General features: G+C 43.0%; 1 protein-coding gene and 1 long non-coding RNA gene across 7 annotated transcripts; both read left to right on the top strand.

Moving 5' to 3' along the window:
• The first annotated feature begins 1,031 nt into the window (after positions 1-1,031).
• Positions 1,032-1,531, top strand: LOC118563992. The gene is made up of 2 exons (XR_004931583.1): positions 1,032-1,380; positions 1,453-1,531. It is a non-coding gene; the product is annotated as an uncharacterized LOC118563992 (long non-coding RNA).
• Positions 1,532-35,759: 34,228 nt separating this feature from the next.
• Positions 35,760-43,372, top strand: LOC118563987. 6 transcript variants are annotated; one of them, XR_004931576.1, is made up of 5 exons: positions 35,760-35,878; positions 35,948-36,062; positions 36,487-36,663; positions 36,980-37,177; positions 43,000-43,372. XR_004931576.1 is itself a non-coding variant. In XM_036140678.1 (2 exons), the coding sequence occupies exons 1-2, from the start codon at positions 38,171-38,173 to the stop codon at positions 43,116-43,118; spliced, it is 966 nt and encodes a 321-aa protein (XP_035996571.1). In that variant the 5' UTR covers positions 37,737-38,170; the 3' UTR covers positions 43,119-43,372. The 6 variants fall into 6 exon arrangements, 1 of the variants encoding a protein (XP_035996571.1); XR_004931575.1 differs by having other exon boundaries at positions 35,761-35,878; positions 36,125-36,663; positions 37,024-37,177; XR_004931574.1 differs by having other exon boundaries at positions 35,761-35,878; positions 36,125-36,663.
• The last annotated feature ends 28,717 nt before the right edge of the window (positions 43,373-72,089 follow it).

Here is a 72,089-nt window from a genome sequence, read left to right as displayed (position 1 = left end):
GGTGAGGGTGTGGACTGAGGGAGCCATGGAAGCACTCCAAGACTGTTTTGAATGCTCTGACTGGGACATGTTCAAAGCTGCAGCAACTTATGAGGACAAGATCGACATCGATGAGTACGCCATGACTGTGTCAGCCTACATCAACAAATGCATTGATGATGTCAGCACCACCACGACCATCATCACCCGAGCCAACCAACGACCCTGGATTACTGTGGAGGTCCATTAAGTGCTAAAGTACGGAACTCAGTCTTCAAGTCATCCCACAGCACCTGGTGGGACAACTGGGACATCTGGGCTTCAGCACACCCCTTCACAACTGGCTGCTAGACTTCCTCACCAACAGACCTCAGTCAGTCCGGGTCAAACAGATCACTTCTGATGTCATCACCCTGAGCACGGGCTCCCCTCAGGGCTGCGTCCTGAGCCCCCTGCTGTTCACCCTGATGTCACCAACTGCGTCCCCAGGTTCACCACAAATCACATTGTGAAGTTTGCAGATGACACAACGGTGGTGGGCCTGATCAGAGAAAACAACGACCAGGACTACAGAGAGGAGGTGGAGCAGCTGGTGGACTGGTGCAGAGTCAACAGCCTGATCCTGAACATGGAGAAGATGAAGGAGATCAGGAGACTTCAGGAAGAACCGGCCTCACCACGCTCCACTGCTCATCAACAGCTCAGGTGGTCAGCAGCACCAAGTTCCTTGGGGTGCACATCACAGACAACCTCACCTGGTCTGTGAACACCACATCACTGGTGAAGAGGGCACCAGTGATGTGGTCCTGCGGAGGATGAGGAGAGCACACCTGCCCCCGCCCATCCTCACGACATTGTACAGAAGCACCATAGAGTGTAACGTTTCTGGCACTGGAGCTGCTGATTGCAATCAGCACACCTGTGTCTGTCTCCGCCCTGGCTGCTTAAAAGCTCTGCTCCTCGCAGCCTCCAGGGCCAGAACGTCTCTAGCCATACGGTGAGCGCTTCAAGCCTTCTTTTTGAATTCCTGTCTGCCTGTCAGTCTCTCGACCTGTTTTGCCTCTGTTTTTGAAAACCTGTCTGCCCCTTTTGGATTTGTCTGCCTGCCTGGGTCCTGCCTGTCAGCCTCAGAGAACTGGACTGCCTCACCGTGTTTCTGACCCTAGCCTGTCCGTGAGTAAAAACGAGTTCGCCTGTCCCCTGTCCGTCTGTGCCTTCTGGATTGTGACCTGGACCTGGACCTGGACGGTCTGTTGGATTCTCCCTTGGAAACCGCTGCCTGAGTTAAACGGATTTCCCCCTGACAAAGACCCGGACCGGACCTGGACAAAGAGCCCTGGATAACCCCCTCTCGGACGCCTTCAACATAAGGAGTCAGAGCTCTACCCTCAGCACGTCCAGGTTAGTGACCCTACTTCTCTCTCACCAACCTGTCAATATCTGCTGGTCACTAACCTGCGACTCTGCCTTCAGGAGCGGCCAGTCGCAGAGTGCGAGCCGAGCCAGGGGACCGCGCCGCCAGCGTCAAAATAAAGACTGTTAATATTTTGTACTCACTTGTTTTCGGGTATTTCTTGGGTCCTCCTAAATTCATCACATAGAGAGCATTCTGACCAGCTGTCTCTCTGTGTGGTGTGGAGGCTGCAGTGCCTCTGACTGGAAGAACGTGAGGAGAGTGGTTAGGACAGCAGAAGGGATCATCGGGGCTCTTCTTCCCTCCATAAAATACATTTCATCTCAGCGCTGTGTGTCCCGAACCCGTAACATCATCAGGGACCCCTCACACCCCCACAATGGACTGTTATCCCTGCTGCCCTCTGGGAAGAGGTTCCGCAGCATCCGCTGCAGGTCCACCAGGTTCTGCAGAAGCTTTTTCCCTGCTGCCATAAGAATGTTGAACTGCTGTTGACCTGCTGTTGAACGGCTGAACTACAACCCATAAACTCTGCACAACATTTGCATATTTGCACACTTTGCATCATTGCATCTCCATCTAGCATTATAATATGCTGCCGAACTCTTAGTCCTTAAAAGCATCCTTGCACAAATGCCCTTGCACAATCCAATTCTGCACATTCAATGGTTTGTATACTGTGACCTTCTCCTGCATTGTTTACATTTCAATTGTTTTTTATAGTGTATTTTAAATCTATGTTTACTTTTAAATCTCTGCTGCACCTAAAACTGTAATCTAACTTATACTGCTATTTACAAAGCTGTATGCAACGAAATTTCGTTCTGTACGCACTCTGTGCATACAAAATGACAAATAAAGTTGTCTTAGTCTAAGTCTAAGACCCCTAGGAAATCCTCCAGCCACCGCAATGCCGAAGCCCCCAGGAGCTGCAGGGGCGAGCCCGTGGGCTCCGCCAGCAGCCAGCTATGCTGAAGTGGCACCGGCCATGGGCCCCAGGGGTGCCCCACCCCCCGGCGCGAGCCCTGGCCGAACAGGACCCCCGAAACAGCCGCCAGGAATGGGCCGGCACCCACCTGGGAATCCACCCAGAAACCCAAGGGCCGCCAATGCACCAGCGGGCCAAGGCGCCAGCCAGCGGAGGGGGGCAGGACGGGGGGGGGGGGGGGGGGGGGGGGATTGGGAGCGGTTCGGACTCGAGCCTGGCAAAAAAAAAATAAAATAAATAAATCTCATTCACACTATCCCACCCTAGTGCCCCACTCACCACACACAGACTTTAAAAAAATAAATAAATGGGGACGACGCCGTACACACATTCCCGCATGACACTCACATCCAACAATCCCAAGTGGGAGGGCCACCACAATCCAACTATGCGACTGCCAGTTCCCGATCCTGCACCCGGACCAGACACCCCCCGGCCCAGGCCCCACAGGGAGGGGGCCAACATGACCCATACGGGCCACCCAACCAGAACCCCATAAACCCACTCCCTCCCCCACCTTACCCTAGCTACCCCTCCCCCCACCCTTTTTGGGGAGAGCAGAGGCATCAGCCCCAGTCCCGGCAAGCCACCCGGGCCCCATAGCAACCACCTGCCAAGACCCCCGACCCGGTGGCCCGCTCCTCCTCCAGGCCCCAGACTCTGTGCCGCAATCGGAGAACGGGGGTGTGGAAAAGACCCCGATCCTCCCTACGCCCGCTCAGATGTTGTGTTGTTGCATGTTGTTCTCAAGTGTGTTTTAAACTGGGAGCACCGAAGGGAGTGCCTGGCACAGTCCACCCCCCTTTGGAAGGTAGCTGGTGCCAGCGCATCCCCTCCAAGCAACTGCCCAGAACCCTCAATGTCTAAATGCGAGAGGGGGTGAAGGGAGCCATCCGAGGCGAGGCTCACACAACATAAGCCTCATCCACAGATGTCTTCACCCCCCCCCCCCCATACCATGGCCTACATGTATGTGCGTTGTGAAATTGTCTAAAATGCATAATAAAATTGTGGCGAGGGACGTCATCAGAAAGTGGCAACCTCCAGTAAAGCCCCCCTCCCCAAGCTCCTACATGTGTGGCAGCGTGATGGAGGCAGAGGGAGGAGTTTGGAGAATGGGGAGAAAGGGACTGGGGAGCCTACTGCAGTCCCAGGGAGCCAGCTCCCCTACTGACTCCAATAGGCACCCCCGCTCCCCGAAAGCCCAGGGGGCCCCGCCAGTGGCACCACCATGGTCCGGGGGTCAGGGAGAGGCGGTAGGGCCCGCGAGCCAACCACCCACCAGGGCGAACACCTCCAACCCCCCAGGCCACCCACCAAGTCTCCTGCCTTTTGGACATCTGTCCAGTCCGCAATCTAATAGTGTCTACTGATCCAGAGAGAGAGACCGTTTAAAGAATCAGGAAACCTTTACAGGTGTTTTCAGTTTTTTAGCTGAGTAGGTTGGGACACGAGGAATTTCTAATAAAGAAAGGAATATCTTATAAAGAATTTTTTCACTGTATTCCAATTTTATGAATTTGATGAATTTTGGGCTTTTATTGTATCTGAGTCATAATCTAAATTACAAAAAAGGCTTGCATAACACAGTGTGTATCACTCTGTGTTATTCTTTAAAATAATTGAATTCCACCTTCTGAGATAACTGGCAAAAACATTTTCCACTTTTACTCAAAATTAAAATATTTTAAGATGTACATATTACGTCAAGCTGCCTGCAGAGCCAAAGAAAACCGAAATTTAAACAAGTCTTTTAGTTTTTAGCATTTTTCTTTTAACTGAAAGTAAGAATAACAGTTTGAGTCACATCTTAAATCTGATATCCTGTGGCTCTACGCTACCCCAGGAGTGAATGCTGCTTGTCGGGACTTTGATGCAATCAACTGGTTTCCTTATATAGGACATTTTTGACCAATCTGTATAATCTGACCCAATCTGTATAATATGATTGAACTTGACTTTGTAAAGTGCCTTGAGATGACATGTTTCATGATTTGGCGCTATATAAATAAAATTGAATTGAATTGAATTGAATATCTTTCAGTAGCAAAGACTAAAAGCTCATGACCGGAGACTGGTAGAAATACCAGATGGAATTACAAATTACAGAAAGACTTGGATTCATTCACAGCTCCTCTGACCTCTCCTGGACTGTGAACAGCTGGTGAAGAATGCCAAACAACGCCTATTCTTTCTCAGGGTTTTCTACTCAGCTGCTCATCAACTTTAATAGGGCCACAACTGAAAGCATCCTGTGTCTCAGCGTGACAGTGTGGTATGGGAGTTGCATGGAACAGGAGAAGAAGAATGTATCATGGGTGGAGAAGTCAGCAAAAGGGATTGTGGCATGCCAGCTATACCAGATTTGGACTGGGTTTATGCTGCTCAAGTCCAGCAAAAGTCCAGACGCATTGCCACAGATCCCACCCACCTGGGCAATGAACTGTTTCTCCCCCTTCCATCATGTAAACCAGAGATTCCCAAAGTGTGATGCGCGCACCTAATAGCAGCCACTGGGGGTGCGCAAGATGAAATATCTAATGCAGAATCGAATGCTGATAATTACACAGTTACAGTGTTTTTTCCCCACAAAATAAAGATGTGTAAATAAACATTTCCTTTATAAAAATTTAAATCACAAACTGTAAATTCAATAAACAAAAATATTTATTCACATGAAAAATATATCTATTTAGAAGTCTTCTACTCCTCATTTTAAGATGAAATATAGGAGAAGTTACCATCTACTACGCATTGTACTGTATATGCGCACCTAGCTTGTGGCATCTACTTCATTCATTCATTCTTGTAAATATGCTCAATTGGCTGAAATCAGGGAGACTGTCAGGTGAGACATCTAAGGTCAAAGTTAGTGATGAAGGAGGAGACGAACCAAGAGAGAGAGAAGAGTACAGAGGAGAAAACTGTAACAGACCCGGGAGAAGAGAACAAGCGGGAATATCTCTCTCTCTCTCTCTCTCTCTCTCTCTCTCTCTCTCTCTCTCTCTCTCTCAACATGACACTTTAATATGGCCATAAAAGCTTGTTGCACTTGTATGTTTTTGAGTATGTGGGGGATTGAGCCTCAACCCAGTTAGGACACAGAAGGGGGTGCGCAGCTAGATAAGGAACATTAAATAAAAAACAAAAAGACTTAAAAACAGCTTCTTTCCCACAGTGATGGATCCTATCACCCCCTACTGAAAAGCAAGTAAACCACCAACACAGTTAATAGTTTGTTTTGTAGATATTAGTACCGGCCTGCTCCTGCATATCTCTGAAGGCCCATCTTACCCCGGCTTAAGATTTGACAGTAAAGGTGAAACAATTATCAGAGACATAACATAATATGCATATTTAATTCATTAGGAATTCCCAACGGAGACAAAAGTTACATTACAATTGTTACCTACGTGCTTCTCCCATGCATTGCAGCTTTTGTCTGAGCTAAATTTCGCAAAAACATCCTTTTAATAAACTGGGTGCCCCTCCAATCTCTTTAGGAGGGGGTGGTGTCAAATTTGGGGCTATCTGTTCGAACAAAGAGGCTGTTCTTCTCGGTTAGGGGTCAAGCCAAATGACCTATCCTGGCCATAAACCAAATCTGCATGTTTATCTTACCCTCAAAGGGGGAGACAGTCAAAAAACATGCATTTCTCAGTTCTTCCATACAAATACCTGATTAATATAAAACTAAGATATTTATTTTCCTCAACATTTTACATGTTTACAAACATGTTACTGGTTCCACAGGTTCTTGATCCGTTAAAGAATGATCTACACTGTCTCTCACATGCGAATTAAGTAATTTCCCTCTGGGATTATTAAAGTATGTCTGATTCTGATTCTGTTGTAACTGGAACATTTTAACTTCGGCTAAATGACTTTCCACACTTATTAACTCCTCAGAGAGTGTTTATCTGGTAGAGTCACACAACTGCATAGTAATTGACATTGTTCTGTAAAGAGACTGCTATCTGTCTTTTTTGACTTGAGCGTCCAAATTTTATCAGATGCTTAGGACCATTTGCACACTGTTTAGCTTCTCGGCTGTGGGGGGGGGAGGTGTGGGTAGGGGTTAGAGGGTGTGGCTGCCCTGAGCCCAGTGTTATGAATGGGCCACCACTGCCCACTGCTAGACTGATGTCGACAAAAATAAAGTTACATTGAAAAGTCTGTCTCTTAAGGCTGTCATGTGACAAGATAGTTAGACCCAGTTTTGCCCTGATTTATCCCTTGCGACTGGCCCCGACTATCTTAAGAGATATTCCTGCTGTGTGTGGTGTGTTAGAGTGATCTAGTCAATAACTCAACACCTATTAGCAGCAACAAATTTTTTTGTGATGCATACAACCTGAGTTTGATCAGTTTTAAATGAAACACATAAGTTAGCATAAACCAACACACTATAGATACCATTTTACATAGGCTAAATGTAATTTCATTTTTATACATAAAATCACAAAAGGCTCAGTCATATTGTTCATTAGTGAACAGAAAAGATTCACATCGATCCTTCTATGAGCCAAAAAGGACAACCAAGATGGCTGCACACCATCCGCAGGGATGGGCACAATTACTTAAAAAGTATTTCCAAATAATATACAAAATACCCACCTTAAACATGTATCAAAATAAACTACAAAATACAGCAGCCAAAAAATTTATCAAAATAAAATACTGTATTTTTGTATTTTCAAAATACTACAAAATACTTCATTCTAAGTGCCTTTTTCTTCTATCCCTTCACATGTACACTATCTGGAAAAACATATGCTGACCCCTCATGTTGGACACACCGATATAAACCTCTGCCCTGAGAAATGTTCAGTAATTCAAAAAGCCCTTCCTTAAATGTGTTTACTGTATTGGTGGAATAGATTACCCACTATGAATCAGTGACAATAACTCAAAGACAAACAACCCAAATAGGCCGTGGGCCAGAATCTGTAGGGTGACTTTTCGTATGAACTGTCAGGGGGCAACTTTCTTTCACTTGGATAAGTTGCTACAAATAGCAGTGATCTCAAAACACCAATGTTCCCATCCCATGTTTTCACTTGCACATTAATAAGTTTAAGCCGATAAAAAAATTTAAACTGCAGTGCTCCGGTCCAAGAGGTCACGTGATTCGAGTTTTGCTGCTCAGCCAATCAGATCGCTGTATTGTCAACTGTGCCAGTTCAACCAGTTCATCATGGCTGCGTCTGTAAGGTGTTGTTTGCATCTGTTTCCAGACAAAGAAAGCCCAATAATAGCATTTTCTGGTGCCAGTTGGGAGAGATCTTGATGGCAAGGAAAAATAAATAGCCCAGTCCATCCATCCATCCATCCATCCATCCATCCATCCATCCATCCATCCATCCATTTTCTAACACGGTTATCCCCGCTGGGTTCGCGAGGTGCTGGTGCCGATCTCCAGCTGTCAATGGGCGAGACGCAGGGTTTAAACTGGACAGGTCGCCAGTCCATCGCAGGGCAGAAATAGCCCAGACTTTTGCCCAATTTACTGTGATATCACCAAGACACAGGTGCACAGGTGTCGTGCCAAACGACTTATCCCCGCCAGAATTTGTATCCCCTGCGTCGGGAGCCCATTCAGCTGGAAGAATGAATCCAGTCAACTCTGCCTCATTTCCAACCTATTAGGCATGGAAATGAAGATGTTTTACTTTTCTTAACGAAATATAAAAATGGTGTCGCTACATTATCGTTCAGTTAGTGGGTTAAAACTGAAAATGTAACACTTGTTAGTGCAATCATAATGGATTGCTATGTCGGTTAAAACTCGATTGATCACTCAGTATAACACGTTCTGAGAAAGTAAACGACTTTGTGGTCATTTCCACATGTGTCATGAAAATATTAGCTTTATGTTATTAGATTGTCGCATGTCTGTCAGCTGAAACCACAAATCCACCTTTCTGAGTCCATCACAGCTCTCTACTGGTTTGTCTTTTTTCTTTCTCTTTTTTGGTAGCTAACACTGCATGAATGGATCATATAAAGTGGATTTCACGTGTGATCAAATGAACACTGAATAAAGCTGTCAGGGTTCTCTGTGTTTTGGCTGCTCTAACTCTACTCCTCAGGTGTGTCTAGTTGGCTGAGGAGGCGTGGTCCACACCTGCAGCTCGTTGCAGGCGGCTTCCTCTGGCGTCTTAAGCAGAGCGCTGACAGATGGAAGACGCCGGAGCCTTAACCAGTCGTGGTACGACGTGGCCTCAGTCCCAACTCTCGGAGACCAGTTTGTGAGTTTTTGTTACTCTTCATTTTTGGATTATTTTTTGAACCTCTCTGTTGCTTCAGATTTTGGTGCTTGGATGCACTCACCTGTCTTGACGTCTCGTCCGAAGAAACAGACCAGCGGAACCTGCCTGCTCAGATTTTGCTCTGGCGCTCCCCTCATACTTCCTGTAAGTTACCCAGCGAGGCCTGAGATCCCCTCTCCCGGGTTCTGTTGGTTCTGTGTTCACTCTGGTCAATCCATCTGTCAACCGTTGCCGACGAGGCTCGCTCAGGATTCCTCGCCAGCTACATCAGCCGCCCTCAGCCACTAGCCGCCTATCTCCAGCAGAGTAGTATCATAGAGTTCTCCTGACGCTACTTCTTCCCGGTTAGGTCTGCCCAGCCTAATGGTAAGCAGCGCTACTTCTAGCAATTCTCCGGGTTCTTCCTTCAGAGTACTCACTCACTCTCTCTTGCAGACTTTCCAGCCGTGACGTTCTGACCCAGCCGATTCACCTGTAGTTCCGTCCGTAGACCTGCCTGTTTTCCAAATAAAATATCTTAAAACTGTGCATTGCCTCCCGTTCGTATCTGCATGTGGACTCGTCACCTGAAAACCATGACAAAAGCTACAGCCAAAATGATCAGATCTAATAAGATTTTAATTCAACCAAGAACCATATAGAGATATTAACCATATTAAGAAAACAAGATATGTCGCTTTTAAAAATATATAAAAAAACTAAGAGTTTAAAGAAATCTATTTAATTTTATTATAATATGATCTTTAAAAATATTTAGACTTCCCAACACTGGAGGTTAAAAGTTTTATTGATTTCAAGCACTCTCCCGATGCAGGGGATCCAAATTCTGGCGGGAATAAGTCGTTTGGCACGACACCTGTTGCCTGTGCTATCGTAGCGTGGCAGGTCTTGGTGATACCACAGTAAATTGGGCACCAGAAAATGCTATTATTGGGCTTTCTTCGTCTAGAAACAGATGCAAACAACACCTTACGGACGCAGCCATGATGAACTGGTTGAACTCGCACGGCTGACAATACAGCGATCTGATTGGCTGAGCAGCAAAACTCGAATCATGTGACCTTATGGACCGCAGCGCAAAATGTATATTTTTTATCAGCTATAACTTATTAATGTGCAAGCGAAATCGTGGGAACATTGGTGTTTTAAGATCACTGCTATGTGTAGCAACTGATCCAAGTGCAAAAAAGTTGCCCCCTGACAGTTCATACAAAACTTCTTAAGGAGAGGTCCTACAGATTCTGGCCCACGGACTAAAATGGATGATTTATTTAGACATTTAAACTGGTAAGCATTTTAACATTTTAAGTGATTTAACACCATAACTACCACAGTGCACAGCCTTTTTTATCAAAAAGTAAAAAATAAAAAATCTGGTTGTTACATTAATACTGTAAAACATAAAAAAAGGCAAATTGCAAACTCAAGTGTTGCGATCTAAGCTTGTGAACTCAACTTGTAAGCCTTGTGCTGTGTAACCTTACCTTGTCTAAACTGTGGATCAAAAGAAGTGCTCTAGTTCTCATGTTCTGCCCTCTACTCGCGCAGATTCAACCATAATTTGTTATATTACAATATTACTGTCTTTAAATTGTAAGGCATTACACTACGTTTACATTACTTTCACCAAAATAACAGGAAATATGGATTTCTTCATGTGTTCAATACAGCTCATTACACGGCAGGAGGTGATGTGGTATGGCATGATGACTGAGCTAGGCTCAAGGCTAACAAAAGAACAATATAATAGTTGCAGTTATGGCTCATGGGACAATGTAGGCCAAAACGGCCAAAGGTCACTCACAACTTAATCTAGTAAAATATAGCCATAGTGAAATTGTATGTTGACTTTATCCGCCCACCTCACCGCCTAGAGCGCACTGACGAGAGCAATAGAGATTTGACTTGTCAGCGCGGCGACTGACTGAGAAACCTGTCGCTGTGAAAGGTGATGATAATGGTTATAAACTGTAACAGTCTAGAAGTGCATTGAGCTGAAAAGAGGGAGACGTCAGCAGCTGGATCGTGCGTAAAGATGCAGCGGGAACCTCTGTGTGCTTTAGTGTTGCTGCTGAGGGGAAAATGTTGACCATAAAGGTTTGATGAAACTCAGCCTGAATCACCAATGAGGTTATAGAACTACAATGATAAACAAACATGAATTAACATTCATAGATGAATATGTAACAGTGTAATAATTCAGTCAATAACTTAAAACTACTTATTTTTATTCAGTATTATTTGAATAATTGTGTATCTTTTATATTTTAATCCATTAACTGAACAATAAAGTATTAATACGTCTCTTTCTCTTTTTAACAAAAGTAAAAATTATGCACTTTTTTACATCGTCGCTGTGCCTACACCAATTTTTGTACAAACAGAAAAATGTGCACCATAGTCCTCAAAAGCCTGCTGATATTCACAGTGAAAGAATTATTTTGATATCTCTTATACTTTTTCAGCTACAGCCATTTGTTCTGGACAATGTTTCTGAGATTTTTTAATTTTCATTAAAATTACCTTTTTTGCATGATTTTTTGTGCCTAAATTCAAATATTTCCAGCAAAAACCCTTAGCTTGTCCGGTTCCCCTATCCGTTACGAAATAAACGCTGAAGTAATTACGTCTCTAACCTTTATCGTTTCGGAGAAACGAAGTGCTGCTCGCGGGGTAAATCGCAGCTCAAACAGGATCAGAACTCCATGCCCCCAAATGATACACTTTTTTACATCTTCGCTGTGCCTACACTGATTTTTGTACAAACATAAAAATAGGCACCATTGTCCTGCTGATACTCACGGTGAAAGAATTATTTTGATATCTCTTATACTTTTTCAGGTACAGCCATTTGTTCGGGACTATATTTCTGAGATTTTTCAGTTTTCCTCAAAATTACCTTTTTTCATGATTTGACCAAGGAACTCTGAAGCTTTGCCTTTGACAGTTACGCCCACCACCGGCGGGCACCTACTTCAACTTCTTCAGAAGTTGAACGATTCTAGTTATCATTGCTGGTTGCCTTTTCTTTCACTTACAGTTGTGTAGACTTAATGCAAATAGTTTGAGAATAATGGCTAAGATCTTTGTCCGTAAAAGCAACATTTTAGTTATTCTCACTGCTTGAAATGAGAAGTATAGCCTAAGCATGTTAGATCTGTTGCATGAATGGCAGAGATAACTCAAATTCCCTTTCTACAGTCATCTAAACATGGCAATCAAATTCCAGGACCAGCATAGATGACTTTTTTTAATTGTTGGATAATCTTCTCTGGTGCCAATTAAGCATTTCTCACTTTTGGATTAAAAAGCAAAGTAACTTCAGTTACTGAGAATCGTACCGAGTAAAATATTACTGAAATTGTATTGGTAATGCCTTACATTACTGCATTACTGCAAAAAGCAAAACATTACTGTAGCCTAATTAAATTACTTTTTTTACTGCATTACTCCCAACACTGATATTGTGTAGGCTACATACAGTCAACAGTAGAACATTATTTAGGTACATTTCTAAGAAAATGTAAATTAAAACGGCCAACACTAGTATGAGCCATAACTAGCCTACTACAAGTGGCGGAGAAGGTCACCTGTGGTGCTGCAGCAGCACACATATTGACAATGAGATATAAAAGTCCTATGTAGGCTATAGGCTAATTACATGAAACAAAGGGAAACCGTGTAACATAACAATAACTTTAAAAACGTGAATCTTTGAATGTTCACTGGTGAAATCAATAACAGTAAAACTAACACAGGGAGTTTGTTAACAGCTAACATTCAAAAGTTAAATAGCCTAGCCTGAACGTTACACTGAACGTACACTGAATAGGAACATGCAATTAAAAGAGTGATTCATGGTTGAGAATAAATGAGTTACTAAAATAAACTAGGTAAATATGGTTGCTCACGTTGCATTGAAACAACTTCCTTGACTGGTCTGGACAAAGCACAGGTAGAAGATACCTGACTCAATCTAATATGCAGCACCGTGCGTTTTGTGTTGATCGAGCAATGTGCCCATAGTAAGTGTGAAACAGTGCCAAAATTCCCTAGTGGCCAAGAGTGGTATCACAGGGACTTGACTGCAAGGTGCCACAGACACTATTTCATGCTTTATAGATAGTTAGATGTCATCACAGACTGTCTCACAGAAAGTATTTTACAGTATTTTGAAAATACAAAAATACACAACAATGAAGTATTTTGATACAAAATACAAAGGCATTTTCATCATCCCAATAAAATACAAATTACAAAATAGTATTTTGTATTTTAAATACTGCCCATCCCTGACTATCCGGCAGAAGATAAACATAACGTGTGCAATTCCAGTATTTTTATTTTATATATATATATATATATATATATATATATATATATGTGTATATATATATATATATATATATATATATATATATATATATATATATATATATATATATATATATATATATATATATATATAAAGAGTGGTTTATAACAAAATTTTATAGGTAAGGGGATCTATCTTCTTTTTACAATATTACTCCACAAAGAACAATCCTGTCCAACTCATTATTGTGAACATAGAGCTCCACAGCGATATCTGGTGGGGCCTGGCCCCACTGGCCCCAAATGCAGAGACGCCACAGGTTATAGCAGAATTCAATGCTCAGAGTCTAAAGCAGCATATTGGCAAGTGATCACCATTGGCCAACAAATATTTGTTTCTTGAAGCCTAGTTTCCTTCTAATTCTCCCCCCAATAGGTCTTCCAGCAGTTCCAGTTTATCCACCACACAGCAATATGCACGTGTGTGTTTGGCCGTTTACAGCATTTAAAGTAATTGCCTCACACCTTGTCACAATATTCTGTTAATCTCTGGAAGACGTCACCCTGGTGATTATCGGTAGATGTGATGGTAGAAAACCCTGATAAAAGGTTGTGTCAATCTATGATTAAAGTCAAATATGGAGTGAAATTGAAGTTTGAAAGAATTCATGATGACTGCAATTCAACACTTTACCATCTGCATTGCCAATTTCCCCGTCTCCATTTTTTACTTCATTTTTTCATCGATCCCAACTTTTGTGTGGAAAGTGATGTATGTACATTTCAGGCCCCATTTTGTGCCTACACAAGCTTTATAAATGAGACCCCAGATCTGTGATGTGAATTGTTAACAAATGATATAGCCAAAAAGCAATATGGGCCCGCCCCCTCTGTAATGTGACACTAGCTCAGTGTCTGCTTCTCAGGGAGTGTTTGTTTGGGCAGCCATGCAAATTGCCCAGTTTTATAACTTGAACTTTTAAACTAACTTGAACATTTCAACAGACTTAAACATTTAAATTTTTGCTACTTCTCATTTAGGCTGGCACTTCTCACCATAGACATAATATAAGAGTAGACGCGTCATTGGGCGGGTTCTGCCTATGCTGCGATGCGTCAGAGCGTCCGCCATCTTAAATGTGGCAAATCTGCAGTTACTCAGTCACTTAAACAGTATCAGAGGGACTTTAATCTCTGAATATACTTTGTATTCGTAGTATTTTTTTGGTAATATTACAAGTTTATTTTCGTATCCCTTTAGCTTCATTCTCCTGAAATTATTCTCCTAAAGAATAAAAATATGTAAAATAATCTAACTTGGCCCTATTACTCCAGGAGTGAAATAATTCTGCAAACTGTGATTATTCTGGAAATGTTCCCCCTAATTCTCATAATATGATGTTGTTATCATAACATTATCACTTTTGTGTTTGTTTGTTTATTTTTACTTTATTGAACTAGGACTTTTTTTCTCATATTATTAATTTTACCTCTTTAATACTCACCCAAAAAGTCTGTTCCTAAAGGTTCACATATGACATGGTTTTATGAAATAATGAAGACCACAATGTTTAGATTTAACAAATTGATCCTTATATTCATAACACACACACACACACCCACACACACACACACACACACACACACACACACACACACACACACACACACACACACACACATATATCTATCTATCTATCTATATATATATATATATATATATATATATATATATATATATATATATATATATCTATATCTATATCTATATATGTGTGTGTGTATATATATCTATATATATATATATATATATATATATATATATATATATATATATGTATGTATGTATGTATGTATGTATGTATGTGTGTGTGTGTGTGTGTGTATTTATTGCAGCACAGGAATGAGGCATCTTCTATGATCCACGTTCACAATAACAGAACTCAACTTTTTTCTGCCACATACAATATGGCGGTGACGTTGACGTGCGAACCTGCGCCCTATGACGCGTCTACGTATATATGTCTGTGCTTCTCACAGGCTGCCACTCTGGGTCCCTGAGTAAGACTCTTAACCCCAGATTGTTCCCCAGGCGCCGTATAATGGCAGCCCACCGCTCCCCAAGGGGATGGTTTAAATGCAGAGGAAAAAATTCATTGGAAGGTATATTGCAGTGACAATAAAGATGATTATTATTATTAATTTAGAGTCTGATCTTCAAAAGGTTTGTACGTAGTAAAACAGATTCAGACTACTTAGTGTGTACAAAGCTGATATTCAAACCAGGAGCAAATTTGCGTTTATAACATGAGCATAACAGGTAGTACAAACCTTTTTGCGTAATATGTAACACAACAAAACATATTTCCACACTTTAAAAAAATTAAATCAGTTGGATGCACTGACCAACATGCTTTCTGAGAAGCTTAAAGCGTTCAAATAATCTTTAGGGTCTGATGCGATTCGTGTCTTTTTCCAAACAGTCCGATATCAGTCCCTTTGTGAATGATATGAATTACTGTGTTGTTGCATGAATTAATCTAATGGCAATTCTGTGCAAAAATTTTCAGCCTTTATTTACAGAACTGTGCAAACAGAAATTCCCAGAGAAATTAGAGTGTGCAAATAGGCATTACCAGTAGTGTGATTGTAAAATGTGACAGACCACAAACATCTCAACAAGGGGCCAATAGCCCTACAGCTTTTGGAAATAAGCTGTTTTTGAGTCTATTAGCTTTTTCTCCATACAGCATAAACCATGTCCAGATTTGGTAGACGGCATCCAACAAACCACAGGTGCTAGATCCTGCACTGTGCAGCTCTCAGTGAGTAAAGGTTAAATGAAAACTTCAAAATGTCCTCTTGAAAAGTCCTAAAGCAATTTTTAGTGTCTGTAAAATGTCCCTTAAACATGAAAGTGTGTTTAGCACGTTTATTCTTAGGACATATTTTTAGACCCTTTTTTGCAAAATTATCTCTGGAGTCAGAAACACAGCAGAAGTACTTTTGCCACCTCAATTGACCTGTTGAGATGTCTTTGATTTCCCCTTCCCTCAGTAGGTTGGTGGTAAAGGGGGCATTATCATCTTCTACTTTGCCTAATTACAGCACAGACAAGCGTTTAGCCGCAGCAGCAGTTCCAGCAGTCCTGATGGGAAAAGCGTGGCGGCAGTTCAAAGTCCTGTTATGGAAATCTTTATTATTTAATACATCGATTAACATTAACAACTGAGGCAGAACTGTTTCAACAGTTCCATTATTATTTGATATCTCTCCATAGAGCGATGATGGCCGCTATAATGAAAAGTGGATCTCTATTTCAACCTTGAAGGGGCTGGGCAGAGTGCCAGTAATGAAGACGTATTAAAGCTTAATGTAGCTTAATGTAGCAGGTGTCATATATATAATGTACAGAAGCTCTTTCTAAAGCATTATATTCATCGCTACTACCTTAAAAGCCACTAAATCTTCTGGGCTAAGTTAGTCTGGCTATGATTCTCCTCAAATTAATCAATAGAAAAATTGTTAACACACCTTAACTGGGATCCATTAGGGTGTCCCGCGGTAATAAATGTTCCTGCAGAGCTTAGAAGGAGGAGGGCAAACTGCCTACCGCACTCAGGTTAATGGGCAAAGTTGAGAGAAGTGACCACTAAATCTGCAAGGACACCAGATTCACACTGGCTGAGCCTTTATTGCTGGCAAATGACCATCCCTAAGAGCCCTGGACTGATCAATTGTCTCAGTAAGAGAGCAGCAGTGCTCAGAGATAGCATCAAGTGTGATTCATGTAACCTCCCTTTAAATATTCACAGTGATACTGTGTAAACATTCAGAATTGGACAGAAGCAAGCACCATCTGTCTCTTTGACCAGAATGACAGATTAAATTAGTTTTGAAGCTTAGCTCTTTCTGACTTTCTGCAGGAGGAGCTTATTGCATCTTGCTGTCCACTAAATTGGTTGATATGGTTCACCTGTCACCTTGTTCAAATTGTTTTTTTTAAAGCACGACAGGATAGTTCTTTCGTGTCTATAAAGTGATCAAATGTTCACCTGAAGTGCTCCATCAGTTTCAACTGTCGTCACAACCACTTTGTAAACCACATGTAGCTTATTGAATTTTGTAAAGATCCAGTGCTTTATTGTTACAGTGCATGAAATAAAGGTTTAACACTTACATTTTCTTAGTAAATATATCTATATTGATCTCAATGACCAAATGGTCAGTAACAAAGCAAGTAATCCCTACTTACACAGAAATCAAGACAAATTACTCCAAGTATTAATGACAGCCTCAAATCATCTGTATAAAAGAATTAGGCGCTCAAAGTGGTCTATTACGATTTCAGCACATTCTTCAAACCTTTTTAAAATCTTCAAGGCTCTGTGGGCTACTTCTGTGCACTCTGACTGTGCAATTCTAGCAGCTTCCATGTCTGTGCATCTGGTATTATTGTTTTGAATAAAAAAAAATCCACCCTCATTTCCAATTTTACATTCTTGTCAAGAACCTCCCTGCATTGTTTTCTTTTCCTTGGGGCTGTCTCTCCTCTTCCCTCGGATGGGGGAGGCAGATTTCCTGTGTTGGCCCCTCTTAGGCATCTTTACTCTGGGGGTCCCTTTGGACATCCAGGGTTTTGGTCCCCCTGTTCCCAGTCTACTGTTTTTTATAAAAGTGAACATCACCTGTCAAAGTTGTTGTCTTTGAACACAAATTGGAAGGAGTTTCAGTATCTGACTTATTGTTTTCAGCTAGGGCTGAACGATTTTGTAAAATAATCTAATTGCGATTTCTTTTCATAATATTGTGATTTAATACGATTTTTTTCCAGTTTAATTTATCATGTGTTTCAAAATATATACAAACAACAAATCAATTTGTTTCCTCACCATGTGGATTAGTTGCTAAAAGACCCACAGCATCTAAACTTGGAGCAGTAATGATTGCGTTCTGCCTACAATATATTTCAATCAAAATTGCAATTTTGACTTTTCTCCGCATTAACAACAAGCAACAAAAATGGCCTCTAAATAAAGATGTTTGTAAACAAGGACTATTTTAAATATGACCTTTTAATGTTTCTATTGATCAGAATATTATTCAACAGCTTTTAATTTAATTGGACATCAATCCTTGTTGAACATAAAGTGCAAAGTCCAACCAACAAGCAAGTCTATGTATTAAACTGATTGACCAGTATATGATTATACAAACTCTAAAACAAGTAGTAAAGTTAGATTATCTCACTGCTGCAACTGTCTTCCCTTCCATGTGGAGGCAAACCCACTTCAAACATTTTACTGACACCTAATGGACGTGTCTAATTCCCTAATTGTTACATAGCCAAAAATTGCAGACCTCTGCGATTTGGAAATTGCGTTATTTTAAAACACGATTATATTGAAAATGCGATTAATTGTTCAGCCCTATTTTCAGCCCTATTAGTGTCATGGTTCAGTTTCGGTCTGGCCTTTTTTTTGCCCTGTTTTTTAGTTCCTCCTCTCACACAGCTCACCATTCACTCACTCAGCAATCTGTTACATCTGTTGGACACTAATTAGTCAGCACTCACTCCACCTGCAAGCCTCCCTACAAAAGCCTCCCTCAGTCTTCTCTTCCCTGCCGGTTCATCATCAGTCTCCACTCACTTCATGTCTGTCAGCCTGGTTTGCCCCTGCTTGCTGCCGGAACCTTGCCACCTCTGAGTTTCAACTGCTGGATTTACCTGCCTCATCTGTGCTTCAGCTAATGGATTTACCTGCCACCTCTCTGCTCCAAGTAAGGCCTGTTTAACTGCTGGATTTACCTGCCATTTCTTTGCTTCTAGTGAGGCATCTGTTTGCTGATGGATCCTCCTGCCTCCTCTGTGCCTTAAGTAGACCTCTGCTTGCTGCTGGAACCCTGCCACCTCTGAGTTTCAACTGCTGGATTTACCTGCCACCTCTCTGCTCCAAGGCCTGATTAACTGCTGGATTTACCTGCCATTTCTCTGTTTCTAGTGAGGCCTCTGTTTGCTGCTGGATCCTCCTACTTCCTCTGTGCCTTAAGTAGGCCTCTGCTGACTGCTGGATTATCCTACCTCCTCAGAGCTTCAAGTGACGCCTCTGTTAGCTGCTGGTTTCCTGTCTCCTCTGTGCTTCAAGTCAAGCCTCTGCCAGCTGCTGGGTTTCCTGTCTCTTCGGTGTCTCAAGTCAAGCCTCTACCAGCTGCTGGGTTTCCTGCATCCTCTGTGCTCCAGCAGTCCTGCTCTCAAGAACTCTCTCCGGTTCTCTAGCTTCAGCACCCATCCACAACCTCCTGCTCCTGTTCAGTCGAGACTCTGGTTTACTCACTCTACTCATCCTCTTTTCAATAAACTTTTATAAACCTAGCTCAGTGTGTGGGTTGAATTCGGGCTCATCAGATAAATCATGACAATTAGAAAGTTAGACTTAGACTTTCTTTATTGTCATTTTGTATGCACAGAGTGCATACAGAACGAAATTTTGTTTTCATACAGCTCAGAAAAATGGATTTACCTGCCAAACATTAAACATTATTGTAGTGAAGAAGAATGGAATTTAAATAGTGCAATATGTATTGGATTCCAAATACACTGAATATTCCAAATAAGGAGTGCTAAATTGTTTGGCCAAAAAAAATTAAATAGTGAGAATAGGGCTGGACGATAATTCAATAACAATATATATCGATCGATAGCCGTGTGGCGCGATAGGGAAAAGAAGGGTTGATAAAATTTCAATAGAGACAGTTTTCCTTCCTACCTTTCAGCCAATTATATTAGTTGATGCTACAGTTACTACTTCCTCTCCACCAATCTGAACATCCAAAAGCATCTAAAGACAGTTACAAGGTCGGCTTTCTATCACCTGAAGAACATTTCTAGGATTAAAGGACTAATGTCTCAGCAGGATCTGAAAAAACTAATCCATGCATTTATTTTTAGTCGAATTGACTACTGCAACGGTGTTTTCACAGGTCTGCCTAAAAAGTGGATCAGACAGCTGCAGCTGATCCAGAACGCGGCTGCCCGCGTCCTCACTAAGACTAAGAAAGTAGAGCACATCACCCCAGTTCTAAAGTCCTTACACTGGCTCCCTGTATCTCAGAGAATAGACTTTAAAATACTTCTGTTAGTCTATAAATCCCTAAATGGCTTAGCACCTAAATACATCACAGACTTGTTATCAGTGTATCAACCATCCAGACCACTAAGGTCTTCTGGCTCCAGCCTACTCTGCATACCTAGAACCAGAACTAAACAATGAGAAGCAGCAATTAGTTCCTATGCTCCACTTATCTGGAACAAACTTCCAGAAAATTGTAAAGGTGCGGAAAGCCTGAGTTCCTTTAAATCAAGATTAAAAACACATTTGTTTAGGATTGCCTTCAACTGTTCTAGTTAACTGAATCACCGCTTTTTTGTTCTTTTTTCTATCTACATTTTATTCCTACTTGCTTTTATTCGGTTTTATTTTGCTATATTTTAATCATGTAAAGCACTTTGCATTGTCTTTGTACTGAATTGTGCTATATAAATACATTTTCCTTGCCTTACCAATCGTAATGGCGGACCCAGGCACGCCGTCACAAAGTGCCGCCCTCTCAAGCCACAACACACAGCCCGTGAATATGTCGCAGCAATGAGCGGCGGTGGAAACGGTCCCAAAACGCGGTTTTACTAGTTCGCCAGTCTGACAGAAATAAACCACAGTGATTTGAAAAATTTGCAAGGAACCGGTAAAAACAAAGTCTGGTAACGCAACCAACTTGTTTCATCACGTAAGACACTCACACCCGCAGCAGCGTGAGCTGTGCAGCAGCGCGAGCTGTGCAGCCCCGCGCGACTCCGCGTCTTCGTAGGAATCTTCTGGAACTTCTTCCAAAACAAAGCAGGTATAGCAAGCTAAACTGGGCTCCCTTCTTTGTGATAAAATGAAAAAGCGTCCAAGCGGCATAAGGACATCATGCATGCAGTAACGTGCTTCATAGTGATGGATATGCTGCTGTTGTCTGCAGTTATAAAACCTGGCTTCAAACTATTTTTTGCCACTCTTGATCCGCCATATAAAGTTCCGGGCCGCAAGTTTTTCTCTAACAGCGCTCCCTAAATTGTACAACTAATGGGGGGAATCAGTGCAAAATGAGCTGCAATCTGTGTCTTCCCACGGCACAACCTCGGACCTAAGCCCTGCGTCAGCCTCTCAATAGACCCCTTGCATCTGACGTCACAGTAACGTGATCGGGAGTGCGCGCCTCCATCTTGGTGGGCACGCTAGCGTGACAGCCCACCACTGCACTGGCCCAGTTAGCTTATTACTCACATGGCCGGCGGAGCGTATACAAAAGACTATTCAATATGGTGCAAACCTGTTGCGTTGTTGGTTGCGGGAATCGTGCTGGGAGGGACAAAAAGTCTTTCTATAGGTTGCCTACCATAATAGACTGGCAGTGTGCTAAGACACTTGGGTTTTCAAGGCGCAGGCGGCATGTTTGGCTGACATGAATTTCATGTGCTGATCTGGAGAACGTGAACATCAACAATGCACGCGTGTGCAGCGATCACTTTGTAAAAGGTAAGGTGCTGATTCATCAATTGATATGTTGATTGTAAATTAAAATAATGGAACGGTCTAGTCGCATGAGTAGTACTTAGTTAGATAGACTGCTAGGCATGTGGCGTTGCTATGGCGTTGCTAACTCGTACAGTGTATGCCCGGCTTTTTTTAGCCGGGCATACACTGTACGAGTTTTTCATTCGTGGTACTTATATACATCTCAAACTGTGCGACAGAACCGCAGGGTTTAAAGAGTTCACCGCTCACGATCTGTGCACCGCGACGCTCGGACGCGACCGGACTGTACACACTGTACGTCGTGCCCCCTCTGGGACCGCTCGCTGTGGTGGCAGAGGCACGGGAGCGATGGTGGGTGAACAGGGACCCAGAGCAGGGGGTCGAGCCCAGCTCACGCACCGCACCAGCGGCCGCGCGGCACGGCACGGCAGGTCGCCAGGCCCGCCCTGCGAGCGGAGGCGTGCCGAAACAGGCGGCCAGCGCGTTGCGCAGACCAGAGTGCTTGCCCTCCCCAACCCCCCCCGCGAGCCAACGTCCGGGCCCCGCGGGTCCCGGGCCGGGCGGAGGTCGCTTTGGGGATGTCTGCTCCCCTCCCTCCCCTGGCGGGGACGGAGAGGAGGGGAGGTCGCCCCCTCGTAGCTCTGCTTGAACAGCAGGATGCGCTCACGAAAACCTCACGACTGAATTTCAAACATGTTTGATTTTCACCGACCGTCCGATTCCTGATCGGGAGGTAGTCGTGAGAAGCCAGTCCCCCTCCTCCCCCCCTGTACGATCAAGCTGAAATTCGGCCCGATTCAAAAAATGCTTGCACGACTGAAGAATCGGCCCGAAAAGAAGAAAAACTCGTACGGTGTACGTGGGGCTAAGAGATCTGATTAGCTGACCATCATTGGTGTATATAGGTTGTCTTCGTAGATGAACATGATGAATGAGCCTAACAAATCGATGGTGTGAAGTGTCAAATTTATTTATTAAATAAACTTGAATGCAGTTTTAAAATAATATAATAGGAAAGAATATTAAATAACATATTTTGCATTATTATTATCCTCAAAATTTTAGTAGTTTAATGGTTCGTGTGTGTGTGTGTGTGTGTGTGTGTGTTCATATATAACTGTTGATATTAGAAAATACACACATATTAATGTATGATAGAAATATCTTTAATTTATAAATAGTCACCTTAACATATTTGAATATTTTTTTCAGGCAAACGCTCTGCTCTTTTTATGGAGGATGACGTTGACTGGGCACCATCCCTGTGTCTAGGCCACAGTAAGGTGAAGCCAGTTGGGGCAATGGCTGCTTCTAGGAAATCTAGGCTGGCAGAACGTAACCAGAGGCAGCAAACCTTTGCTGCAGCAGAGGGAAGGTTACATTTGTACATTTATTGACTTTGAACAATAATTAAAATCTCTTTGAATCAAAAATATATATTATTCTTTCATATTAAAATGAATTTAAATTGTAAGCCAGTCTGATAAGTGGTCATTTCATTGTGCTTTTAAATGACAGCTTTGTAATTTAATATATACGTACATGTATGTTAAAAGTTAATGTTCTGTATTAAGTTCTGTGTACACTTATAACTTGTTGAATCAAAAATATATATCAGTCTTTCATTTTAAAATGCATTTAAATGGTAAGCCAGTCCGATCAGTGGTCATTTCATTGTGTTTGTCACTATTTGTTTTGCTGTCTTCATGTATTTTTTATACAGTAGAACCTGTCTACAACGACCACCTGGCTAATAGCTTCCCTTCATTCTGGAGCACTTCCAGGTGACTGAAGTCACCTGGAAGTGCTCCAGAATGACAGGAAGCCCCATTGGAACGGACAACACCGTTTCGTTTTAGCCAAAATGCTATACTAAATAGACTGTCATTATAAATACCAAGATAAAGACCAAGGTGGTCGTTATACACAGGTTTTACTGTATTGTGCTATGTATGAAATGACAGCTTTGTGATTTAATTTTAAATATTTGTTATAACTTAATGTTCTGTTTGTGTTTACACTTATAATAACCTGTTAGCCAATTTTCTATTTAACATTTTTGGTGTAAGCATGCTAAGCCATGTGCCTAGTGGTGGCTTGGTGCCAACAGGCAACAAGTCATTACCAAGCACATGACTGTGGGATATATATATATATATATATTAGATGGATGCTGTTTAACTGTTCTATATATATTGATATTATATATATATATTGATATAAAGAAACATTTTTAAAAATCACATTTCAATTTTTATTTAATCTTGAATCAGTTACCAATAATTTGTGAAACAACAGTGAAACCAACTTTTGGCAATAAGATAAAATGGTAATATTCCTACATTATTATACAGTACATATGTCCTTTTTAACTTAACTGATCATAAAACAGATAAGCATTAATGTGTTGTATGTAATTTTATTAAACATTGCACATACGAACACATACACATTATCCGTGACGCAGCATCTAGCTTGAAGAGTAGAGCACCGACATGGCTTCAGGTTGAAGCGAGGCCAGCCTTGCAATCACAGTTGGCAGATATGATCGCACCTTCCTTCTCAGCCAGGATCCAGGTGCGTGTAGGGGTGGCTCTGACACTCTGAGAATGCATAACCTGTAAAAATGATAAAATGTATTTTAGTGTCATGGAAATCAGAATAAGGAAAATGCAGTTTCATATAAGATAAAAAATTGACTCAATTTTATTTGAGAATAAACTGAAAGAAAACTGCTTGTCTTACATTTTACTACCAAGTATCATAGTTGATAAGATCAGACTGCACCAAGCCGGGCATACACTGTACGAGTTTTTCAGTCGTGGTACTTATATACATCTCAAACTGTGCGATGCAACCGCGGGGTTTAAAAGTTCACCGCTCACGATCTGTGTACGCCGCGACGCCCGGTGGGTGACAGGGACCCAGACCACGGGAGGCACCGGGCGTCAGGGGGAACGGAGGGGAGAGAGGAAAGACGAGACGCGCCGGCAGCCGCGCGTCACGCAGACCGGAACGCCCGCCCTCCCCAACCCCCCCGCGAGCCGACGTCCGGGCCCCGCGGGTCCTAGGACCGGGCCCGGCGGAGGTCGCTTCGGGGACGCCCGCTCCCCTCCCTCTCTTGGCGGGGACGGGGAGGAGGGAGGGCGCTCCTGCTTGAACAACAGGATGCGCTCACGAAAACCTCACGACGGCCGACTGAAACATGTTTGATTTTCAACCGACCGTCCGATTCCTGATCGGGAGGTAGTCGTGACAACCCAATCGCCCCTCCTCCCCCCTCTACGATCAAGCTGAAATTCTGCCCGATTCAAAAAAATGCTCGCACGACTGAAGAATCGGCCCAAAAAGGGCAAAAACTCGTACAGTGTACGCCCGGCTAAGTTATGAGAATAAACAACGTTAGACTCACCCTTCCACGGACAACTGCTACATCATTCAGGTAACAAACAGACAGTTCACGTATCCATCCGGCAGTGAACTGTTTGTGCGCTTCCAAACTCTTGTACGCCTTCATCTGATCGCCACTGTATGTTGGGGTGGGTGACAACACAAGGTAGTTCACCAGATCCGCATAGCAAACTGATGGCCAATCATCGGGATTGCTACAAAAATCCTTATCAGGAAGAGCCAATGGGTCCGCATTACCGATCCTTGTACATTTAGCGAAGTAAACTGCCTTATCAGATGGCTGTAACTCATCCACGTAAGACTTTGATTGCATGTTGGTAAGGGTGAATATCGCGCGTTGTGTAGAAAATGGCGTGCCAATCAATATGGCCGCCACGCAAGGGGTTCTGGGTAACGGAGTCACGTGGTTGCAAGGGGTCTATTATGAAACCTGAGAAGTAACTAGTGTACTATTCCCACCAAAATAGGCTATTTTATTTATTTATTTGGTATAATTATTTTGGTCATTTTACTGGTCACTTTAGTTTATTCTTTGTCAGTATTTAATAACATAGCTCAGGTCTCTTAAGTTATTTTTCTTAAAAAAAAAATCTGTTATGGTTAAAAAAGTTGGTTAAATAAAGATTTAATTGGAATTCTGTGTTTGTGTTCTTTATTAAAATTAAATAATTTAGCAATATCATAAAATGTCCAGGCAGAGCTGCACATAAAGTATGGTTTTAAGTATTTTCAAGAATTATTGATATCGATCAATATGCATTTTTTTTAATCGATAAGCTTTTTTTCTATATCGTCCAGCCCTAAGTGGGAACAATAACTGGGTGTGTTGCTGGTGTTTTTTCAAAGATTGAATCTGCAGGGGATAAGACGTGCAAAACCAGTTTGGTCCTCTACATTTAAATACTGTAAATAGAGTGTACTTCTGGCTGTCTGGGAGCTGCTGTAAAGGAAAGACAAAGCTCTAAGCAATGTTTGCATTTTAAGGATCAAGAATCCTTTACTGTCACCATGGTGAAATATCCTTTGAGGAAGACCCGGCTTAGGGTGTACAAAAAGAAATAACAAGTAACATGACATGCAAGACCATGGTCTTGAACCGGAAAAGGGTAGAGTGCCTGCTCCGGGTTGGGGAGGATGTCCTGCCCCTAGTGGAGGAGTTCAAGTATCTTGGGGTCTTGTTCACGAATGAGGGGAAGATGGAGCGGGAGATCGACAGGCGGATTGGTGCAGCGTCTGCTGTGAAGCGGGCGCTGTACCGATCCGTTGTGGTGAAGAGAGAGCTGAGCCAAAAGGCGAAGCTCTCGATTTACCGGTCGATCTACGTTCCTACCCTCATCTATGGTCACGAGCTTTGGGTCATGACCGAAAGAACGAGATCCCGGATACAAGCGGCTGAAATGAGTTTTCTCCGTAGTGTGTCTGGGCTCTCCCTTAGAGATAGGGTGAGGAGCTCAGTCATCCGGGGAGGACTCAGAGTAGAGCCGCTGCTCCTCCACGTCGAGAGGAGCCAGTTGAGGTGGCTCGGGCATCTGGTCAGGATGCCTCCTGGACGCCTCCCTGGAGAGGTGTTCCGGGCACGTCCCACCGGGAGGAGACCCAGGGGAAGACCCAGGACACGCTGGAGGGACTATGTCTCCCGGCTGGCCTGGGAACGCCTTGGGATTCCTCCTGAGGAGCTGGCCCAAGTGGCTGGGGAGAGGGACGTCTGGGCCTCCCTACTGAAGCTGCTACCCCCGCGACCCGACCCCGGATAAGCGGAAGACAACGGACGGACGGACATGACATGCAAGCACAACAGACTTCTTATTTACAGGTTTTGTTTGTTTGTTTTTTCCTTTCTTTGATGGTGGTGGTGGTGGTGAGGGGGGTTGCTTGGATGGCTCCATGTCCGGCTCCTTGTCTCGGTCCTGGTTCATGGTGGCTCTCAGTGCTGGTTTTATCTGGGGAACAAGGGTCCGCATGGTTCAGGCGGGCTGGCTAACTAGCGTTTTTGTTTTTTTTTCTTCCCCCCGGATGGTCCAGAAGGTGGCGGATGGATTGGGAGTGGGGGGTATGTCTCACAGGGTTTCCTGTGGCTACTCTCTGCTCTTCCCTGGGATGTGTGTGTGTGTGTGTGTGTGGGGGGGGGGGGGGGAACCTACCCTGTGTGGGCACCTTTGCTCTGGGGGTCCCTTCGGGCATCTTTGGCATTCTTCTTATGGATAAACCTTACATACACAAGTGCACTCTCACAAACACCTACAGGTGCTTGGATCCTGGTACTTACAGATTCACTTCTATACAGAAAACCACTATAATTATCTTTAGCTGTCACTTTATACATTTCATATTAAATAATACTGTATATTCTTCAGTAATTGTATCAAGGCGTTGGTTGTTTGTACCTGTAATACTTTATCGTTTAGTTTTGCTGTTCTTTTTATATCTCATTTTGCAGGTGTAGAAGCAGACTCAGAGGATGTTATATTGCTATCTCCCTTTCCTCTCCTCTTTTTCTTTCACCTTTGCTTCCTTTAAGCATTTGTCTCATCTGTTTCTCTTTTTTTTCCTCTTCTACACTCCCAGCATAAAATCTAATAAAGCTTCTTGCATATATAAATCAAGCAGAGCACTATGGCGAAAGCAGTAAGGCTCCACTTGTGAAAATAAAATCATTTGAGCTTTCTTTGGCATTAAGACAACATTTCGGCTTCTGGGAAGTGAATAAGACAAACGAACGTCTATAAGGATTTACAGACGCAGGAAACAACGACAGACACTGAGGTTCATCTTGCTGCTAAGCAGAATCATCACTGGAAATTGTGTGTCACGGTAGGGAAACAAGTATTTTTATGAATGTCTGAAATGTCAGCTGACCACACGGAGATGACGCGGTCTGCTAATGCGCTCTTTGTTATCTGAGAACCGGGCTAGGGAAAAACCGAGCCGAGCTCACACATGAAACTGGGCTGCATTTAGTGCGGTCCGGTTGTCTCTGGCTCGGTTCAGTTCAGTTTGCGTTCCATTTACACTCTATAGTTATCTCGGTTACCGAGCTCGGACTGGTCTCGGCACGGTTAGAAGGGGGTGGCGTAAACGGGGTATAAGTATTTACGTTAAGGGCCATGTCAGCTTCAGGTCTTCTCCGGGCTGTCACAGAATCAGATCAGCACGAGAGTGTATGTGAGAAGAGCTAATTAAGTCACACCATGCTGCTAAACCTGATGGGAGAAGGAGGGGGAGGCCTGAGCTAATTGCATTTACTTCATCCTATAATGTGGGCCAGCATAACTGCTAATTCAATCGTACAATCATTTTGCCAACTCCTGGCAATTAAGCACACATTTAACTGCTTCATAAAGCTTTTAATATGCAGCACACAGAGCAGGGGACGTGACATGGCCCCTTAAAGCCAGCATGCAGATGTCCCTCCATCACCATTCAGAATTAGGCATTTGTGTAGCATCATAGGAAATTCCTGCTTCTAATACATCATCATTAAACAAGTGTTAGAATAATTAAAATATCTATTCATAACCAGAAGTTATGTATTGTTAGTGTATATGGTCCAAATGTTGATGAACCCTCATTCTTCCACAAACTCTTCCATGCACTTTAAAAACACGGGGATTGTTCTCTAATTATTGGGGGTGACCTCAACTTTGGTCTAAATGAGGAAATAGACAGACTGAATACAACAGGGGCTCAGCGTAGTTGGCAGTCATTAAATATAGTCAAACAATACATGAGTGATTTTGGTCTTTGCGATGCATGGCGTTCTCTTCATCCTAATAGTAAGGAATATACTTTTTTCAAATGTCCACCACTCTTATTCTCGTTTGAACTATTTCTTAATCAGCAGCTCGCTGCTGTCGGACGTTTCAGAGGCTGTAATTCATCCTATTGCTATTAGTGGTCATGCTCCTGTTACTTTAACTCTAACAAATAAAAAAATAACCCCACAAAACAAGAGCTGGAGATTTAATACATCGCTGCTTAAAGATGAAGAACTTAATACATTTTTCAAAGAAGAGTGGGCTTCATACTTAGAACATAATGATCTGCCAGACACTTCAGCATCTATACTTTGGGAAGCCGGCAAAGCAGTGATGAGAGGTAAAATAATTGCATTCTCATCTCACAAAAAGAAGATAGAAAACAAGGAGATTTAGGAATTAGAAGAAAAACTCAAGTTACTAGAAACTTCCCAGGAAGAGGGAAAGTTGGGTAAAATCCTTAAAATAAAACTAGAATTAAACCATTATATTGAAAAGCCAAATAAATTTCTAATACAAAAACTTCAATTAGAAAATTTTGAACATGGCAATAAGTCAGGAAGCTTCTTAGCTAATCAGCTAAAAATAAATAAAGAGAAAACGACTATATTTGCAGTTACAGACTCTGCTGGTAATACATTACATGATTCGGAATGTATAAACAACACCTTCCAAGATTTCTACAAATCTTTATACACATCACAGATAAATCCATCAGACAATGACATCAAGCAATTTCTGGATAAAATTACACTTCCTAAACTATCAGATAGCCAAAGAACGACACTGGACTCACCGCTGACAACAGTTGAAGTTCAGGAAGCTTTGACAAGCATGCCCAATAAAAAAGCTCGAGGCCCAGATGGAATCCCTACTGAGTTTTATAAGGAGTTCTGGAATACTCTGGCACCAACGTTTCACAGAATGTTGCCAGAAATTCAGGAAAATGGCAGATTTCCAGCTAATATGAACTCTGCCACCATCAGTCTTCTGCTTAAGCCAGCAAAGATCCTATGTTTCCCACCAGTTATCGTCCCATATCCTTAATCAACGTAGATATTAAAATACTCTGTAAAGCTTTTGCAAAAAGATTAGACAAAGTCACTCCTTTCATAATCCACCCAGACCAAACTGGTTTTATCAGAGGAAGACAGTCATCCACAAACACACGCAGATTACTTAATTTAATAGATTATTCCTACAGTACAAATAATAAAACTATTATAATGTCTTTAGATGCAGAAAAAGCATTTGATAGAGTAAATTGAAATTTTTTATTCGCTACTCTACATAAATTTGGTTTTGGCAATTTTTTTATAAATTGGTTAAAAAATTTATACAGCTCTCCTACAGCCTGTGTCAGGACAAATAATCAAACATCTTCCAGCTTTTGTCTCCAGAGGGGCACTAGGCAAGGATGCCAGCTTCCCCCCTCACTTTTTGCCATTTTTATTGAACCTCTAGCGGCAACAATTAGACAAAGGTTGTTACAGGTATAAAATGCATGAATATAGAGCATAAGATTAGTCTTTATGCTGATGATGTATTACTCTATCTTCAGCACTCAAACTCTTCCCTTTCTCAAGTAATTAGATTACTAGAATCCTTCTCAAAGGTTTCAGATTACTCTATAAACTGGTCTAAATATACAGTACTGCCAATTAATTGCTCTTTCCAAAAACCCCTAGATTTACATTTGCAATCAGGAAATATTACATATTTGGGTATTATTGTGTCGTCTAAACTTGCGGATTTAGTAAAATCTAACCACATCCCACTTTTAAAAAAGATAGAAGACCTGGATAGATGGAAATCGTTTCCAATTTCACTCATGGGTAGGGTAGCTTCAATTAAAATGATGGTATTACCTAGAATTAATTACTTATTTTCAATGATCCTCAATAAACCATCATCTGACTGGTTTAAATCTCTAGACTCTTCAATCTCTAAATTTCTTTGGAAAGATAAACCAGCTAGCTTCCATAAGTACTACTTAGCAAACAGACTACAATATATCACTAAATGGATAAAACATAATCCTTTGGACGAGCCCTGGATAGATATAGAACAGAAAATATGCAATAATATCACAATTTCAGATTTGCCGTTTATTAGCTCAAATATAAAACGGCATACATGCTTTAAAATATTAACATCAGCTCTACTCTGACAGCATGGTGGGAGTTTCTTAAAATGACAAAGTCATCATTTGCAGTCGTACACCCATCTGGAATAACCCTGACATCCTACAAAATAATAATATGATAAACTTTACATACTGAAAGAATAAAGGTATTCAATATCTGGAACATTTATTTGACGGAACCGAGTTCATCAATTTTGCCAAACTAAATATGCAATATGGCATTATTAAAAATAAATTCTTGGAATATGAACAACTTAAATCTATAATTAGAAATAAATTTAAGCATATTAAAGGTGGTTTACAAATCCCAACTAATATATTAGAGTTTCTAGATTTAACCCCCCTCCCCGAACTACTGTCTAAATCATACAGGACACTGACTAAAATAGATGATTCAATATCCCTTCCTATTATGAAATGGGAAGAGGATTTGTCAGTTAGCTTTGAACAAAACGTCTGGGCTCAGATATGTCTAAGAACTTTTAAATTGACTAGAAACACCAACTTACAACTAATACAGTACAAAATCCTTCACAGAGTACACTACACAGGACAAAGATTATTCAAGATGGGTTTGGCACAATCTAATATCTGTCCACACTGCATAGGCAATCATCCTGATAATTATATTCATGCGCTATGGTTATGCGCACCAGTCCAGAGGTTCCGGACAAAGATATGTAAGGACTTATCAAAGTGCTTGAGTTGTAAAATTTCACCTTCCCCATCAGTTTGCTTGCTCGGTAATTTTGAGGAAAGCCCTCTGGGGAAAAAAATTAGTTTACATGGTTTTCACTGCATTATGTATCGCAAAGAAAACGATCCTCATGAATTGAATAAGTAAGGAAAATCTCAGTATCAATCAGAATAGAGATCTTTTGTTGGATCATATTAATCTTGAGACAGCATCTGCATCCACATCTGATCCATCTCTTTGGGCTCCTTTGATCAGCACCATCACTTAGTGGAATGGGGGGCGGTGGGTTGCTTCCTGCAGGGCGCAGTGGCTGGGTGGAGGGGTTCCTGGGGCTCTGGGGGCACTCGGAGTGGGGCGCTTGGTGGGTCTGACTCCAGGGTCTGTTGCCCCCATCTGGGAGGGGCTTGGGAGGCCTAAGGGCGGCCTACAGCGCCTCTTGCGGCGCTCTTTGGGAGCTACACGGTGACGGACGTGGGTTACTGACCTGGTAGCTGTGCTGCCGCTGGTTGGGTTCTGGGGGGTCTGGGGTCCCCGGGGCGCTCGGGTGTCTGCCCCTGCACGGGGCCTCTGGTGCGCTGGGGGGCCTCGGGGCCTGTTGAGCTGGTAGGGGGGCATGGACATTAACATCTCAGGGCAGATGCTCTTCCCCTTCATTGGATTGGCACTCTGCTAGTGGGGGGGGGGGAAAGTAGGGACTAACCCAGCCTGGCTGTCTACTGTCGAGTGTATGGTGAGTTGTTAGAATGTTAGTGTTGGGGAGGGATTAAATCTACGGGTGGGGGAGGGAGGGGGGTGGACATTCGGGTGGGCTTGTGTCCAGCCCCCTGTCCCGGTCCTGGTCCGTGTAGTCTCCCGGTATGGGGGGGGGGGGGGGGGGTTCGGATGGCTCGTGTGGGCTGACTGGCCAGGGTCCCCCCTCTTATTTATTTATTTGTTTATTTTTATTTATTTATTTATTTATTTTTTGGGGGGGGGGGTAAAGCCAGTAGGCTTGGTGGGTGGGCTGGGAGGGGGGGTGGAGGTGTTGGTCCTGGTGGGTGGTTGGCTGGCGGGCCCTGCGGCCTCTCCCTGGCCCCTGGGCTATGGTGGTGCCGCTGGTGGGGCCCCTTTCTCCGGGTGGGGCTTTCGGGGAGCGGGGGTGCCTATTGGAGTCAGTGGGGGGCTGGCTCCCTGGGTTGGCTCCCCAGTCCTTTGCTCCCCATCCCTGGTCTCCTCCCTCTGCCTGCTCCATCACGCCACCACACATGTAGGTCCTTGGGGAGGGGGGCGTTACTGGAGGTTGCCACTTTCTGATGACATCTCTCCCCAATTTATCATGCATTTTAGACACTTTCACTCCAAACATTTTCCCAACGCACATTCATGTAGGCCATGATAAGGGGGGGAGGGGGGGCTTATGTTGTGTGAGCCTCGCCTCGAACGGCTCCCTTCACCCCCTCTCGCATTTAGACATTGAGGGTTCTGGCCCAGAACTTCTGGGTAGTTGCTTGAAGGGGGGGCACTGGCACCAGCTTCCTTCTGGAGGGGGAGTGGGCTGTGCCGTGCACCCTCTTCGGCGCTCCCAGTTTTAAACACACTTGAGAACAACATGCAACAACACAACATCTGAGCGGGCGTAGGGAGGATCGGGGTCTTTTGCACACCCCCAATCTCCGATCGCGGCACGGAGTCTGGGGCCTGGAGGAGGAGTGGGCCACTGGGTCCGGGGTCTTGGCGGGGGGCTGCTGTGGGAAGGCTTGCTGGGTCTGGGGCTGACGCCTCTGCTCTCCCCAGAAAGGGGGTGGGAGGGAGGGGATTTATTAGGTATTTAGGGGGATGAAGGGGGTTCTGGTTGGGTGGCCCGTACGGGTCGTGTTGCCCCCCCCTCCTTGGGGGGCCTGGTCCGGGGGTCGGGCACAGGCAGTCGTATAGTTGAATTGAGTTACCCCCCCCCCCCACTTGGGATTTTTGGATGTGAGTGTTATGTGGGAATGTGTGTACAGCGTCCTTTTTTTTTTTTGTAAGTCTGTGTGTGGTAAGTGGGGCACTAGGAAGGGATGGTGTGAATGAGTTTTTTTTTTGTTTGTTTGTTTTTTTTTCCCCAGGTACGGGTTCGGTCCGCTCCCTCTCCCAAAAACATCTCAAGTCTCCGCTAGGTGCGGAGCCCATCCCCCCACGTCCTGCCCTCCTCCGCTGCGCTGGCAGGCGCCTTGGCCCTCTGGCGCATTGACGGTCCTCGGGTTTGGGGCGGGTTCCCGGGTGGGTGCCGGCCCATTCCCGGTGGCAGCTTTGCGGGGCCTGGCCCGCCCCTGGGGGCCCATGGCCAGGACCACTTCAGCGCGGCTGGCTGCCGGCGGAGCCCACGGGCTCGTCCCTGCGGCTCCTGGGGGCGTCGGCATTGCGGTGGCTGGGGGATTCCCTCAAGGTCGTCTCTCCTCTTTCCTCGGGGGGGGGGGGGGCGTTGCAGATTTCCTGTGTTGGCCCTTCCTGGGCACCCTGCTTTGGGGGCCCCTTTGGGAGTCCGGGGTTATAGGTCCCCTGACCCCTGCCTCTGTGCTCAGGGAACGTGGGCCTTTGGTTCTCCACAACCACTATCGAGTGGTTTCCTTCTGGATAATTTTCACCTAAACTAGTGCACTCTCACAAACTCCCACAGGTGCAGGGTTCCAGGTATTAAGTGTTCACTTAATTAAATAAATGTAATTTATTTATTTGTTTATTTATTTTCTTTCACTTTCCTTTTTTAGGTATCACTTTACACATGTCAGCTTAAATAATAATATGTTAATAAGGTGTTACTCGATTGTATCTGTTGCTCTATGTCTGTTGGTTGTGCTGTTCTTTTTGCATCTCTCTTTCCAGGTGATGGAGCAGACGGAGGACGTTTTATCATTCTCTCCCTTTTATCTCTTCTTTCTTTCACCTCTTCACTTTCTTTTTTTTCTCTTCTTGTTCTTCCTTTACTCTCCTACCTTCCCATTGTAGTGTCCATATAATTCGAAATTCTCCCTGCAGGAATCACAATAAAGCTATTTACATGCATAGGAGCACTATGGCGAAAGCTGTTTGCTCCACTTGTGAAAGCACAATCTGTCGAGGTCTATTTGGCATTAAGACATCAATTCTTATTGCCACATTGCTTGACAGGACACTAGAAAAAAACAAGTGTTAGAACTGTTTAGTGAAGGGACATCTCAAAGGCTACATAGATAGACATAACCTGAAATTTCTGATTCATGTTATAGCAAAACATATGAGATTTACCACATTGCAGATCTTTGAATTATAAATAAAGGGGACAAAATCCACTTCTTTGAGCCATTAAATATATTTTGTTATGTACTTGGAGTTTCTAGGAGTGTAGTAAATTTTAATGTAGTCTTTTTTGTGGTCATATGCATGGAGGTGTGAATTGGGGTGACACTTATCAGGAATCAAACCTATTGCTGTGTTGTAAGTTTTTGAAAGTTGAAACTTCAAAATGCAGTGTTACGAATTATGAGATTACAGAGACTGGGCTGTGAAAGGCAGTTACCATGGAAACAACAGATGCACAACAGACACAGGAGATAGCCTGACATAGTTAGACTGGACAGAATGACCGATAAGGCAAAAATGTGTCAGCTTGGACAAATCTACATTATAGTATGATGTTCTCCACCAATGTGATGAAAGGAACACTGATATTATACTATGCACGCTTTTTTGCAATCAAGCCAAGAGGAAAATTCAGACTGGCTTGTAAGTGTGGTGACACCAGGTGAAATTTTGGAATAATCGTATAAATTGAGTGTTCAACAACGCCACCCTGGGAATTTCACCCAGAGACTATTACTTTCCCTTTAAGGCACACAGGTTTAGTTTACGCATGAATTGAAACATCTGAGACAGGTTCGAGGCTTACCACAAGAACAATTTATTACATGCAGTTAAAACACTTTAAAACCATTATAACTCTTTAAAACCAGTTCTTTGTAATGAGCAAACAAAAGTAGAAGAAAAAAAAAAGCAACTACAGTGGCTGAGGTCACCATCAGAAGGGCCACTATACGGATGGCATCACAGCAGACAAAAACAATTTAAAACACCAAACACAGTGACACAACTCAAACTCAGGAATCACAGCACTGCCAACAATAAACAAACAAAAGAATTAATAAACACAACACTCCTAAAACGAATGTGGCAGTATGCCTGTGCCCTTTGAACGCACCACACAAGTGCCTAAATCTAATTGGTTGTGGCGCTGGCTGCCTGTATATAAAGGACCCTCCCCTACCGGGTTGACATGACGTTGTTTTCCTTCCGGTTCAGACCTCGGGGTTGGTTGGTGCTGCACGCTAGGTAAGGCAGGCTTCACCTCTCTCAAGCAAACTTATTACTTGTGATTTATTTACATTTTCTGTATAACAGCTGCAAATTAATGCATGCGCGCAAATGATGCGCTAACGACGCTCTGATCGCCGCCGCCTGTACAAGTTCTACGTTTCCTCCTTCCTTTTAGAGGCACTACATAGAGAACTCAGCGGTAGGTGAAGTGCTGAAGTTTGGATGCTTTTAGATTCCATTTCTAACATTTATTTCTGATAGCCGCTGCCGTTTGTCCTTGGCCGGCTGTTTGCCCGCTGTTCTGGTTGTCCTCGACCGACGGTCCGCCTGTCAACTGGATAATCTGTCGGCTGCCTACCTGTCGTCCTGGTTGCTGGCTGTAGGCCCGCCGTCCTGGTCGGCGTAAAGTTGGCTCCTACCACTCGTCCAGTGTGGCTGATTTGGGCTGATTGGTGATCAGCTCGGACTAATTTTCTACTGCCGCTCTGAGTGGCGTCTGCTACGGCGGATCGGTTTCTCCCTGGACGACTCTTAATTTGGACTATTGCTGCTTGATTGTGGGCTGAACTGCATAATTGTATTGTTTGTAATTTGCATGTCTCTCTTCTATTTTTTTGTGATAGGAACGGCCAGCTCGTGGTGTTGGTGGTGGACTTTCCGGGTGGTGGTACTCCTTTTTGGTTTGGTGCACGATTTTCTTTTGTTTTGCCTTGTTTCGTTTGCTGTGTTTCTTTTCTTTTAGGACACTACCCCAAATTGCACCCCCGTCCCTGAGCTGTGCTAACACTGACTTTTAATGTGTGAGTGGTTTTAGACTAGTATTTTCGATTAACAAACAATTGCAGAATAAATAAAATTGTTACATTGTGAGAGTGTCTCAAGCCTCATCTGTAGCGGGTCTGTGTGCTTTAAAGGTAACTTTTTAGCGGAGTTGTTGTAACCAATTATTAAAATAGTGTCTTTTAAACTTAAGTTCCCAATTATCACACTGCTCCCGCCACATTTTGGCGTTGTTGACGGGACGTTTTTTTTTACAGTTTTGAGGCTGAGACTCTTTCACTATTATTGCATTTTGTGACATTTATGTTCAAGTGTTAATTTTTTTGGTGTGTTAAGGACAAACGGCAGCGGTTCATTTATTTTGAGCTGGTCATTTGTAGTAATGGAGGAAGAGCTACTGGAATTGAAGACCCTGGTTGCTCAATTAAAGGCTGACAATGAGAAGCTGCGTGCAGAGCGTTCACCTTCCACATCTAGCTCCAGTGCCGGGCCGTCTTCAGCTTCTGCACCCCCCACCGCCCAAATAACGGACAGGTTAGTGTTTGTTCCACGCGATCGTAAGTGTCCTATGTTTAGGGGACGGGTGGGGATTAGTGTGAGCGAGTGGGTTGAGGAGGTGCAGGCGTGTATGCGGGCACGAAATTTGTCAGCAGTAGATCAGGCCTTCTTTTTGTATGACCATTTAGAAGGAGAGGCTAGGGATGAGGTCAAATATCGCTCTAGTCAGGAACGAGGGGATCCGGCTAAAATCATTTCTATCCTCAAGGAGCTTTATGGATGTAATGAGTCGCATGTTGCATTACAGGAGGCCTTTTTCTCCAGAAAGCAATTGGATGGGGAAACATTGCAAGAGTTCTCCCTTGCTTTGATGAGCCTCATGGAGAAAGTAAAAGCACAGGCCCCTAGGGACATGCCAAACGCTGAAGTTCTCTTGCGTGATCAGTTTATAGAATATGTCCTTGATGGTGCACTTCGTCGTGCGCTAAAACAGTACGTTCGTCTGAAACCGGCAGCAACACTGCTTGAGGTCAGAGGTGAGGCAATGAGGTGGGAATTGGAGGGTTTGCCAGCTAGTATGCGGGGACGGAGTAATTCTCTGCCTTCAGCACCCAGCTTTCAGTTTGCTGTGCATGGTGGGTTACCAGCTATTGCTAGCCCCACTCAAACAGAGGTTAATGAGTTAAAAGAGCTCTTAAAACAGCAACAGGAGCAGCTTAATCAGCTTACTCGCAGCATTACCCTCCTCCAAACTGCACAAGCGCGCAGCCGCTCTCCACGTCGAGGTCCTATTATATGTCGACGGTGCCAACAGCCCGGACATATTGCTAGGGAGTGTGGGGGGCCGCATGGTTCCTTCCGTCAGTCATCTTTGTCAGAATCACGTCAGGGAAGTCAGCCTCTGGGAAACTAGCACCCACCGAGTTGCAGAGCCAAGGCTCGGGTGGGGTATCCATAGGCTCAACTAGTGGTCTATGTTCAGCAGATGTACCTAAATTAATTGCTTCTTGTCCACATATTGAAGTGAACATGGCTGGAGTGAAAGTGCCTTGCTTGGTTGACACTGGTTCAATGGTGTCCACCATTACAGAGAGCTTCTTTATTGAATTCTTTGAGCCCTGGGGCGAAGAGCGTTTAAGAGCTTGCCACTGGCTACAGCTAAAAGCGGCCAATGGTCTCCCTATTCCTTATATCGGTTATTTGGAAGTATCGATTGAACTGTGTGGCAAGTTGATGCCCCACTGTGGAGTGTTGGTGGTGAGAAATCCCCCAGATAGCAGTTCAGCTTCAGTTCCTGGTGTGTTGGGGATGAACGTCATAAATAAGTGTTACCAAGAACTATTTGGACAGCATGGCAATGCTCTGTTTAATACAACCCCTGTTGTGTCATTTCCCAAGCCCTTGGTTAATGCCTTACAGAAATGTCATGCAGCTGTAACGCAGCACACTCCTAAGCAGCCTAGTAAGGTTAGGGTGCGAGGAAAGAGGGCCTGTCGCATTCCAGGAGGTGTGATGAAGATTGTGCCTACCACCTGCTGTGATCTATACTCAGGCACCACTGTCTTGTTTGAACCATCAGAGTCTGGCTTACCAGCTGGTTTGTTAGCATCTCCTGCTTTAGTTCAGGTTGTTCGGGGGACTGCTTATGTCCCAGTGGTAAATGTGGGCAACACGGATGTATTGCTTTATCCTCGTAGCACTGTGGGAACTTTAAATAGTGTTGGCGTGGTGAGTCTTCCAGCGGGCGTAACTGAAGTCCCATTGTTTGCAAATGTGTCTTCCCAAACAGTTGCTGCTCCTGCCTCAGATGGGATCAAGACTATTGATTTATCATCTTTGTCAGAGGAGGAACAGGGTCGGGTGCGAGCCTTGTTGGGTAAATACACTTCTGTGTTTGCCACTAATGATCAGGATTTGGGTTGCACCAACCTGATCAGCCATGACATTCCACTTCTTGATGACGCTCCTGTTCGGCAGCGATACCGTCGAATTCCTCCATCGGAGTATGAACTTGTGAAGGAGCACATAAATCAGCTTTTGGCAGCAAATGTCATCAGGGAAAGCTCCAGCCCCTATGCGTCACCAATTGTGATTGTTCGCAAAAAGGATGGCAGCATTAGGCTCTGTGTTGATTATCGTCAGCTTAACAGCAAGACACGGAAGGACGCTTTTCCACTCCCTCGTATCGAGGAGTCCCTTGATGCTCTGACAGGGGCCCGGTGGTTTTCCACTATGGACTTGGCCAGTGGGTATAATCAGGTTCCGGTCACAGCAAGCGATCGCCATAAAACCGCTTTTTGTACACCGTTTGGGCTTTTTGAGTGGAATCGCATGCCTTTCGGCCTATGCAATGCTCCGAGCACATTCCAACGCTTGATGCAGCGCATTTTTGGTGATCAGCAATGCCAATCCCTCTTGCTGTATTTAGATGACATTGTTGTGTTTTCATCCTCTGTGCAGCAACATCTTGAGAGGTTGGACGTGGTGTTAGGACGGCTTCAGAAAGAGGGCCTTAAAGCTAAGCTTAGTAAGTGCCGCTTTTTCCAACAGAGGGTGCACTATTTGGGTCATGTAATTTCTGACCAGGGAGTAGCCACTGACCCCGCTAAAATTGAGGTTGTAGCAAATTGGCCTGTGCCCACCACAGCCACCGAGTTGCGTTCCTTTTTGGGATTTGCTAGCTACTACCGTAGGTTTGTAGAAGGGTTTGCTAAGATGGCTGCCCCCTTGCACCGTAGAGCAGCGGAACTTACTAGTGAAAAGTTTAAAAAGAAGGCTGCCCAGAGTATTGTCGGAGCCTGGACTGAGGAGTGTCAACAGAGCTTTGAGGCTATTAAAACGAAGCTCACATCTGCTCCAGTCCTTGCTTATGCAGATTTTTCCCTCCCTTTCATTCTAGAGGTGGATGCAAGCCATAGTGGTTTGGGAGCGGTCTTGTCACAAGAACAAGAGGGCAAGATAAGACCCATTGCTTTTGCTAGCCGCGGGTTAAGACCTAGCGAGCGAAACATGTCAAATTACAGCTCAATGAAACTGGAGCTGTTGGGCCTTAAATGGGCAATGACAGAAAAATTTAGAGATTACCTTTTGGGCCACAGGTGTATTGTTTATACAGACAATAATCCTCTGAGCCACTTGGATTCGGCTAAGCTTGGAGCAGTGGAGCAGCGCTGGGCAGCCCAGCTTGCTTCTTTTAACTTTGAGTTAAAGTATCGACCTGCTAAGTCCAATCAAAATGCTGATGCTTTGTCTCGTCGGCCTTGGCCGGCTCCATCGGAAGTGACTTCTTTGGTTCCAGGTACTCTTGTGCCTCAGCCATTACAGTTAGCTGTGCAGAGTGAGCAAATGCAAACCACGCAGTCCTCTGTAACTGTCTTTCCCTCTCTTGCTCCTGGTGATCTCCAGGTCCTCCAGCAGGCTGATCCGGTACTTCAGGAAGTTCTTGTCTTTTGGCAGAGAAAAGAGCGGCCAAATCGTACTGAGCGGCAAAGGCTTTCACAATCTGCTCTTGCATTGCTCAAACAGTGGGATCGCCTGGCTGAGTTGGATGGTCTAATGTATCGGCGAGTGTTTCGCCCAGATGGTAGTGGGGAAGTGTACCAACTTCTCCTGCCGAAGTCCCTGACCAAGGACATCATGACTCAAGTCCATCAGGAGCATGGGCATCAGGGGGTGGAAAGGACCTTGGCGTTGTTACGATCTCGCTGCTATTGGCCAGGTATGTCACAAGAGGTAGCAGATTGGTGTAAAACCTGCGAGCGGTGCCAGGTTGCTAAGGATAGCCAACCACCTGCTCGTGGCTTCATGGGCCATTTGCTGGCATCAAAACCAAATGAAATTTTGGCCATTGATTTTACTTTGTTAGAGCCAACTCCATCTGGGCTAGAAAATGTATTGGTGATGACTGATGTATTTTCCAAATATACATTGGCAGTTCCAACCAGGGATCAGCGCGCCTCCACTGTAGTACAGGTCCTTGTCACTGAATGGTTTGCAAAATTTGGAGTACCAGCACGCATCCATTCAGACCAGGGCCGCAATTTTGAAAGCACTCTGATCCAGCAGCTTTGTAGTTTGTATGGCATCATTAAATCTCGTACCACACCTTACCATCCAGCTGGTAACGGTCAATGCGAACGTTTTAATAGGACGCTTCACAACTTGTTGAGAACTTTGCCCACGTCCCGGAAACGAGACTGGAGTGTCTGTTTGCCCCAGTTGCTTTATGCATATAACACCACCCCGCATCAATCAACTGGTGAGTCACCATTTTTTCTAATATTCGGTCAAGAACCACGTCTCCCAGTTGATTTTTTGTTGGGAAGAGTACAAAACCCAGTTGCAGGAACTGTTCATGAGTGGGTCAAAGAACATCAGACTCGCTTGCATATAGCATTTGAGGGTGCTAGAGAAAAATTGAGAACGTCTGCAGGACGCAGAAAAGCTAATCATGATAAAAACATCAGGGAAGCTCCTCTTAAAGAGGGTCAGTTTGTGTTGATCCGAAATTTGGGGAGTAAAGGTCGTCAGAAAACTCAGGATTTTTGGAGTTCAGTGACACATGTGGTTATTCAAGTCCCAAGAGAGGGGGGTGTAGTGTATTCAGTGGCACCAGTTCATGACCAGACCAGGGTAAGGAGGGTACATCGCTCTTTGCTGAAGGTCCTGATTGGTGCTGATGCACCTAATTCAGTTTCTGTTGAAGGTGCGCCTTCTGAACATCACTCCATTTCAGAGGACGAGTTGTCTTTGGAGGGTGATTTGTTCTTGAGGCCATGGCCTCAGGAGCAGGTACCGCCTGTCCCACCTCCTGCTGTGGCTCCTTCTTCTGCTGCTGTGGTTCCCTCGGGTGTGACTGTGAATCAACCTATCTCATTAGCAGTTGTACCGGCCGCAGAGTCTGGGCCCAGTGAGGTGTCTGTGCGTAGATCGGCACGATCAACTGCTGGCCAGCATCATAATCTCCATCATCTTCCAAGACCAGCAGTGAGAGAAACACCTTCATCTAGTACCATGTCGGCAGTATTTCGACCTTGGTGTTAAGTGGGATCATCGTCGGGGCGTCGATGCAGTTTGGGGGGGTGGAATGTGGCAGTATGCCTGTGCCCTTTGAACGCACCACACAAGTGCCTAAATCTAATTGGTTGTGGCGCTGGCTGCCTGTATATAAAGGACCCTCCCCTACCGGGTTGACATGACGTTGTTTTCCTTCCGGTTCAGACCTCGGGGTTGGTTGGTGCTGCACGCTAGGTAAGGCAGGCTTCACCTCTCTCAAGCAAACTTATTACTTGTGATTTATTTACATTTTCTGTATAACAGCTGCAAATTAATGCATGCGCGCAAATGATGCGCTAACGACGCTCTGATCGCCGCCGCCTGTACAAGTTCTACGTTTCCTCCTTCCTTTTAGAGGCACTACATAGAGAACTCAGCGGTAGGTGAAGTGCTGAAGTTTGGATGCTTTTAGATTCCATTTCTAACATTTATTTCTGATAGCCGCTGCCGTTTGTCCTTGGCCGGCTGTTTGCCCGCTGTTCTGGTTGTCCTCGACCGACGGTCCGCCTGTCAACTGGATAATCTGTCGGCTGCCTACCTGTCGTCCTGGTTGCTGGCTGTAGGCCCGCCGTCCTGGTCGGCGTAAAGTTGGCTCCTACCACTCGTCCAGTGTGGCTGATTTGGGCTGATTGGTGATCAGCTCGGACTAATTTTCTACTGCCGCTCTGAGTGGCGTCTGCTACGGCGGATCGGTTTCTCCCTGGACGACTCTTAATTTGGACTATTGCTGCTTGATTGTGGGCTGAACTGCATAATTGTATTGTTTGTAATTTGCATGTCTCTCTTCTATTTTTTTGTGATAGGAACGGCCAGCTCGTGGTGTTGGTGGTGGACTTTCCGGGTGGTGGTACTCCTTTTTGGTTTGGTGCACGATTTTCTTTTGTTTTGCCTTGTTTCGTTTGCTGTGTTTCTTTTCTTTTAGGACACTACCCCAAATTGCACCCCCGTCCCTGAGCTGTGCTAACACTGACTTTTAATGTGTGAGTGGTTTTAGACTAGTATTTTCGATTAACAAACAATTGCAGAATAAATAAAATTGTTACATTGTGAGAGTGTCTCAAGCCTCATCTGTAGCGGGTCTGTGTGCTTTAAAGGTAACTTTTTAGCGGAGTTGTTGTAACCAATTATTAAAATAGTGTCTTTTAAACTTAAGTTCCCAATTATCACACTGCTCCCGCCACACTAATATAAAAGAAAAACAATATCATCCCAAATAAACAAACAGTTTTATAAAAATCACAAGAGGGCTGGGACAAAATAATAAACATAAAAAACACGAGTTAAAATGTCAAAACCGAAGGTGGCCCCCTGGCAGCGCCACAGCAGCAGGCGAACTGGGAGCGCCGCTGCCGCACATGATCACCGCTTTGGGTTGGTGCGTGTGACCGCCGCCACAGCCCGACTAAGGCAGAAAAACATGTAAAATCCAGGTAACGAAAGCAACAGTGGCCTCAATGTGGGGAGACCCATGAAAGTTGATTGATCACTAAAACAGAAGTACAGCAAACTGGAGCTTAGAATGAGTTTACTTCCTTACCTGTGCATTCAAGCAAAGAACCTGGGAGGACCGTATCTGGATGTGAGCCATTCTTAACAGCAGTTTGAAGCCTTCAGCTAACCCAAAATGCTGCAGCAACAATTCGGATGAAAATTAATAAGAGAGATCATATTTCTCCTATGTTAGCTACCCGTCATTTGCTTCCTGTTATATAAAAAATATAATTTTAAATTCTCCTTCTCACATATACAGCCCTTTATAGTCAAGCTCCATCATATATCAGAGTTTTGATTACCCCGTATGTTCCTAACAGAGCACTTCGCTCTCAGACTGCAGGTCTACCGGTGGTTCCTAGAGTCTCTAAAAGTAGAATGGGAGGCAGATCTTTTAGTTATCAGGCTTCTCTCCTGTGGAACCAACTCCTAGTTTTGGTCCGTGCAGCAGACACCATAGGCCTGTTTACACTACACTTTTTTAACCGAGCCGAGACCAGTCCGAGCTCGGTAACGGAGATAACTCTTGTGTGTAAATGGTCAGCAGACTGAACTGGACCACGCTAGACATAACTGGACCGCGCTAACTGCAGACCAGTTCCTGAGCAGGTATCCGACTGTTTTTTTTTAATCCCGAAAACCTGATAACGAAGAGCGCATGAGCAGACCGCATCATCCCCTTACAGTCAGCTGACTGTCCACGGTTTTTCCGGCGTGTCTGGCTGCACGTCCCGATTCACACTCCATTCAGACAAATTTCAGACATTCATAAAAATACTAGCTTCCTTACCATGTCACATAATTTCCAGAGATGATTCTGCTTAGCAGTATGATGAACCTCAGTGTCTGTTGTTGTTTCCTGCGTCTGTAAATCCTTATTAGACGTTCGTTGGTCTTATCCAGTCAGTCACACCTGTTAGCTGGGCCGGATTTTAGCAGGGGCTTACCGGGGCTGCAGCCCAGGGCCCCGGCATTTCGGGGGCCCCGAAGGATGTTTTCTATTTTTATGAATGGATAGTCGGTACGCGCACCGCCGGCGGGCGGGCGGGCGGGGTTTGCACCGCCGGCCGGCACCGCCAGCCGGCACCGCAGCGGCTCTTGGCTGCTCAAACCCTGCCCGCCCGCCGGCCGGCACCGCAGCGGCGCTTGGCTGCGAGGGCCGATCAACGCCGCTTGCGGCTTTAACATCCTTCATATGCGGCCTATCAGTGTACCTCGAGTCGCTGTTGCACGTTCCATAACAACAATGTTTAAAAACCATGGTTAGGAGACATCTTAGACTTAGAAAAAGCAGTAGTTTTACTGAGTAAAACCAAGGGTAACGTACAGCGAAAGAGTGGAGGAAAACGCATATTTGCCCAACTTGTACCACGTGATATGACGTCACGTTGTAAAAATAACTCGCTCGCGGAACGCCATTTGTTCTGACAAACGTCCATCTTGAATGCTTGCTTGTTATTGGTCCACTTTTGACGCATCTTATGCATTGGGGAAGAGGAGCGTCAAGGGAAACCTCCAGCAAAAAAATCCAGAAAAGTGGGCAACTTTTCAAATTTCATATCAGACTAAGGGTTAAATTTCTGATAACCCTTTCACTCATTACTGAAAGGGCTTGGTGTTACTGGTTAGGGCAGTGGTGTCCAAACTTTTTGACATGAGGGTTATTATTATGTTAAAACAACTTTGGGGCTGTAAAATAATTTTGAAAACAAACTTGGTCTTTTTTAAAGTTTATCTGCTAAATGAAAGTAAAAATTTAAATGAGTGTAGATACAAAACAAAGATTGTGCATGTCTGCATTATAAGACAGACTCAAAGTTTCAAACCTTTCAGGTTTGAGTATTGTTTTCTTATTTGGTTTGCGTTTGAGTAAATGTAGGTCGTGTTTGTGGTTCGAGTTCCTACAAAGAAGTTGAATGCAAAAATGTCATTAATAAATGGAAATCTGTATTTTGTTCTTCATATTTTTCAAGATGTTCTCTGTAAAAACCTTGGTCTAGAAGATGATAAATTGTTCATTTGCACCCACCTCTGCTTTTATTGAGAACCAGGGGCTGTAAAAAATCCTTCAGAGGGCATATATATATATATATATATATATATATATATATATATATATATATATATACACTCTAGCCCAGGGGCCCCCATCCTGACTCCAGCCCAGGGGCCCCCATCCTCCTAAATCCGGCCCTGCCTGTTAGTCATTAATCAGTCAGACTCATTTCACCTGCCAGTCTCCCTATTTAAGCCTCCCTCTGCTATCACTCCTCTGCCGGTTCGTCATCATGCAACACCTTGTTATGCTAGGATAACGCCATGATGAATAATTGATCTCAGATTGAATTTTGAGAGTGGAAGAGTTTAACAAAGAAATTCCACTCTGGCTGCAACATTAGACCCTCAAGGCTTGGACGGCCCTTCTTCTCACCAGGGGTCCTGCTGAGACCCCTCCTTACAGATAAAAGTCACAGCACATCTCTTCAGACTCTCTCTTCAGCCATCTTCACTTCTCAGACTTCTTCAGATCACCTCCTGCTCAGACTAGGAAAGAGCTGCTTCGGACGATGGGCCCTGCACGGGCCTGACCGACGCACATCAAACATCTGGAGAGAGCCTCTCATTGCCCGGAGAAAATGTCCGGGCAGATCAGGTTAAGTTTGCTGTCTTAACCTCATAATCAGATGCAGGAAGGATACTGCATTCCAAAAACAGTTTTGTTACATTTCTCCTCAGCACACAGGAAAGAGAACCCCAGATTCCGCTGAAAGCCAGCAGCAGAGCCCATGTTGAATGATCACGAGGGAAATCTGCTTAAATCGGACTGCAACGGGGTCAAAGACTGTCTCCAGGGACCAGGGCTCTGACCCGACCATGTGGCTGTAGAGCCAAGTGCCTGCCAAGAAGAAACCAATGATTCTCCCTGCCTTCAACGCTCCTTCCGTGAATGGCCATAACTGGACAGAACTGACATGAGACAAAGGACAGGTTTGGGCAGCAAACTGAGGGTGAAGTTAAAAGGTTTATTGGGAAATGTTTTGTAAACCATGGTGTTTAGAACAAAAGGGCTAACCGGTAGCTCGCACTAGCCAAACTGCTATTAGTCTTGCTAACATCCGGTTTTGGACATTTCAAAAGGAGTTTGTTTTAAAGCATAAAGCGTAACTGTTCTGCTCCGCCATCCTTCAATGGTGCTATGAGCCGTATCCCCGCATTACTATTGAATATTAATGTTGGTAAAGGCAATTTTGATAACTTTATGTTGTAACCACTTAGCCACTGACTTGCTACAGCGACCCCTAGCGCCTGGAGGTAGAATTGCATAAACAAAGGCAAGCGATTATGAATTAAATGATTTTATAGGACAAACCGGTCCTCAGAATATTATTTCAACAAATAATGTTTTGTTTAACTTGGGCTTTGCATTGTGAAAGGATTGAAATACATGCCAAATGTTTTAACTCCATTCCATGCTTTTGGAATCAGATCTGCAGTGAACCAGGATTCACTGAAGTATTCTGATGATGATCAACCACTTTGTTTTGTCTTTTGTTTTTTTTTGTTTTTTGTTTTTTTTTGTATGTAGATAGTTTCTTACCTTAGCTTCTTTCCATCTTCATTTTGCTTAGTAGTTTAGTTAAGTTTCACTAGCCTAGTAGAGAGGATTTACTGATTGAAATATTGTTTATTCAGATACACAGCATGACATAGTGATGTTCTCTGGATGTTCATTTTATTTCTGTTATTAAATTCTTGAACTTGAAAAGAAGTTGTCACTCCTTTATTCTATGTGTGTGCAGGTTTTGCTGATAAAAGATCGCTAGTGCTCGAATTCATCCCTTTCAACCATTGTCTTGATATCAGCTTAAGAGCTGATCATCACCAGACAATACTTAACAGACAGAGTTATTTATGAAACATTAAATAACTTTAAACAGTGTATAATTGCACAACAACCAACTCCTTGCCTGTCTACCTGAGTGTTATCTGCTTGCTGCTGGAACCCTGCCACCTCTGCTTCTCTTATACCTCAGCTTGACATGGATTATTCCAGTCTCATCGGTACAACTATCCTGTTAAGACTCTATCTGCAAGTATTCACCTTGCCAAGCAGTTTAAACCGGTTGTGACTCTGACTAGCAAGGTTCCCTCACTGCCGTGCTGTGGATTCTCTGTGGTGCTGTGGATTCTACTGCCGTGCTGGGAATCCTGCTGCTGTGCCCTGGTTCTCTCTCTGGCATACTGTGGAACCTGTTGCTGTGCTCTGGCTTGCTCTCTGCCGTCCTGGGGATCCTGCTGCTGTGCCCTGGTTCTCTCTCTGCTGTGCTGTGGACCCTGCGCTGGTCTCCAAGAACTCTGGTCCGGGCCGTCAGCTCCTGCTCTCATCTGCTCCCCTGTTTCTGTGCAGTTCTGCCTCTCTGGTTTCATCATCCACCATCCCATCTACCTTTCAATAAAAACTCTCAATTTTAGTCCCGTGTGTGTGGTTCTGGGTTCATCGAAGACAAATCATGACATTTCTGTTTAAGATGGAAACGATGAATGTTATGATCCTAAAACAGAAAGACAATAACGTTTTAACATTTCTGTATTTCTCACAAGCAATATCATTATCACAATATTTGCATATATCAACTTTTCCTAATATCGTGCAGCCCTATTGAAAGCAATGACAAATTGCTCTTCAGCAGTGAAGTAGAAACCTCCCAAACGACATTAGCAACGCTAGCTATTTAAATTAATGGATATGGACAGCCCAAAGAAGGGATTCTGTCAGACTGAGCGTCCTCGTCACAATGTGCTTCCCAGGTGTGCAGTTTCAAACCACGTAATCCTCTGTTCTGCTGTGGTATGAATCACTTAAGCTATGAAACAACATGGTGTCCCTATCCATTGTAAAGTTATTAGAGGCTAATGTGGCTACTAAAAACACAGAATATGGTGGAGCCCAACTGAAACCGACACTTATGAAAAATGTGAAAAGTACCAGATAGGCAAACATTGTGTAGTTCCTCGTTTGCGTGATTAAAATAGGTTTTGTATGCACCTGATCCAACTTTGATTAGAAACACATTTATTTTAGTATAGATTGATTTGCCCCTCAGTAGTAGCATTAATTCACAACAAATTAACAGGCAAATGGAAGTAAACAGTGGTACACTGAAGATGATAAAATAATTGCATGAATCAAAGGTACTATGAGTGTTATCTGGTCTACTGGTCAACTGTTTTGCCACCAAACAGGGAAGAGACACTTAAATTATAAATTTCTCTAAATGATGGCTGAGTTGTTCCCTACTATTGGTTATGGCATTATTAAATGTGTCATGATTTGTCTAGATGAACCCGGACAGAGCACACACACAGAGCTTGTTTTGAGAGTTTATTGCAAGAACGGGTTGTGGAGGGTGACAACCAGAGTCAGCTACCAGACTGCAGATGAAGAGTGCAGGAGCTGGCTGACTGGAACGGACCGGAGAAGACAGAGCAGAATCTGGAGACGGGACAACTACACAATGTCAAAATATGTGTTAGTGCAGGCCAGTTCACTTTTTTTTGAAGCGCTCAATAAAGCACCTTGCAGCTAGGTTCAAAGAAAAGCAGCAGCAAATGGGCGCCCTGAACATATGCTGATATAAGATATAAGCATGCCATGGAACAACACTGTTTATATGTTGTCAAGGCTACTTGAGCAAGAATGGTCAGTAGCTGCTTCACAGTCAGACCCAACAGTAACAAAAGGTAAACATAATCATCTGGATCTCAAGCCTAATCAGTGGAGTCTAGCAGAAGAACTAAGCCAGTCCCTTACCGGGTTTGAGGGGGCAACTGTTTTTCTAAGTAGACTACAACATGTAACCCTGTCTGCGCTCCCACAACATGTTCATAAGCTTATGGAAGCCACAGAGAGTTCATATTATGAAGCAGCACGAGTAAAGGGTTGCCAGGCAGGAGACATTAAACCAAGGTCAGAAGAAATCTTTTGTGTTCAAACCCGAATACCCCAATGCTAACTTAGTTGCTCCTGGCCTTGCGCCCAGATTCAGGAGATTAAAGTTTTTACTTCCTGAAGATGTATTCAAAGTCCAAAGCACAGTGCATGCTATGGCCCTTGATTGAAATCAATGTAAACAAGTAATGATTCAGATTCAACTGTCCAAGAAGACAACAACAAGGAGAAAACATCATTCCTGCACAAGGTACTGGGATCATTTTCTGACTCCTCTGCAAGCGATTATATATATATATATATATATATATATATATATATATATATATATATATGTGTGTATGTATTAGGGCTGAACGATAATTCAATAACAATATTTATTGATTGATAGACGTGTTGCATGATAGGAAAAGAAAGGATCGACAAAAGTTCGATAGAGAAACAGTTTTCCTTCCTTCCTTTCACCCTGTCATATTAGTTGATGCTACAGTCACTACTTCCTCTCAACCAATCGTAATCGCGGACCCAGGCACGCCGTCACAAAGCGCCGCCCTCTCAAACCACAACACAGAGCACGTGACTATGTCGCAGCAAGGAGAGGCGGAGGAAATTATTCCAAAACGGGGTTTTACTAGTTTGCCAGCCTGACAGAAATAAACCACAGTAATTTTTAAAATTTGCAAGGAACCAGTAAAAACAAAGTTTGGTAACACAACCAACTTGTTTCATCATGTAAGCCGCTCCCACCCGCAGCAGCGCGAGCTGTGCAGCCCCACGCGGCTCCACGTCGTCTTCGTAGGAATCTTCTGGAACTTCTTCCAAAACAAAGCAGGTATAGCAAGCTAAACTGGGCTCCCTTCTTTGTGATAAAATGAAAAAGCGTCCAAGCGGCATAAGGACATCACTCATGCAGTAACGTGCTTCATAGTGATGGATATGCTGCTGTTGTCTACAGTTGGAAAAACCTGGCTTCAAACAACTACTCGCCACTCTTGATCCGTGATATAAAGTTTCGGGCCGCAAGTTTTTCTCTAACAGCGCTCCCTAAATTGTGCAACTAGTGCAGGGAATCAGTGCAAAATGAGCTGCAGTCTGCGTCTTCCCACGCCACAACCTCGGACCTCAGCCCTGCGTCAGCCTCTCAATTAACTATATAGACAGGATGGACCCTGAGGAGTAACTAGTGTACTATTCCCACTTAAATAGGCTATTTTATTAATTTATTTGTTATATTTATTTTGGTCACTTTTCTGGTCACTTTAGTTTATTCTTTGTCAGTATTTAATATCATAACTCAGGTCTCTTAAGGCTTTTTTTTAATTCTGTTATGGTTAAAAAAGTTGGTTAAATAAAGATTTAATTGGAATTCTGTGTTTGTGTTTTTTATTACAATTAAATCATTTAGCAATATCATAAAACGTCCAGGCAGAGCTGCACATAAAATATGGTTTTAAATATTTTCAATAATTATCGATATCGATCAATATGCATTTTGTTTATCGATAAGCTTTTTTTCTATATCATCCAACCCTAGTATGTACAATGTATATTCTCACAGCTTAGTCTGAGTCTTGAGTACGCAGATATGCTGACCTTCCTGGACTGTAACAGCCATGTGTTCATTCACTCTATAATTGCACTTTGCAACAAAATTGCATTTTAATTTTTTTTTTATTTAAAAGCTTTATCATCAACATGCCCTGTTCTGAGGATTAAACTTGGTTGTTTATTATGTTTTGGTCATTTACAATGCATTCAAAATGTTCAAAGCGTTTATTTTTTTTTTTCAAGTGCGGTAAATGCAGTATGTATGTAAATGTGGTAACAGATACTCTCTGTTTCAGTTAGGAAAGGACTGTATTTGAGTCAATGCCATACTCCTTGTGACGCGTTTTCATAATGATAATTGTGTTGTGGTAGAAGCATCATGTGTCTCCTTTAAATGTGCCAGAAGCCACCTGAGAGCTGTTGGTGCCACATTGAGATGTGATAAGCAGACATGCTCTGTGAATAAAGAGGGGAGGGAGCAGGTTGATAACATCCCATCGTATATAACCAGTAGACAAAGCCCACAGGAGACAAAGCATCAATACCCACCAATATGCACCATCATTACTGTCCCCACACAAAGCTCCGTGTCAATAGCCCTGTGTTATGGAGCTGTCTCTCAAATTAAAATCTTGTATCAAACTGTATCTGATGGGAACAACTATTTAGTGGCCATATTTTATAACTGAGCCAATAAAAAGTAATAAGCGTTGTATTTAATGTATCTATTTCTGCCAGCTGCCCAGCAGAAAGGGTCTTAATAGGAGCTGTCGATCACTGTCAGCACAGCGTGGTGCTCAACAAGAGGCTGGCTGTAATAAACATGTTGGGGGAGATAACAGCGGCTGCCTGCAGCACTCTCCTGTTAACTTCCTGTTTTTAACCCTTGTCATTTGTCATGCTGACTGTTCAGAGTGTCGCCCCTGCCCCTGTAGCTCTCTTTTTTTTTTTCTTTAACCATTATTCCTCGTCAGACACATGACACTCAGCCTGACATTGGTACACAATTTCAGCAAGAATCAGCTGAATGGTGGCATTTGATCAGGTCAGCAACAGAAAGCAGCACAGTGAACTCTTAGGGTGTAATACTTATGTTGATAATGTTTTAAGTTTTTTCGCGTAGAGCCTTGCAATGAGATTTTGCTCAAATATACTGTACATAGCGAATATGCAGTTGAATGACAATAGTCTGTCTATTTCTATGTCCATGCAATATTGTTTCACTGATATATGGAGAATCAAAACAGTTTAAGCTGTAAATTGTTTCATATGTACTACCTGATCATTTTTTGAATAAATAATAAAACTATAACTGAAATTTTATGACCTGTTTCTGTAATTCACTTAAACACAAACTAATTCAGGTAAGTTGAATGCTCCTTTTTGATACTTTTGATTGATAGCAGTGGGAGGTCCACCAGAAAAAGGAAAAACTGGTATGAGGGGCAAGATAGTTACTTACTTTCTTTTTTTGTTTGTTTGTTTTGGTTTGGTTTTTGCAGAGCATGAGAAAAAGGCGCCAGTCAGGGCTGCACATGATTACTATTTATTTAATTCTGTTTCTTTATTTGTTCTTTTATGAGTTATTGCTAGCAGCACTCCCTTCAGCAACTGGCACTCTAGAAATTTTGCCCTATGTGGCCTATGTCGAAAACCAGCCCTGTTCCGGCATGAAGATGTAAATCCTCACCATGCTAGTCATTTATCTTATACTTGAAACTACTAGGGGCTATGTAGTGTCTGGGAGTGAATGCTAACCTTTCTAACATGTTACTTAACTTACAGTTGAGCTGAACAATATTAGTTGTTGATAGTATATTAACAATAAACAGCAGCCTGCAAAAGTATTCATACTCCTTGAACAGAACTTTTTCTCGTTGCTAAAATTATACATCATTTTTTTTCTTTTCTTTTTTACAAAGAAAAGCTGAAAAGTGTGGTGTGCAAAAGTATTCAGACCCTGAGTGCTACAAATTACCTTAATAGAGTCCACCTGTGTGTAATCTAATCTCAGTATAAATATAGCTGCTCTGTGGTGGCCTCAGATGTTGGTTAAGAGAATATCGGGGAGAAAACAGCTTCATTAAGTCTAAGGAACACACCAGACAAGTCAGGGATAAAGTTGTGGAGACATTTAAAGCAGGCTTAGGCTGTAAAAAATTTTCTCAAGCTTTGAACATCACATGGAGCACTGTTTAGTCCATGATCCGGAAATGGAAAGAGTATGGTACACCTGTAAACCTACCAAGACAAGGCCGCCCACCTAAACTTAAAGGCCGAACAAGGAGGGCACTGATCAGAGAGGCAGCCAAGAGGCCCATGGTGACTCTGGATGAACTGCAGAGATCCACCGCTCAGGTGGGGGAATCTGTCCACTGTATAACTATTAGTCGTGCACTGCACAAATGTGGTCTTTATGGCAGAATGACAAGAAGAATGCCGTTAAAAGAAAACCATGAGAAGCTCCGTTAGCAGTTGTTGGGGACACAGCAAAGGTTGGAGAAGGTGCTTTTGTCAGATGAGGCCAAGATTTAACTTTTTGTCCAAAATGCAAAATGCTATGTGTTGCAGAGAACAAACACTGCACATCCCTCTGAACATTCCATCCCCACTGTGAAATATGGTGGCGGCAGCATCATGCTCTGAGATGGTTTTCTTCAGCAGGGACAGGGAAGATGGTCAGAGTTCATGTCAAAATGGATGGAGCCAAATCCAGCACAATCTTGGAGTCTGCAAAAGTTTTGAGATTGGAGCGGGGGTTCACCTTCCAGCAGGACAACGGCCCTAAACATAAAACCAGGGCTACAATGCAATGGTTTAAGGTTAGTTTTTCTCTCTTAACGTAGATGGCTTCCTTCACACCCCTTTGAAACCATCTGTCTTCTTTGTCCAAAATGTGGACATTTTGGTCCTCAAAAGAGTGTCCTTTGTCCTTAAGGTGTAGATGGACAGCAGAGTCTTGACCTTAAGGACCAGTTTCGGTTCAATCTGCTGGTTTAATGGCTTTAACGACCGCCCATTACTAAAGGGTGGACCTGTTTCGGTTGAATTTGCATGTTATCTAAGCCATTACAAGGCCTTTGTTTGGGAAGTAGTATAAAGCTTGGTATTCCACATTACTCCAGACTTTTTGAATTGAGAAAGCTTCCTGGAGAGGAAGCGAAACATCTTCAACTACGGAAAACAAGTCCAGTTGCTTTGTTTTTTATTTTATTTTTTTTGGAATGACCATGACCTGGATGACTGGGAATCTTCACCACCGTCTTGTAGTATAAAGTAGTATAGCTCATGATCCAATTTTTAACAATGGAACTGGAAGCAGCTGGTCTTCTGACTAGCCTCAGAAGCAGCTGAGACCTGATGTTAGAACAGCTTTTGTCATGGTGCAGCTTTGCCTGCTGCACCATGGACATTTCAGGGCACTCTCTGCCTCCCATACAGCTCCAGATGCCATGCTCCACTATCACCTACACCTGTCAGTCACTAATTAGCAAGCACTCAGCACACCTGTCGGCCTCCCTATTTAAGCTCCCTGCATTCAGTCCTCCCATGTCGGTTTGTACTGTTTACTCCTGTTGCTACTGCTCATGACTACTCACCTCACCTGTTCTTGTCCAGCCGGACAAGAACCCTGCCTGCTGTGGTTCTGGTCCTGCTCTCACTCCGGTCCTGCAAGTATTCACCCAGTCGTGCTGCCAATCCTGCTGTGGTTCTGGTCCTGCTCTCTTTCCGGTCCTGCAAGTATTCACCCAGTCATGCTGCTTATAATGCTGTGATTATGGCTACAAGTCTCCACTCTGCCGTGCTTCTGGTCTTGCTACCTCCGTGCTCCGGCTCCATCCTGCTTGCCAGCTCCAGCCATTAACAGCCTCCTGCTCCAGCCTGGTCTGGACTCTGGTCATCATCCTCCACCATTCGTCATCTTCAATAAACTCTCCTTAAACTGAACTCTGTGTGTGGTGTGTTTGGGTTCAGTCTACAAAACATGACAGCTTTATATGAGTTACCAGTTGACTGGTTGCACTGTATTAGCTCATGTGAATTGGCCAAAGAGAGGCCATAATAAGCAGAAAATGAGTCAATAAAAAAGTCTGTATCAGTCTCATTATTATGTCTTATTATTATGCATAGTTAGTATCCTCTTGTTGCCCCCCCAAAACACAAAATGTTTCATTTTAACTTTTAATGTGTAAGCAAAGTGTGCTTACAGTTTTTGTCATTTAATTTTCTTTTAATTGTTGCTATTACACAAAAATAAGTGTTACTGGATTAGATTGGGAGACTGTATCCCTGTTTTAAATGAAGTGGAAGGATAAGATTAAGCTTTCCATCTTCTCTCCTAATGTTGTCTTATTTCTTTATTAATAATTTGATTGCCAAATTCTCAATGTCGTTTTTTGTGTATATTTGTATTTTTCTGCATTTTCGTGCTTCTACACTGCAGTCACTTTTTACTCTTTTATAGATTGTAGTTTTCTGTCATGCTTGCTGTTACATGTCTACCTGTTTTTTACAGTGCAAGCGTTGGCATCTGAAGTCAAAATCAAACAGATTTTTCGATTGCAATGCAAATTGTAATTGACAATAAAATTTGATTGATTGAAATTCCTTTGTTGTACCCACAAACTTGCCGGATAAAGTTCAATCTGATTTTGGTTCGGTAAAGAATATTATTTTTTGCTACCATTTATACATTCTTCAGAAAATAGCTAGCAAATTAGGTGATTGGTTGCCTGATACCAGTACAGTAGATGCCGTGGCTTCTGTGCAACTATTAGTGTGGTGCAACCTCCAATAGTTAATAATTTGAGATAAATAATGTTATTTTAAACCCATCCAGTAGTCTATCTGCCACAGCAGCATAGTCTGCTTGTACTGTTAACAGTTTAATTTAGATCTGCCTTGGACAGACGCACAGAGGACATTTTTCTGAAAACCAGCTTTTGCATTGGCAATAAAATCCTCTTTCAAGATCTTTAAAAGCTTCTAAATCTCTATACAAACAGAGAACTATGCAAACAGTATCTTCCACGCAGATTATAATTTTATTTTTAATATTGACAAAATAAGATTTTATGGTAAAGATAGGTAAGGTGGCAGCCCCTCCCTGGGCTGCCACCTTACCGTGGTGGAGGGGTTTGAGTGTCCCAGTGATCCTAGGAGCTATGCTGTCAGGGGCTTTAAGCCCCTAGCAGGGTCACCCAAGGCAGACAGGTCCTAGGTGAGGGACCAGACAAAGCGCAGCCCAAAACTCCCCTTATGATGAGTACGATTGTTGGACCTCGTGTTCCCTCGCCCGGACGCGGGTCACCGGGGCCCCACTCTGGAGCCAGGCCTGGAGGTGGGGCACGTTGGCGAGCGTCTGGTGGCCGGGCTTTTGCCCATGGAGCCCGGCCGGGCTCAGCCCGAAGAGGCGACATGGGTCCCCTTTCCGATGGGCTCACCACCTGTCGGAGGGGCCAAAGGGGTCGGGTGCAATGTGTAACGGGTAGCAGTGGAGGGCGGGGACCTTGGCGTTCCGATCCTCGGCTGCAGAAGCTGGCTCTTGGGACGTGGAATGTCACCTCTCTGGTGGGGAAGGAGCCTGAGCTTGTGCGCGAGGTTGAGAGGTTCCGACTAGAGATAGTCGGACTCACCTCGACGCACCGCTCTGGCTCCGGAACCAGTCTCCTTGAGAGGGGCTGGACATTCTTCCACTCTGGAGTTGCCCATGGTGAGAGGCGCCGAGCTGGGGTTGGCATACTTGTTGCCCCCCATCTCGGTGCCTGCACGTTGGGGTTTTCCCCGGTGAACGAGAGGGTGGCCTCCCTCCGCATCCGTGTGGGGGGACGGGTTCTGACTGTTGTTTGCGCTTATGCGCCAAACAGCAGTTCAGATTACCCACCCTTTTTGGAGTCCTTGGAAGGGGTACTGGAGAGTGCCCCTCCTGGGGACTCCCTCGTTTTGCTGGGGGACTTCAACGCTCACGTGGGCAATGACAGTGGGACCTGGAGGGGCGTGGTTGGGAGGAATGGCCCACCTGATCTGAACTCGAGTGGTGTTTTGTTGTTGGACTTCTGTGCTCGTCATGGATTGTCCATCACAAACACCATGTTCAAGCATAAGGGTGTCCATATGTGCTCTTGGCACCAGGACACCCTAGGTCGCAGTTCAATGATCGACTTTGTTGTCGTTTCATCTGACCTGCGGCCGCATGTCTTGGACACTCGGGTGAAGAGAGGGGCGGAGCTCTCCACCGACCACTACCTGGTGGTGAGTTGGCTCCGATGGCGGGGGAGGAAGCCGGTCCGACCGGGCAGGCCCAAACGTACTGTGAGGGTTTGCTGGGAACGTCTGGCAGAGTCCCCTGTGAGGCGGAGCTTTAACTCCCACCTCCGGGAGAACTTTAAACACGTCCCGAGGGAGGCGGGGGACATTGAGTCTGAATGGACCATGTTCCACGCCTCTATTGCTGAGGCGGCTAGTCGGAGCTGTGGCCGCAAGGTTGTCGGTGCATGTCGTGGCGGCAACCCTCGAACCCGCTGGTGGACACCAGCGGTGAGGGAAGCCGTCAAGCTGAAGAAGGAGTCCTATCGGGCTTTTTTGGCCTGTGGGACTCCGGAAGCAGCTGATGTGTACCGGCAGTCGAAGCGGCAGGCGGCTCGGCTGGTCGCCGAGGCAAAAACTCGGGCGTGGGAAGAGTTCGGAGAGGCCATGGAGAAAGACTTCCGTACGGCTTCGAAGCGATTCTGGTCCACCATCCGGCGTCTCAGGAGGGGGAAGCAGTGCAGTACCAACACTGTTTACAGTGGGGGTGGTGTGCTGCTGACCTCGACTCGGGACGTCGTGCGTCGGTGGGCGGAATACTTCGAAGACCTCCTTAATCCCACCAACACGTCTTCCATTGAGGAAGCAGAGCCTGAGGACTCTGGGTCGGGTTCTCCCATCTCTGGTGCTGAGGTTGCCGAGGTTGTTAAAAAGCTCCTCGGTGGCAAGGCTCCGGGGGTGGATGAGATTCGCCCTGAGTACCTTAAGGCTCTGGATGTTGTGGGGCTGTGCTGGTTAACGCGGCTCTGCAACATTGCGTGGACATCGGGGGCAGTTCCCCTGGATTGGCAGACTGGGGTGGTGGTCCCCCTATTTAAAAAGGGGGACCGGAGGGTGTGTTCCAACTACAGAGGAATCACACTCTTAAGCCTCCCTGGTAAGGTCTATTCAGGGGTTCTGGAAAGGAGGGTCCGTCGGATAGTCGAATCTCGGATTCAGGAAGAGCAGTGTGGTTTTCGTCCTGGCCGTGGAACACTGGACCAGCTCTACACCCTCAGCAGGATTCTTGAGGGGGCATGGGAGTTTGCCCAACCAGTCTACATGTGTTTTGTGGATCTGGAGAAGGCATTCGACCGTGTCCCCCGGGGGATCCTGTGGGGGGTACTCCGGGAGTATGGAGTACCGGACCCTTTAATAAGGGCTGTCAGGTCTCTGTACGACCGGTGTCAGAGTCTGGTCCGCATTGCCGGCAGTAAGTCGGACTCGTTTCCGGTGAGAGTTGGACTCCGCCAAGGCTGCCCTTTGTCACCGATTCTGTTCATAACTTTTATGGACAGAATTTCTAGGCGCAGCCAAGGTGTTGAGGGGATCCGCTTTGGTGGCCTTAGGATTGCGTCTCTGCTATTCGCGGATGATGTGGTCCTATTGGCTTCATCAGGGCGTGATCTACAGCTCTCACTGGAGCGGTTCGCAGCCGAGTGCGAAGCGGCCGGGATGAAAATCAGTGCCTCCAAATCCGAGACCATGGTCTTGAACCGGAAAAGGGTAGAGTGCCTTCTCCGGGTTGGGGAGGATGTCCTGCCCCTAGTGGAGGAGTTCAAGTATCTTGGGGTCTTGTTCACGAATGAGGGGAAGATGGAGCGGGAGATCGACAGGCGGATTGGTGCAGCGTCTGCTGTGAAGCGGGCGCTGTACCGATCCGTTGTGGTGAAGAGAGAGCTGAGCCAAAAGGCGAAGCTCTCGATTTACCGGTCGATCTACGTTCCTACCCTCATCTATGGTCACGAGCTTTGGGTCGTGACCGAAAGAACGAGATCCCGGATACAATTGGCTGAAATGAGTTTTCTCCGTAGTGTGTCTGGGCTCTCCTTTAGAGATAGGATGAGGAGCTCAGTCATCCGGGGAGGACTCAGAGTAGAGCCGCTGCTCCTCCACGTCGAGATGAGCCAGTTGAGGTGGCTCGGGCATCTGGTCAGGATGCCTCCTGGACGCCTCCCTGGAGAGGTGTTCCGGGCACGTCCCACCGGGAGGAGGCCCAGGGGAAGACCCAGGACACGCTGGAGGGACTATGTCTCCCGGCTGGCCTGGGAACGCCTTGGGATTCCTCCTGAGGAGCTGGCCCAAGTGGCTGGGGAGAGGGACGTCTGGGCCTCTCTACTGAAGCTGCTACCCCCGCGACCCGACCCCGGATAAGCGGAAGACAACGGACGGACGGACGGTAAAGATAGGTTACATGGGTAACACAGGCTGCAAATGTTAAAACTTATTCAAGTTCTGTACATAACATATTAAAGTTTCAATAGCCTGGCAGCATAATAAGTATGTAATACATCTAGCTCAGGGATGGGCAACTTCCATGATAAAGAGGGCCACATTTTTTTCAGCACGACCATTGGAGGGCCACATGACCACGCACTTCAAATAATTGGATATGAAAGACGCTACAAATTATTCTTAATAAGAACAAATTTTAGATTAATTTATATCTGTATATTTACTGCACCAACATATAACTATTTTCTGCATATAAATGTATTTTAATATGTCCTTAAGCAAAAGACAAACTGTTTGCTTTAAAAAAAAATTGCAAAAAAGGAATTTAAACTCCTCCATATCAATGCATCCAGGAGCATGGGACATTTCAAATTTACAAGGAAAGAGGCATAAAACGGAACAGAACTTAACTCAAACAATAATGTGTCTATCCAGAAGTGTGGGCTTTCTTACAATACTGAATGCTCTATAATTGTATTTCTGTTATTTTTTGATTATGCACATCTGTTAGCTTTTTATTCTGAAAAATCTAATGTCCCATGCTCTTTCTGACGCTCGCGAATGCATCACACTGGTCTGTGAACGTGGTGCTGTGTAGCAAAAAAAAAAATCTCCACGTCCGTACTTCTTCCCATTTTGTCTGAAAAATGTGACTTTCTCGGTCAAGTTTTCCCTTTATGCCACTGCTAGTGGCCATGGCTCTTGACTTTCTTCCTCGCTGTTGCAAAGCGGCCCGTGCCCGCTATTGTTTGGGTACGGTGCGCCCTCTATCGGTCAAAAGTATAATTAATTTTTTTTTAACTATTATTATTAATAAATTATTATTGATCTATTCGCGGGCCGCACTGCGTGATGACGAGGGCCATGTGCGGCCCCCGGGCCCCCCGTTGCCCATCCCTGATCTAGCTTCTTTCCTCATACAATTTATATCTTTGTTTACATACCAACATAATATTTGGGTGTGATCAGGCGTGGTTACTTCCTGTAAAGACAGCCTTGACCATTATTTTAATTACTCAAAACGGTCAAATACACTCATGCTTAGTGCTGATGGAATCTAGGTGTGTAGAAGGCAGAACATGGAGGAAGGACCTGGTAAGCAAAATCCAGGTACAGCTGTGATCTATAAAAGAAAATTGAGTGCTGATATGCAGGGTTTTTTTTTTTTTTTTTTTTTGCCATACACCATTTTTGTTTTTTTGCCCTAAATGTGCTTTTAGCATGGATTCTATGCAGTGTTTTACAAACGAGACCCCAGGTCACTTTTAGGTTACAAGCCATAAAGTGACATAGAGTGCACATCCTGTTTGGCCATATTTCCTTACTGGTCTTAGTAGCATGGTAATTACACAGTTGTATTAGTCTAGAATAGGGATTCCCAAAGTGTGATGCACCCCTGGGGGGGCCACTAGGAGGAGTGCGAGATGGAAAATTTAATGGCGGTCTGACAGTGTTTTTTTCCCCCCACACCATGAAGATGTGTAAATAAACATTTCTTTTGTAAAAATTAAAATCAAAAACTTTAAATTGAATAAATAAATACAAATGTATTCACACAAAAATGTATTTATTTAGAAAAGTCTTTTTCTACGCTTCATTTTAAGATGAATTATAGAGGAAGTTATCGTCTTCTACGCAATGTACTGTATATGCGCTCCTAGCTTGTGGCCTCTACTTCATTCATTCTCGCAAATATGCTCAATTGACTGAAATGGGGGAAACTGTCATGCAGGTGAGACATCTAAGGTTAGTGAAGAAAGAGGAGAGGAACCAAGAAAGACAGAAGAATCGGCGGCAACAGAGGAGAGAATTGCAACGGACCCTTGAGAAGAAAATGAGCGGGAATCAAAAAAATGTCTTTCTCTCTCCTCCATTCACTTCGTTTACGTCAATAGTGGGAAAATCTTATAAATAACACATTTGGGCCAAAAGTTTTATATACAAGATTTTATATACAAGATTATTGACTCGTTCTCTTTATTGATCGCACAGCACATACAAACAACGCTGCCCATTGTGCTGTGACTCTGAACTGGCTACAACCACTGATGCGCATCTCACGTCCACACTGCTGCTCAGGGACGTGCAGGGGGGGGGGGGGGGGGGTGTTGGAGAGAGGGGGCTTTAGCACCTGCCCCTTTGCCCCTTGATGCCCAAAGTGCCCTTTTGTCAGTGTTTTATTTATTTTTTTAGGTGTGTGTATGTGTGTTTGTGTGTGTGTACATGTCCAAAATAATAATAATTTAGATCTACCGTGCCACGGTAGCCGTGGCCGATTACATGATCCACATAACGTGCCTCACTCTTCCCTTCTTCTCCTCTTGCAGCTCCGCGGCTGCTGCTGCCGCTGTCTGACTGCCTGCCCCTTTAAATCGGCAGCACACGTGGCTGTGCTCTGTGGGTCTTTTTTAAACTCCACTCTCATTGGTTGTACTGCCTTAAATCCCGCCTTCCCTCTTTCTGATTTCTAGCGTGTGTGCGTGCCTGTTTGCTTGGAGCGCAAGATTTAAATTTTGATTCATACTGGGATTCAGCCGTTACCACAATTAATACAAGACAACAAAACTAGTCCCAGTTAAAAAACTAAATATTATCAGCACTAAAATAGGTGAAAGCTGCTGAGTGCAGTTCTGTAAAGAAGCAGGAGAGACTGTTTTGATTTGGGGAACTTGAGAAATGTAAGTAACAAACGTTAGCATCTCAAAATAGCATCTAATTCTGAAGAATAATGCATTTATCAGCAAAAACCTAATCTCTTTTATAAAACGAAATATTCTGTGCCAGGCAGGAGTTCTGAAGACCGCTGGAAAGATGGAAAAGCAAAGACTGTAGACTATTAAAAATTCAGATTCTTAGCCACAGCTGCCTGAAAAAGAAAAGGTGAGGGTTTCCTTTTTACCATATTTTGTTGTTATTGTTGCTTTTATTGATTGACGACCCTTTGAGGCAGTTCAGGCATAAATAGCAGGTGTTATTTCTTTTACATAATATACAGCATAAGAACACTATAGATGCCACCTAAACAACTCCTATATTTTGTTTAGATTAATTAGGATTCCACATAATAATAGTGCTATTTATTTCACAATTTCTACTTCTAGAATTAGAATAAAGACAAATAAAATGAGGGAACATCATTTAAATTGTTTATATTGTACAAAGGTTTCCACAGCGTCCATTAGTAAATTAGTACAAACCAGAGGCAGAGCTAGACATTCTCATCAGAGATTTAGTCCACAACATATTTCATCATTACGAGGGTAATTTGGTACACCAAAAAAGTAAAAATTATTTAATCGGTTGATGTGATTGCAAAATTAATTTAATATAGGCCTTTACATATCTTAACGTTTAATCTGCTATTCTTTAATAGTCGTACTAGTATATACCAATAGTATATTAATATGTTCTCATTTCAATGATGAAATGGACAACCACTCATGTAACAATTCAGTTTTGGTGTCACCAATCTTACTCAAAGTACAGTATTGGGTCCTCCATGCTCCTTATATATTAAGATTTACTGCACATTTAAACATTGACAACTCACTATTGTTAGTGAAATAATTAGTTGTCTGAGGAATGTAGGTAAGGAGAAGCTGTTATCTACACTTCAAATATATTATGTAAGAAATGTGTTTGGAATGCTAAGATAAATTACATAAAATGGGCTACACAGAGCAACTACAACCCAGTAGTACATTTGTTGAAGTTTGAATTTAATATTTGAAATGCTGTCAGTGTCAGTGACACTTCTACTTCCAGTGCAGAGTAAATACAATAAATTTATTTGCACTCCCTTGAATGTATAATTTTGCTGTTTTATGATGCAGACAGAGTATCTTTGATTAAAAAAAAATGAGGGTGGGGTTTATCTCTCCATATTTCTATATCTTTAAAAGAAAATGCAGGATAAATGTAGGCAACAGACATATTTTGAATATATTTGGTTTAATAGGCACGTATTTACCATCTGTCTCTGTTGCTGGTAAGTTCAAATTCAAACTTTTTCAAAGTGGGAAAAAGTCCCAATTCGACATTCATCAGATCCAGTGATGCTTTAAAGATAAACAAACAGCATCTAGTGTGTGTCGTGCTTATAAAATTTGTATAAATGTAGCAAATAATGCTGCCTTTTCTTTTTAGACAGGCAAAACACATCCTAATGCTCAAATCAAGCATCAAAAAATAGGAGCATGCATATTGCGTAGGACCAATGAAGCTTTGGACCAATAGTGTCCCTACCAAAGTTCAAATCAAACCTACGCCCTTGATTCCATGTTACATTCTTTATAGTATGGGTTGGTACATCTCAGCGGGTTGTATAACAAGGTATGTTTCTGTATCGTGTTTTAAATCTGTGCCCCATGTGCCCTCTTTTAACTTTGAGCACCTGCCCCTCCAACGGTCTCAGCACGTCCCTGCTGCTGCTGCTGCTGCTGCTGGGAAAATTGCCGGTAGATGCGATTTCTAGACTATGTTCACGAACAGATCTGTAATAAATTTTAACCCGTATTCTGACCGGGACAGGGAAACCGGTGGTGGGAATGCAGGGAGCTGAGGTGTGTTGCCATGGGTGTGTTTACCTGCTGAATGTAACCACTGTGAAACAAGTTTTTATTTCTCTGATTAATAACAGCTTTATGGAGCACTCTGTTATTGTTACTCTGCGCTCACTTGTCATCGGACACAAATCAAATTGAACGTCTTCATGTTTGTATTTTGCGGCATAAATTGTGAGTAAAACTCAGATTTAGAAGCTGGTACATGAATTAAATAAAGTGAAAACACACACATAGGTAGGTTATCAGAGTTTAGTCAGTGAATCCACCTGGGTGGTCTCTGCTTCAGACGTTTCAGGTTGTCTCTGGAGGTTTAACCGATCTGAGTGTCTCTTTCTTTCTCTCGCTCCAGGCTGAGCATTCTGAAAATCCTCAGGATCCTGTTGTGCGTAACTTTATTGCAATTTAATTCAAATTATATTCTAATTTTATTTCCATAACCTTTGTTATGATGGTTGTGTTGTTGTTGTAACTGCAACTGAATTTGCTTAATTTTTTTTTTAAGATTGGGGTTGCGCCAACACGGTTGGGACACAGAAGGGTTAAAAAAGTCTGGGAGCCGCTGATCTAGAGAGTTGAAACATATTCTTGTCAACAACAAGCAAGACATAGCAAACAATTACAACTGGTTCTTATGTGTTCAAACACGTTGATATCACAGAGAACATACGTATTATAATTTTTTATTGTTCGTGTTTTTCATGTACATGTCAGTTTACTAGATTCTGAAGCTTATTTTTGGTTGACAGCCAATCACTCTTCTATAAGAATAGGAAAAAACAGACTCCCATATTGTGTTGCACTGATGGTGAAAAGCTGTGATGGGAGAAGATGTGTGCTTGTATCCTGCATGTGATTGTGAATAAACCCTCTGTGAACCCTGTGCACAGCTTCCCCTCTCCTTGATAAGAGTACGGCAGTGTGGTCAATGAGAACACAGCATTCTGGCACAGTTTTAATCTTTATAAAAAGCTTCACCCCGCTCTCTTGTCCCACAGGACGGAGATTAAATGCTTCTTCACATTAGTAATGTCAGCACAAAATGATTATCTATTTTGAATAATTTATTCCTCATCCCGGCGTAATTTTCTTATCTCTCCCTTTTTGCCTCTTTTGCTTTGTAGGAGACGGTAAATGGCTGTTAGTCTCCAGAAAACCTATAGATCGTTGTTTCCATCAATCAATTAAAAAACACTTACCTCACACTCAACATGATTTATATCTTGTTAATAGAATTGTCTCACTATATCCCTGTATTATTGTAGCCTTAATTCCATTAGCTGTTTGCTTAATGCTTTTTTTAAGGCTGACCTCCAACAGCACAGAGATGAAGGGAGGATTAGTGTGATATTGGCCAGAATACTGAGCTTCTTTCTGGGAAAGTTGTAGGTCAGGGCAACAGGAGGACTCAGGACAATAACTCCTGATTGGCATTTGTTGTCTCGAAGACCTCATCCTTTTTACTAAAACTTTTTCTCTCCAGTGGCATTTAATTGAAAGATCTCAATCCTTGCATTTAACTGTTGTATGAGGAGGAATGAGACCCAGGCGCAGACAGGAGAACGCTAGGTTTATGTAGATGTGAAATTAGTTTTTAGAGAGCCTTACAAAAACAAAGAACAATCAGAAGAACTGGAGAACATTAATCACAAGTCATAAAAATGACTAATTAAGATAAAATTAATATACAGGGAGCCAAAAGGACACAAAATGAATAAAATAAAACTACTTAGACATCAAACACAACAGAGCTTAATAAAAAACGAAGAATCACGGAAGGCTGTCATTGACAAAAACTAAAAAATCATTGCAATGCAAAATTATCTAAATGCTAAACTAAAGTGACCCCATTTATTCTTAGTTAAAAAGTAATGCTAATTTTCAAATGCTAATTTAGCTTACATGGTTGTACTTTAGACTGAACTATTTAGTATGGCAACTCTAGATAAAAAATATAAAATTTTAAATGGTTTAGCCAAATATAGATTTGGCTCACTATTTGGCTTTTTTTTTTTTTTTTTGCTCTTTCTCTTCCTTTATTAATGCATAATAAACAGTTAATGATTTATAAAGTGCTGCAGATTAACTAGTAACATATTTACAAACCATTTATAAGCCTCTATAAAGGGAGCCTTATACCTCAAATGATGTCAAATTACTAAATTTAGAACAGTGCATGCATCATGGCCATCTTGTGGTCATACAAACACAGCAGTAACGCTCAAATAGTTTAGTTGTCTGAGTAGAATAGTGAACAGATCTTTCCTGAATATTGCCTTAACAGACATAAATGGCAACAACAAAACTCTACTGCGTTGGTATCTGCTGGACTCTTCAAATGATGACCGTGACCATATGGAATTTTTTTTCCATTGATTTAACCTGAAAGGATTGCAGAGAAATATCAGTGTTGGCAATGAGCTTGTAAGTGATACGACTTTACTGTGGAATCTGACCAAAGACACCTATGTGCTCTCTATATTTCATCGGTGGCAAGAGTCAACACCTGAAAGTGTCTGTGCAGGTAGGCAATGTTTATTTGGCTTTTTCTCAGTGGGATGACTTCATAATACAATCCATGAGGGTTGATCATGTGAGTTTCAGTGTTGCATAGTCCACTATGTCCACTAAGTGACGTTGGGCTTTCTTTTTTTTTAAGATGTTGCTTGCAACTTTCATAAGTCGGCAGTTGTGGTTTCATCCATTTGTTTTTGAACGTGAAGTTGTTTTTTTGGGCTTTGCTTTTTTCAGATTGAACGCCTTTTACTGGCTCAAGGGTTTGGGTTAGGGTTAGCAATATATAAATTATATAAAAACAAATACACTCATCTCCTTAGAGAAAGGAGCCAAGAAAAGTTTTTTTAGTGTCCAGTTCATTAAATCTTACTCTCACAAAGTACATGAAACAAATAACTCTCTGGAATACATCAAACGTCCCTTTCCTTCATTTAGAAATGTTGACTTGCCTGACTCAAAGAAGGTGAGTGATATTATATAAGAATTTAAGTCATCTGTGCCAGGTTATGATGGAATTGGTCTTGGTTAAGCCTCTGAATTCTATTTTTGCAACATCAATGGAAACTTGGATAATGCCCTCTGACCTGAAGCTTGCTAAAGTCATTCCACTTCCAAACAAATAAGCTATCATTAAATCTTGGAAGGAAAAGGTTGGTGTTGTCTACAAAATATTATTAGATCATTTGGTATCATCTGAAAATTAAGAGCTTTTGTACATATCTCTATTTTCCTATCTTTCTACTACAGTCTCTTTTATCCTTATTTAACATATTGCAGTATTGTTTGGGCTAATATATTGTCGTCATATCTTAATAAAATATTGCTGCTTCAGAAGCAGTTTGTTAGATTATCAACTTATTCTGGAACAGAAGCACCTAGTGCTCCTTTATTTTTTAAACTGAAGTTGTGGAATATATTTGAAATCCATATATTACAAACTTGTACTTTTGTATATAAGGTGAAATATATGATAGTACATTTACTGATTGGTGTTACTTTTTAAACAGTTCTTTATATCGCAGTTACTCAACTAGACAGGCTATGAATCTCCATCTGCCATGTTTTAAAACATCACACTGCAAGTTTTCTGTCGAATATCGAAGAGTTCTTCTCTGGAACCAGTTTTTATATCTTATAGAACTCTTTGTCTCGTCCATATTTGAAAAATTACTAAAAACACTTGTTTTATATGTTCTCTTTCCTTAATTTTATTCCTTTGGAATATAATGAATCTCTACTTGTTTTTCATGTATTGTTAATATTGTGCATACCATTATTTCTAATTTTATTTGTATGGTTTAAATAAATCTTGCATTTCTACTAAACTGTATGTCAGATTTAGGGAATTTTTATTTATTTATTTTTTTTATTAGTTTATTTGTCAGGGACAATGCAGCGCACATTATTACATTCATATTTGTAATAGGCAGAGCCATAACAAAATGTATAAATGTGTTGCATGAAAGGTTTCTAGCCTCTAGGCTAATTTGCAACCCCAGTCCCCAGTCAGGCCTTTATAAAATACATTTTCCTAAAACGTAGCTCACATTGCACAATCATATATAAAATACATTATAAAAGACAACCATTAACATTTTACACATCCTAACAACATTACACAAAACAACACCTCACATCCAACATAATCATAATGACTCAATGTTCACATATTTGATTTTCTTTCAGCCAATGTTTCACATTTCTATTAAATGTTTTCAGGTCAGTTTCTATTTTTATTTCCGTTGGTAAATCATTCCAAAAACGGATCCCTATCACTGAGAAACTTGACTGTCCAAAAGTGGTTTTGCGCCCCTCTGCTATACAGTTGCCACCCGCTGCTCTCCTAGTGTTAACTCTCCGTGTATTTATTTTTGTCACAAAAGGACAGAGTACGGCTGGAGCTATATTGTTTGTGCATTTAAAAATCATCTTAAGAAAAGGAAAACTTAATAAAACTATCAAAATCTAAAAGCTTATATTTCTGTACAATCAAACAGTGATGCCACCTATTAGGTTTCTGATCCATAATTTTCAATGCTTGTTTGTATAGTGATAAAATAGGTTTAACTGTTGTCTGGGAGGCTTGACCCCATACAGTAACACAATAAGATAAATGAGAAAATATCATGGCATGCAAGAACAGCAAAGCTGCTTTAACAGGTATATGCTGCCTCATCATTCTAAAACAGTTTAGATTTATCCGGACAGTCTTAAAGAGTTTATTAATGTGTTTATTAAATTTAAGTTGGGAATCCAGAATAATGCCTAAAAATCTAAATTCCTCAACTTCCTCTATCGCTTCTTGATCTAATTTAATGGTACATTTTGCTTTCCCTCTTATTGAGAAGCACATAGATACCGTCTTTTTGGCATTAAGCGTCAGATGATTTTTTTTTAAGCCATATTGATACACTCTTCATTTCCTTGGTAAGGGTCTGTGCAACGATAGTCGGTGTCTTAGCTGATGCATAAATTACTGTGTCGTCAGCATACATTTGGCAGTTGGCTGACTGACAGCATGTAGGTAAATCATTTATGTAAAAACTAAAGAGCAGAGGCCCCAGAATGGAGCCCTGTGGAACACCCATTGTAGATTGTAATGGTTTTGAGAGCTCTGTGTTTATTTTAACACGTTGCTCTCTATGCTCCAAATATGAAGCAAACCAACCAATGGTATGTTCTGATAGTTTGAAGGTTGAAAGTTTATTCAAGAGTATGTTGTGGTTCACAGTGTCAAAGGCCTTTTTTAGGTCTATGAACACTGCTCCCACAACACTACCCTTGTCCAGCTGGCTCTTAATGTTCTCGGTAAGGTAACAATTAGCCATTTCTGTAGAATACCCTGCTCTAAATCCAAACTGCTTAGAATTTATAAGTTTATTACTTTCAAGATGTTCTACTAACTGTTCTGTAATTACTTTCTCTAAAATTTTAGATAAAACCGGCAGTATTGAGATTGGCCTGTAATTGCTTTGTTGGCTCTTTGCACCAACCTTGAAAATCGGTGTAATAATAGCTTGTTTCCAACTTTGTGGGAATTTACCCACTCTGATGGAAAGATTTACAAGGTGGGTTATAGGTTTAATTAAGACAGAGCAATAAGTTTTAACAAATGCAGTATCCAACCCAAATGCATCCTTTGTCTTTGATTTATTTAATTTATTAATAGTTGTACGTACTTTTTCCTCACTAACCTCTTTAAAATGAAAAAAATCTATTTGATCAAACTTTAAAGTCTGCGAGGTGGTTGCTGGTTCAAAAGTCTCAGCAAACTCCTCCACAAAATCTGTTCAATTCATTTGCAATAGCTGAATTGTCAGTACTAACAACTCCGTCCACTTCCAACTCAGCTATTGTTTTTTGTGAAATAGGCTTAAGTTTCGTTAGGCTATTGAGATGCTTCCAAAGAGATGCACTATTTCCTTCCGATTCTTCAATCAATTGCATAAAATAAGCTGTCTTTGCTTTACGCAATTCTCTGACCACTCTATTTCTCAATCCTTTAAAGTTTAACAAGTCAATATTAGTTTTAGAGAGCAAAGATTTTTTCAATGCAAAGTCTCTTTTTTTCATTAACTGACGAATATCGTTGTTAAGCCAAGGTAAGGAGGCTTTACGTTGCATATCCTTAAATGTCTTACCGTATTTCTCAATCAGATTTGTTAGGGTTTTCATCAAGGAGCTACAACAGTTTTCTAGATCGTTCGATTCCAAGACATTATTCCAGTCTAACTTGTCTAAATCATTTTTAACTTGTGTCAACTTATTTTTTGGGATGCCCGAATTCCCTGATTTACTTTTGTTCATAAATTTAGGTAAACGTTGTTTAGTGAGTTTCCGTACAACCATGATCATATTGTGATCCGAAAGCCCTGTTAATAAATTATAAGTTCTGATAATTCTCTCTGGTCTGTTAGTGGCTATCAGATCAATCATAGTTTTACTTGCTCGCGTGATCCTTGTTGGACCTTTAATAATCTGATGAAGATTGTATTTTGTCAACAGTCTCTTTAATTTTGTTCTTCGACTTTTCTCTAACCAATTGATATTAAAATCACCAAGAAAAACCGATTCAGTTCGAGCATTTAAATATTTGAAAATTTTGTCTAAATTCTCATAAAAAGAAACATCATGTGAGGGTGGGTTATACAGCACTATAATGTTAAAATTCATCTTAGAGGATAATACAACATTTAAAGCCAAACATTCTAGTGGTGTATCCAGTACGATTTCATTACATTTTAAAGTATCCCTAACATAGAAAAGAACTCCCCCCCCTCCTTTTTTAGATGTTCTATCCTTTCTATAACAAATATAACCAGGGACATCAATCATGCTGGTCTGGATATTACTGTGCAACCACGTTACGCTCAACGCTAAAAAATCTAAATTAGAGTCAGTTAGCAGATGTTGGATCTGATCCCATTTAGGCAGTATACTCCGAATGTTCAGATGTCCGCCTAGAATTCCTTTGGGTTTAGACGTAGGCTCCCATATTACCCGTGCATGGTTTACAGTCTGAAAAAGTCTGAATTCTCGTTGCTTCCCTACTGACTGGCTGCCGTCACCGTTTGGGATTTCTGTTACCTCGGGGAAGACGTCCGTCCGTCCGGAGCTCAGCCGCTGCACGCACAAACCACCCGCCGACGCACCCATCGTCGAAACGCCAGCAACAGCCGGGCCCGGATTCAACTGCACGTCGCCAGACAGCAAAATCAAAGTCAAGAGAACACCAAAACCACGCCGACTGCAGCCTCTCCGGCAATCGCGCCTTCTCCCGCGATGCGTGAGTCCGATTTGTTTGGTGTTCAAGCAGATGGCGATGTTGTTTTGTTTGCTTTGCATGCCGCGCCAGAGGTGATCTGATTGTGTGGTGGTCGAGTAGATGACAAGGTATCCATATCCGAAGAAGTTTAATCTAGGTAATTCTTTCATATTTTCTGGCTGATGGTTGTCAGCCTGAAACATCTGTTTGTTTGCGCTTAGGTGTTGTAAAAGTGGCAGCAGAAGAAGCCAGCAGCAAAGCAGGAATACGCAAACGTTTCCTTCTTCTCTATGATTATTATTTAACATGTTTCTTTGTTTTGTTCGTAAGCCAATAGCTTTTTGAAAAGATGATTTAAAGAGTACTGAAGTGGTGCCTGACAAACCACCCAACTCCTCTTCCGCCCACCCAACTCCTCTTCCGCAACTAAGGTAATATGCATACCTTAGTTGCTTTTCTCTCTATAAATGTTCATCTGCATTGACTGCTTGTGTTAATGGGCCATATTCTACCATTCTTAATGGTAGAACCTGCCAGAAG

Source organism: Fundulus heteroclitus, chromosome 8 (genome assembly GCF_011125445.2).
Source record: "Fundulus heteroclitus isolate FHET01 chromosome 8, MU-UCD_Fhet_4.1, whole genome shotgun sequence".
In the NCBI taxonomy this organism is placed as follows: Eukaryota; Metazoa; Chordata; class Actinopteri; order Cyprinodontiformes; family Fundulidae; genus Fundulus; species Fundulus heteroclitus.
Note: the sequence above shows the minus strand (reverse complement) of the source record. Positions and strands in the feature narration are given on the sequence as shown.

What these genes read in the sequence shown, in the direction of transcription:
- LOC118563987 (XM_036140678.1), top strand. Translation starts at nt 38,171, where the DNA reads ATGGCTGGAGTGAAAGTGCCTTGCTTGGTTGACACTGGTTCAATGGTG. An exon ending in TCGGGTGCGAGCCTTGTTGG is followed by an intron (nt 39,018 to 42,999) that starts GTAAATACACTT and finishes TTTTTGTGATAG; the next exon opens with GAACGGCCAGCTCGTGGTGT.